Here is a 72089-nt window from a genome sequence, read left to right as displayed (position 1 = left end):
TCTTTATCTAGATGAACATGAAGAAGTCTAACATCATCTGTAAATGGTAATAGCTTGGGAGCATTAAATTTAGCCTCCCTGAGGTCCCTCCTGCCATGACCTGCCATGTACACGCCCCAGTGACTATCATAAATAGTGGAAAATGCATGGTACCGCTCTGCTTCTGCATGATCTAAGTACTGCAGTGCTTCGGCTCTTAAGTACTTTGCCATGTTGTTCAATCCAGTACCCAATTTACCATTAAGACTTGGAATTTCGGACTTTGATGTCGTTTCGTCAAATTCGACTACGTGACGGGCAACTTTAATGGTCTCCTTGAAATTCTCAGGGCTCACTAGGTCTTTGGTTGTCTTCATAGTTGTTATCTCTCTTGCTGCCTTTATCAACCTACCAAGACTCCTCAGCTGTTGTGTGACAGTCTTCTTATTGCCAACTGTGTCAGTACTACTACCCATGACCTTGTTCATTAAATGGCAGCCAAAACCCCTGATTGCTGGATCAGTTTTGACAATATCAGTGACATCATCTTGACGCATGCTCTTGGTCAGATCATTGAACATTTCAGGGGTGCCTTAAGGTGAAGGTTGTTCAATAGAGCAGGTGGCCAGCACTCGAGTTTTAGAAAATGTCTTCTGTGCCCCTTCTTCGGATGGCCGTTTATCGCATTTTCTAAGATGTTTCCACAACAGTTTTCTTACAAAAAGGCCAAGGCAGTGGGAACAGTGCACATATTCTTTCTCCGAACTGTGTGTTCTGGGTCGCTTTTTTGCGATGAGGCTCCCTTGTCCACTCTTGAGCACAGATGCATTGTGCATAAAGTTGCCACTGCTTCTTAGAAAATTCAAATGACATTTTCTTTCCTTTGAACCCTTGTTGTAACTTAAAGCCTTGGCAACTTCAACCAAAGCACTGTGACGACGCTCCAGATGTCTTGCATATTTATTTACTGAAGTTTCACAAAACTGGCAGTACTGCATTTTGTCATATACCCTTTTCCCATCTGACTTTTGAGAGACTGCAGGAACAGACACAGATGGAGGAGACAGTGGTGTATCACCATCTTCCGCAACAGGAGGACTTTTTGATGTGGTAGGGATGCTGCTTCTTGCTTTCCATGAACCTGGCGCTCTGCACCTGCTCTTTGATGACACTGTATGGTCTTTCTTAGTTGTCCTCTTTTTTTTGGCCTTCTGTTTGGATATCAGGTCAATTGTGTCATCGAAGAATTCTTCACTTCCGTTCGAATCATCTGTGCTGTCCTCACATTCACCTTTAGGTGGTATATATTCGTCTCCCATGTCTACACTGGAGGAATCCCATTCTGATTCATCACCAAACTGATCCACTGTGCCATCTGGCTTCAACTCGTCTGAAGAACGATCCACTGCCGACTCCTCTTGCTTTTTAATGGTCTGCTGCCGGTGCTGTGCTGAAGTCTTCCGCTTTGTCTGTCTGTTCTGCCGTGTTGTTGTCCACGCTTTTCTGCAGGGAGTAAAACAAAGAAAGAGAAACTCATGACTGAAAGTTCTTCCAAGTCACAATCTGTGATTTGTCAGAGCATGTGAAGAGCGCATGGTGATTCCTAAACAACAACCACAGTGCAGGAACTACTTTACTGTTTGTTGTTGTGTGCCCTGTTCTGGATATGTCTTAAATCTAATAAGAAAGACTGGAATCACACATAGCGATTGAGACCTTGAAACCATGACCCACCGTGTCACAGGGCTCTGGCAAAGAGGACACGCCTTCCACAGTAGCTGGAGGAGTGTCTACGAATGCACTGTCAGGTGAGGTTGTAGGCTCTGCTGGCTTCTGTAAAACACAATACAAAAGCATGTGGTCCCCACTAGTTATGACACTGCCCTGTGAGAGTAAACAAGTTTCTGCCTAACAGAAATAGGCTGCTGAACAAGAAGGAAAACAGGCAGCTAGTGAACATTACTGTTCTGCCTTTTAAGGACTTTGCACAAACCACTTAACCTTGCACATCTGAGAAAATATTGCACAAATCCAGTATATTAGCTTGCACAAACTGATACATGCCATGCAAATTCAGTAGATGTATGTGGAACACTTGAAACTGAACTGTGTAGAGTCTGGACTCTACTTTTTTTCCACTAACCAAGTGGACTACTTTGAAGTGGATTATAACTGGACTTTTATCAAGTCAATTTACATGCGTGTTGGAATCGCCATGTGCTGATCTATCAGGAGTCAGGAGGCTTCAGCTCAATTCATACTGGTGCGAGGGTGGACCTACAAGCTGCTGTGGGCTTTCAGGTTGCCTGTGGTCTGTGTGAGACAGCAACGTGGATAGCGATGCACCGATCCGATATTTGGATCGGACATCGGCTCCGACATTGACTAATTAGATGGATCGGATATTGGATAAATGAGGCAGATCCATGAGCCGATCTACTCACTTCAATTCTATGTTAGTGATGCCGCTACAACACGTGTTCGCCGCAGGCGCAGCAACAAATACAGAGCAACAATATTTTACAAAGTTAGGAAAATAACTTTAGAGTCCAGCCTAATGCCTTCACTGTCTTCCACATGGCGAGGTGACCAGCAGCCAAGCCCATTAAACGCCCCACGGGCCACATCCAGCCCGCAGGCACCATTAATAAATTTGTGAATTTCATGCTCAACATCCAAATGACTTACAGTCTTTTGTTTCTTTTTAATGGTCTGCTGCCGGTGCTGAAGTCTTCCGCTTTGTCTGTGTCTGTTCTGCCGTGTTGTTGTCCACGCTTGTCTGCAGGGGGTAAAACAAAGAAAGAGAAACTCATGACTGAAAGTTCTTCCAAGTCACAATCTGTGATTTGTCAGAGCATGTGAAGAGCGCATGGTGATTCCCAAACAACAACAACCACAGTGGAGGAACTACTTTACTGTTTGTTGTTTAGGCATTGTCACTGTAAACTTGGTATCACAGACTTGGTGAGGGAATCACAGACTGAGGCTCTTAAGCTTTGCCTTAATGAAATATCCAATAATCAAAATTAACATGCTCTGAAAATGACTGAGGCCCACCCATATAACCCACTTAACACAAGGTCTGCAAAAGCTTTTGAGATTTCGAAGTGTGCCCTGTTCTGGATATGTCTTAAATCTAATAAGAAAGACTGGAATCACACATAGCGATTGAGACCTTGAAACCATGACCCACCGTGTCACAGGGCTCTGGCAAAGAGGACACGCCTTCAACATTAGCTGGAGGAGTGTCTACGAATGCACTCAGGTGAGGTTGTAGGCTCTGCTGGCTTCTGTAAAACACAATACAAAAGCATGTGGTCCCCACTAGTTATGACACTGCCCTGTGAGAGTAAACAAGTTTCTGCCTAACAGAAATAGGCTGCTGAACAAGAAGGAAAACAGGCAGCTAGTGAACATTACTGTTCTGCCTTTTAAGGACTTTGCACAAACCACTTAACCTTGCACATCTGAGAAAATATTGCACAAATCCAGTATATTAGCTTGCACAAACTGATACATACCTTCGCCATGGCCAGTCTTTTCCTCCATAATTGTAGGAGATCTCTTCACTTATGCTTATAGGCCTGGTCGCAAATAGGCAAATGTGGCTTATTTTATCCACCTCCACCAGCCTCATTCTGCTGTTTGGGTTCAAGTGGTCATCATTAACCAACCTACCCAGGGACCCATCCTCTTTGGCACCATCAACACTAAAACAAACAACATCATCCAGTTTCTGAATAAGCGGTGACGTTAAAGCAGTAAGGTCAAATGCAATTCTAACCTACACAACCAACAGTACAAATTGGAAAGAGAGATGTAAACCTACCATAGAGACTTTCCAGCAAGGTCAAAAATGAAAACACGCTGGGTTGGTGTGTACACCTCTCTCCTCCGCTGCGCTTCAGAGTCAGAAATGAGGTCGCCTCTGTACTCTAATATGAAGTCCCCTTGGTTGAAGGTTTTTTTGGCAAATACCCCACGCCCTGTAAAAAAAAGCGACAAAGTTTATGCAGGGGTCAGGGGAAAAATAATATAACCTGGTATAACCCTGACTTCAATATCATTGCTGAGGCTCAAAATCATTGATTGCTATACTAGTAATAACTAGTATAGTAGTAGTAGTAGTAGTAGTAGTAGTAGTAATAACCTTTTTCAGCATTTATGAATAATGCTTCAAGGCTGTCCAGCTTGTCAGTCTTGTTCTTTATATGCGATATTGCATCCGCTTTTGGATTAATTCTCTGTCTTTTCTCTCCCCCTGCCATCCTCTTAGAGCTAAATGACAGGGTTGACGCCTCCTGGAGGCCCCGCACCACGAATCAAACGCTCCCTCCACTGCTACCCTGCACTTTACACACTGCTGAGAGTAGGAGGAGAGAGGAGGGAAGAAGAGAGGAGAGAGGAAGGAGAGATGAGAAGAGAGGAAAGAGATAGGAAGGAGAGGAGGGGAGAGGAAGAGGAGATGAAGGAGAGAGGGAGGAGAGGAAGAGGAGCAGGAAGGAGAGAAGAGAGGAGAAGTGAAGGAGAGAAGAGAGGAAGGAGAAAAGATGATGTTACTTTCATGAAAGACGTGTTTTCCAAATCAAACATAGCTTACTGAGGATCAATTCAACGATTCATTTGTGACTACACCGATTACTCACACACATTTTTAAATGATTATTTTTCAGTGATGTTGGGTTAGGTTTGCCTTGAATGTTTTTGCAAGTTGCAACAATACATTATCGAGGCATGATCGTCCGTGTCATCTCTTTGTTTACTTTTTTACCGAGATACCTAGATACCGCGTACCGGTCCCAGAGCCAGCTGCAGCTCACCGATGTATCCCTCCGTGCAGGACGTAAACGCACTATAGTTCCACAAAAAAGATATCGATCATGTAGCCTCACTATGAAAATGATAGAGAAAGGGCATAACTCCCAAATCGTCTGAGTATTATTAACACTGCGGCATCATGAATTTGTTACCGTCAACAAACAGCAGAGATCGATCGGTGGCTGCTCGCGGCTAGCTCCAGGCTATTTAGTCAACACTTCGTCTATTTTTTATTATTAATTTGCTTTTTGTTGAGTTTCTAACGGTACGGCCACACCAAACGCGTTACTCGCGTTAGGGGCGTCAAAATTCGGCATTTTTGCATAGGGAACCATTGGTATAGGCGCGTAGACGCGTTACATGCGATGAAGCGTCGCGTTAAGGCCTCTACATACCTCCGGATACGGACAGTTTCGTCCGGTCCCGGAGGTGTTATCCAACGCGAGCAACGCGGTTGGTGTGGCCGCGTTGCTCGCATCGCGAGCAACCTAGCTTAGCATCCTAGCTTAGCATCCCTGTTTTGCACTAGCTCATATTTGTTAATTCAATGTCCACGTTTATTTTCGGCATAAACGTAGCTTTTGATTTAGCAAAAATACTGCTGCATCCTTTTGGCACAGTGGTCAATGTCATGAAAATAAATCACGTAATTGACGCAGCTAAGCGGGGCTAAAGTTAGCAACATCGCTGGTCGTTTCATGTAATCAGGTAATTCTGCCACTATTCCGTTTGTTAACATTTAGCATTAAACAGTTCAAAGTATCAGCAATGTTAGGACAGGTCTAATGGTACTAAACACTCGCGCTTTATGAACGTATTTAATGACAAAATAATGAACAAAATGTTCTTACCTGTAGGGAGCCATGAAGTTCAGGTGTGTAGGCCTATGTGAACGTTCATTGAACGCCACGACGGATTGCTGCAGTAGAAGAACGATTCGCATTGGCTGGATGGGCACTAAGTGAACGCCACGACTGATTGCTGCAGTAGAACGATTCGCATTGGCTGGATGGGCGGGGCTAATCATACACACTTCCTGAAGTGTGTATCAAGGTGTACTGGCAAAGTCTTGTCGCTAGGGGAGCAAATCCTACACACAAATACACACCCATCTCCCAAATCGTGACTTATGGAACCCTCTCTGAGACTTAGCTGTAGCATTCTGGAGGTGTTCTTGAGTTGATTTAAATGAAAAAACTTGTGGGACCCGTGCAGAGAGACAGGGAGACTTCCTCCTACAGCAGCACTGTCTCAGGCAGATGATCCCGTACTTCTTTGCTGCTGGGCACCATAATTATGGGCGGTATATCACTTGGTGCCTAAGGATGGTGCAGAACCTTCCACATAATAATAATAATAATAATACATTTAATTTAGAGGCGCCTTTCAAAACACCCAAGGTCACCTTACAGAGCATATAGTCATCATACATTTTTTAAAAAACAAGACATTGTGGAAAAAATAAATAAATAAATAAACATAAGCAATAAGAAATAAATAAAACAAAAACAAGACAAAACAAAACAAAAAAACAAACAAAACAGTGATCAGTTAGACGTTGTGTGCGAGTTTGAACAGGTGAGTTTTGAGTTGTGACTTGAAGGTTGTAATGGTGTCTGACTGTTTTATGTGTGGGGGGAGGGAGTTCCAGAGCCTGGGTGCTGAACAGCTGAATGACCGGGCACCCATTGAAGTGAGTCGTGATGTGGGGATACATAGTAGTCCAGCAGAGGTTGAGCGGAGGGAGCGGGAGGGAGTGTATTCTTGGAGGAGGTCGCAGAGATAACTGGGGGCTAGGTTGTGGAGAGCTTTGTAGGTGAGGAGTAGGGTTTTGTATTGGATGCGGTAGTGTACTGGGAGCCAGTGAAGTTGAATGAGGACAGGGGTGATGTGGTCAGATGATTTGGTGCGGGTGATGATCCGGGCGGCTGAGTTCTGAATGATCTGCAGTCTGTTGATGAGTTTGGTGGGGAGTCCGGTGAGGAGGGCGTTGCAGTAGTCTATGCGTGATGTGACAAATGAGTGTACATAATGCCAAGGAAGACCTCTTAGCAGGGGCTCACGTCTGTCGCCATTCTGATGGTGGAACTACTGTACCTGCTGACGAGTTTGGTGAGCAGACCTACATTAAACAAGGAAAAGGACATGGTGGACTGAAAGGCATCTCAACCAATGAATGGCAAGTTGCAGTGTGGATCAATTCCCATCCCATTTGCTCCCACCTTTCCCAGACAGTGGAAGAAATGTATGTAAATCAGGACATTCTAGAAAATTCAGAGGAGGAGGAAAATGTTCATGTGAATGTGAAGAATGGATGGAAACATAAGGAGGAAGGTGAGAGAAGACAAGAAATTGATCGAGGAAATCGCAAAAAAATCATGGAGGAGTTCCAGCAACATTGTCATCCGTTAAAAGAGAACCAGCAAATTCTTTACAACATCGTGAATGGACAAGTGGCACCAGACTCGGTGAACGTGCAGAATGCTCTTCACATTGGTGAACAGCAGAGCAAAGATTTTGCAGATTCTCTTCCTGAAGGCTTCCATAGCCCCATTGGTAAGAGAATCACAACCATGGAGGTGATGAAGAAAGCTTTGACTGTGAAAGGCAAGCCTATCTACGACATGGATGCCCTCTTTGCTCGACTCTTAGTCGTGGGGCAGCAGCGTGGCATAGAGTTGAAAGATGTTTTTGATCATGAGCTCAGTCCAGTTCCACCATCACTCATTGATGAATTTGGTTGCCTGAGGAAGGGTGACAAGTCTGTCCTTGTCAAAAGATTGGGAGTACCTGATGAAAATGCTCCACTTCCCAATGTTGTTCTAGTTAATGGAAGTCAGTTGCTCTATCACATTGTCTGGCCAGTGGCAGGTACGATTAAGGACATTGCCTCAAGCATCGATACGCGCCTCTCCAATGCCTATACTGCAGCTGGAGTTAATGAGACCGTGGTCATCTTTGACCGGTACAATGACTAACCCACTGCTAAGGATCATGAGAGGAGAAGGCGAGGAGGAATTTGTGCAATTGATTATAAGCTGACAGTCAACACACCCCTTTCTTGTCGAGAAGCTGTGATGAAGAGCACATCAACTAAGACCAAGTTATCGCGCCTTCTGGGCACATTTGACCTCACCACTAATAACATCTTATTTGTGAACCACACAGACTGCATTGTGAAGCATGAGGAGGCTGACATCACCCTCATTAGCTACATGCTGCAAGCAGCTGAAGCAGGGGCTCTGACAATACGTATCCTAACTGATGACACTGACGTATTTGTTCTGTTGGTGTACTGGGCATGGAAGGCCAATGTTCAATCAACAGTTCAGATGGAGAAGTGGAATGGCACCAGCCTGGATATAAATGCCACCATCAGAGGATTGGGTGACAGATGTCAAGGTCTCCTGGGGATGCATGCGCTGTCGGGATGTGACACTGCCTCCTATCCCTGTGGGAAGGGCAAAACATCTGCGCTGAAAGTACTGAAAAGTCTCAATACAGTGCTTGGGGAACCTGATGCCACTCATAGGGACCTAAAAGATACTGGGACTGAGTTCTTTATCGCACTGTATGGGCAGAAGAAGGCCAAGTCGATGAGATACACTCGCTACCAGATCTACAGTGGCAGCAAAAAGCTTCCCAAACTTAAGAAGCTTCCTCCAACTGATGCCAACCTGATGCTGCACATACTGCATGCTCATCTTCAGGTCATGTTGTGGAAGGCTGCAGGTCAGAGAGAGCCTCCTGCAGAGGCCAGAGACATCAGTAAGTTTGGGTGGGAGGTTGCTAAAGAAGGGGCTGTCATGCCCGCTCTTGCCATCCAGGCAGTGGCTCCAATAAATCTGCTTGATGTCACCAGCTGTACCTGCAGCACATTGAAGGCCTGCAGCAAAGGAAACTGCAGCTGCCATGCTGCAAGTATCAGTTGCACTGACAACTGCAAGTGTGAAGGGTGTGAGGTCTGCTGCTGCAACCCATTCACAATACATGTACATACCAAAAAAGACCAAGAAGATGAGACTGAAGGGAATGAGGAAACAAATGATGAAGATGGTGAAGGCTATTGAGTGGGATTGTGTGGTTCTTGTTGTAAATATGTGTGTGTGTGTGTGTGTGTGTGTGTGTGTGTGTGTGTGTGTGTGTGTGTGTGTGTGTGTGTGTGTGTGTGTGTGTGTGTGTGTGTGTGTGTACTACATATAGTTATTTTACAGCGTCTGTATGTGTGCATGCTGTTCTTGTATATAGTTATTGTGTGTGTCCTGTAAGCATGCTGTGTAATATATAGTTTATTTTGCTGTATAATGCTTGTATATAGTTATTGTGTGTTTGTCTGTGTGCATGCTGTATAAAGTTCTGTATTTTGCTGTATATAATTATTTTTGGTTTGTGTGTATGTGCATGCTGTATATAGTTATTTTGCATCTTTGTATGAGATTTTACGAGATAAGGCCTAATTTGCATATTAAAAAATTAAAATACCAAAAACATGCAATACATTTTTTTCTCATCTTAACATAAGTAATCAACTAAGAAAGTTTCATGGTGATATCTGTTATTTTTTTTTTTTATCCTATTCACCTTTGGTGTCTCGCCTTAATTAGCTTATAATGCTAATTATGCAAATTGCCCGAAGTGCAACTTTTAGCAACCAAGTTCAATTCCATCCATTTGGCCTATAGATGACATTTCTGGAATAAAACTTTAGGGTACTCAACATTTCTGGGTTCAAGAAATTACGACTAGACTAATACTCGAAATCTGATTGGTTGAAGAACATGTCAATCAACAACATAGTCCCCATTAGCGTCAAAAGCGAGGGGATTCTCTCATTCTCTCTGAGGGCCTCAGCTAGATAATTTTTTACCCGGAGACAGCGCAGGGAAATAATCTGATTGGATAAGGGCTCTAATATATATATTATCGCACTGGAGGCAACGCAACTGAAGGAAAAACAAATAAATACGTATTTAGACTTATGTGAACAAACTTATTAAAATAGATCGAATGAATGAAAAAATATATATTAAAAGGTATAAATTATATATTTTATAAAAATAAAAATAATGTATTGTTCTGAAAGTGTCTAGGCCAGCAGAGAAGGCTTTGCTGGCCCTGACGGCCCGCCACTGATTTTCATGCACAACTTAATCCGATTAAGGCCATAGTTCGACTATGCTCATCAATCAAACATGGCGGTGAGAAAATCGATTCATTGGCCGAAGCATTTCTTACCCCGGTACGATAGGCAGCGCTGTGCCGATTTCAACTAGTGGTAATAGTCACCGGTTTACCTCTTTACGTCACTAGCATTAACAAACTCAGGCGGCCGCAGCAGCATTCGAGAAAGATATTTTCAGTAGACGGCTCTCAGTTCACTTTGGGTCCATGTCATTTCTCCGACGCTCCATTGTTCCGTATGCAGACTCCTCCGGCGGCGGAGGAGTCAGGCACATTAACATCTTATTAATGTGATGGGGTTAAATTATCATTTCGAATATATAAACATGTTATTTACCACAGCTGTAGCCTGCACAGGAAAGTGTGTGTGTGTGTGTGTGTGTGTGTGTGTGTGTGTGTGTGTGTGTGTGTGTGTGTGTGTGTGTGTGTGTGTCAGGATTAATGTCCCCTTGTTTCTGATCATCTTGTGTTTATTAAAGTCTAAATTTTGGAATTATAACAATCATTGCTTTTTTGTCCTGTACATTGGAGGTGTTGGACACGTCTGCAAGAAGAAAATAAAAGAACCGAAGACCTAACTTGCGCAAGAGGAGCAAATGAACTGGCTGTGCAAAGTATGTGACTTCACCATATCAAGACGATTGGATCTATTGAAGCACTATAGATTGCAACACGGGCATTTTGGGCGAAACCAGTCCATAAAGTGTCTTCATCATGATTGCCCTTGCACCTTTAGGACATGGGGTGCTTTACGGACACATTTGTCCAGATATCACCCACAGGCAACCAAACCAGGCCAGCTCCTTTCCTTCACGTGCCTGGTATGCAATTCATGCTTTTTCGACACCGAGACTTTATTTTGAGCACCTGGGTTGCCATCTTAAAAAGTTTGAAACTGTGACTTGTGTTTTCAAAGGTTGTGAGTACAAGACAAATATATACTCAACATTCCACAGTCATAAGAGCAGGAAACATAATTCACATTCAGTGCAAGATTTTAAAACTTCTGTTTTTCATGAATGCCAAAGTCCAACAGACGAAGAAGGCGACCTTAATGAAAGCGAAACCTATTGTGACTCTGTCCTTGAAGAGGATTTGGACTTGAACAAAACTCTTATCAAGAGACTGGGTTTACTCCTCCTTAAATTGCAATGCATTTTCAATGTGTCCAATGCATGCATAGATGAACTAGTAGAAGAACTTGTCCAAACCTTGCACGCTCGAAACTGGTGTCCCTCAAGGCTCTGTACTGGGGCCTCTTCTGTTCTCCCTCTATACCAGGTCTCTAGGCTCGGTAATTACATCACACGGCTTTTCCTATCACTGCTATGCTGACGACACTCAGTTATTTCTCTCTTTCCCCTCATCTGAGAAAACCCTGATTGCAACACGCATATCGGAATGTCTGGCAGATGTCAGCACCTGGACAACTGCCCATCACTTGAGGTTTAACCTCAACAAAACCGAGCTTCTCCTAATCCCAGGGAAAGACTGCCCACACATGGACTTACTGGTCACCGTCGAGAACATTACTGTATCTCCCTCTCCAACTGCCAGAAACCTCGGTGTGGTATTTGACAACCAGTTATGCTGCACTGCAAACATCACTGCAGTCGCCCGATCCTGCAGATTTGCACTTTACAACATCCACAGAATCCGGCCCTTCCTCACAAGGGAAGCAGCTCAGCTTCTAGTCCAATCACTGGTCATCTCCCGCCTCGACTACTGCAACTCACTCCTGGCTGGACTTCCTGCCTCTGCGATTAATCCTTTGCAGCGCATCCAGAATGCGACAGCGCGCCTCGTGTTCAACCTACCGAAGTTCTCCCATGTGACTCCCCTCTTTCGGGACCTCCACTGGCTCCCTGTAGTAGCTCGCATCAAATTTAAGACGATGGTACTGGCATACAAGGCAGTCGATGGAACTGCCCCTGCCTACCTCCAAGCATTGCTAAAGCCACACACCCCTGCTCGATCCCTCCGCTCGACTACCTCAGCTGGACGACTGGAACCACCATCGCTAAGAGCTAGCAAAGGTCGATCAACAAAGTCACAACTTTTCTCGGTTTTGGAGCCTCAGTGGTGGAACGAGCTCCCCGCCGCTCTCAGGACCGCAGAGTCGCTCACTATCTTCCGAAAAGGACTCAAGACTCACCTGTTCAGAGTTCACCTCGACTCTGCATAGCCACCTTACCTCTTCTGACCACCATTGTACACTGTATTGTAGTGTATTGTATTGTATTGTATTGTAGCACTTAATAGTATTGTATTGTATTGTATCGTAGCACTTAACTGTGTAGCAACTGCAGCAGCTGCTATCATGTCTGTAATACGGGGAATTGATTAGCCTAGCGATTGTGGTACTTGCACTTGGTTCTATGAACATCCTTTCTGTACCGACAGCGATATATTGATGCACTTCTTATGACAAATGTACTTATTGTAAGTCGCTTTGGATAAAAGCGTCTGCTAAATGCCCTAAATGTAAATGTAAATGTAAGAACTTAATTTCCTTTCATCATCTGCATCTGGCCCAGTCATTAAAGATATCATACTGAGCACTTTGAGGAAGCATAGCTGTACTCTTGAAGATTCACTGATTTCAGAACTGGTTAAAGATCTTTGCCAGCTAAACACTTTCAGTGCTTCTTTAGGGGTGGATGGGCCTTTAAGCACTCACTACAGGAGACAGCAATTTATGCAGGAGCATCTCTCAATGACTGAGCCAGTTGAGTACATACTTGATAGTGACAAGAAAAAAACGTACCAGTATGTTCCAATTCTCCCTTTATTGTCTCAAATTGCGAACAACAGACACATTCAAGACATAATCTTGCAGAACAGAAGGCCATCTGATGTTTCCTCTGGATACAAATCATTGCGAGACGGATTCTTTCTAAGAGAAAACGACTTTTTATGTGGAGATGAACTTACACTCCCACTCATTCTTTACATAGATGACTTTGAAGTATGCAACCCACTGGGAACATCCCGCAAGAAGCATAAAGTCACGGCTGTGTACTGGGTGTTCGCAGACATCCCTGCTACCTTGCGATCTACACTAACTTATATTTACCTAGCCATTCTTTGTAAGGCAGATGATGTCAAGCAATATGGATACCCAAAGGTGTTGGAGCCACTGCTTCAAGATTTGAAATCCTTTGAAGATAATGGTATTTTTATACCAAGTCTGGGTAAAGTGGTCAAGGGTACTGTATTTGCTGTAGTCGCAGACAATCTTGGCGCTCACTCTATAGGTGGGTTTGTTGAAAGTTTTTCTGCCTCACACGTCTGTCGCTTTTGCATTGGAGAATATTCGCAGATCCAGGAGCACGAAGTAATGGAGGAGGCAACGCACATGAAAATTGGTGCTTGTTGAGGATCCTTCCTTTTTTGATAGGTGACAAAGTACCAGAAGATGACCCAGCGTGGGAGGTTTTGATGACCCTGAAAGATGTTGTCGAGCTTGTCATGGCTCCTGTCCACACAGATGAGACACTAGGATATATGGACAGCAAGATCAGTGAACACCGTTACAGGCTTTTAAATGTCTTCCCCGATGAGAAACTGAAACCGAAACACCACTTCCTTGAACATTATCCATGGCTTACAACTGCTTTTGGACCGCTTGTGGCTCTCTGGACAATGCGTTTTGAAGCCAAACACAGATTCTTTAAAAGGATTGTGAGGCAGACCGGGTCTTTCAGAAACATTCTCATGACAAAGGCAAGAAAACACCAATCAATGATTGCATATCACCTCCATGATGCTAACATTCAAAGGCCAACACTATCAGTGTCCAGAATGACTCAAGTGGCAGTCGACGTTCTAAAAGACAGCATTAAGGAGTCATTTGCAAGGAAGTTCCCTGGGGAAGTGGTTGTAAACATGACCAACAAGGTTAACATTTCAGGCACGGACTATAGTGTTGGAATGTTGTTGCCCTTTGGATCAACAGGAGGATTGCCTGACTTTGGAGAAATACTTCAAATAATCATTGTGCATGAAAGCCCTGTCTTTGTTCTGAAGTTACTGAGTGGTTGGTACCATGAGCACCTTAGGAGCTTCAAAGTGGAGCCAACAGGAGAGCTTGAGGTCCTTCAGCATTCAGAAATGAAAGATTCATACCCCTTGGCTGCGTATAATACAGCACATGGTCGAATGGTGTCCCTTAAACACTTCATTTGCACATCAGAGTAGGTACACTTCAGTTTAATTATTCTGTTATCATGCCATATCAATCATGTGTCAAGCACTGCATGTGAAAAGAACAAAACCTTTTTGCTTAACAAGGCACAAAGTCTAAAGGACTGCCCACACCAAGTATAACTATAAAAAGTAGCTAACTCAGCTTTACAGCTGTGGTGTGGAGTCTGTGGACTCACTTGAGTTATAACAATTTTAGAACTTAATTTTTTTATAATGTAGATCTTGATGTGGATGGCCCTTTGTGGTAGTCTGGGTAGCCCCGACCATTCTTCTGGCGAATTGAGTTCGCCCTGCACAAGGGTCATTGTGTAAAGTTTCTCATCAAGTTTTAAAAAACTCTAAATGTCTTCTCTTTCCCTCTGCAGCTGAGGACAACGTACTCAAATGACAATGGCAGTGCAGTTACGAGTCATCATAGAAGAACATGATATTCGAAAGTTGACGCTTCCATCAGGAATTCCCAATAGAGTGGAAGAACTTATTTCCATAGTCTGTAGCACACTCAATGTACACGAGGAATTTAGATTATTATACCAAGATATCGATTTTGGGAATCAATTTTTCAGTCTTACCTCAACTGCCGAACTGCATGACAAGGCCACTGTGAAGATAATAAGAACAGAGCCTTTGATTAACCTTGACTTGCATCCAATAGATGAGTCAGGACTGTCCTCTACACTAAGTGAAGTGGACAACAGCCCTGCAGATGATGAAGCATCCCCTCAAGTGGATGACTGTGCATCGTCCAGCTCACAAGACATTACTCTCCCTGAATCATGCCGCTGTAATCCATGGCCAGTGCCATTTCAAATTCCACAGTTTTCCCGAGACATTGAAATAATCCTTGCAGAGGCAAACAAAATATATCATTCCTCTGGAACATACTTCAGAGATCCAAGCGTTAATTCTGCAATAATGTATGACCTTTCCAAAGTAATCTTCTCTTACACAGCCTACCCCTCCAGTCTGCAAGTATCCTCAGTTGCTGAAGCCCTTGTTCAGAAGTTTCCATGCCTGAAGGAGCCAGGGTCCTTTGCAGGGATGTATGGCTGGCAGATGCGCATCAAAAACAAGATGCACAATTACTGTGCCAAGCTGAAATCGCGAAAATATGCCTATCCGGAAATAGAGGTGAACACATTAAAGAGGAAAATGCCGGCCGATGCAACCCCATCCAAAAACGTGAAAAAGCCGAAGAGAGCAGAGATTAATTATCTCCCGTCACATCCTGTTGGAGAAAATGACAACAGTTTGGAGAAGGACAGGCTTGAGTTAATCAATGAATTAAAAAAAAAGAATAACGAAAAGATTATCGCGGAAAAAATGTCGAAAACCTTTTCTACTCGAAGAGTAGAGGTGGTGGCCTCAGCCCAAGTGTTGGTGCCTTCAAAGAAAGGTGGCCTGCATTATTCAGTGCGGCTCAAGCAAGTAAAAATATTTTATGTTCCACCAAGAACTGTCATTTGTCGACTGAAACTTTGAGAATTGATGTTGGAAGTGTATATATCGTTTCCTAGATCAAAGAAGAGTTCCGTCGTATAACGACAATTTCCTTGGAGGAGACGTTCATGAGGAAACTGGATGGGTACACACCACGTCTTCTGCAGCTGATGCGTGCCAAAGGAGGAGCTGTTGGTTCCAGGATGCGTCCTCTCCTGGACACTGTAAATGAGGTATATTTTTGTTTCACTTTTTACTACTACTTTTTTGCAGAAAAACAGCTGTTTTTCTGCAAAAAGTCAGAAGTTTGCATACATTCTAACTGAAGTCAGTAAAACCATTTTTTTTTATTTTTTTTCATGTCTACATGAATTTGGTTAGAACCTCTACTTTGCCACAATGCCACAAGACATTTTCCAACAATTGTTTACAGACATCATCTTCTCATCTCTTACATTCACCTCACATCCTCTCCTGTCCTTCCATCCTCTAATCTTCTATTCTCCTCCTAACTTCCTCTTCTCCTCCTCTCATGTTCTCTGTCTCTTCTCATTTCATCTAATCTCCTATGCCCCTCATCTCCTCTTCTTTCCTCATCTATCATCCTCCTCTCAACTCATTTTCTATTCCTCTCTTCTTCTCCTCTTCTCCTCCTGTCCTCATCTCCTATTCTCATGTCCTCTCATATTCCCCTCTTCTCATTTCCTCATCTCCTATCCTTCTCCTCCCTTGTCCTCCTCTCCTCATCTGACTGACATCTGACAACTATAAGTCCTCTCACTAAGATGCATCTCCTTTCAGTCCCAGAGCATTGACAAAAAGAGGGATGCCGTTGTCTGCTGCCTCATGGAATACTTTGGAGAACAGCAAGAACAGCTCTTCCTGGACCAGGTATGTTATTAAATTATTGATCAACACAGGGTATTCTACGGTGGCCCTGGAGTGCAAAACACAACAGCAATTCACACAACACACCCTCATCCTGATTGGGTGCACTGTTGGTCATTTACAATGCTTAATACAACGTCGGCTATGGCAGTTTCTTAATTTGCAGTGAAGGGGAACGGTAGGCTACAAGTGTTGCAGAGTAGGCTAGGCTAGTTGCAGTGTCAAAGAAAATGGACGGAAAGTTATTAATTCACTGCAAATGAAGAAACTGCCGTTGCCGACGTTGTATTAAGCATTGTAAATGACAGACAGTGGACCAATGTCAGTGGACCAATGTGTACCTACCCTTTCCGTTGTGATGAAATGCTGGTGTGTTGCTTGAATTGCTGCTGTGTTTTGCACTTCAGGGCCACCGTAGTATTCACATGGTTACACATCCTCTCATCTCATGCCAGGATATGGATCGGTTCATGCACGGCTTGTGGTGATGTGTTGTGCTGTGTTAAAGAACATCAACATGTGATCTGTTGAATGTTTGAGGGTGCCTTCACATGTCTGTGCTTTGTAGATAGTTTTGTAAATGGATGATTGAAAATTTAGAAATTAAAGTTCTCCACTCCACATCTGCTGTCCTCTTCTCATCTCCTGTTCTCATTTCGTCTCAACTTCTATTCTCCTCATCTCCTGTCCTCCTCTCCTCTGCTCTTATATTCTCCTCCTCATCCCTTCTTCTCACCACTCGTCTCTATTGCATTATGGGAAATGGGGATGCACCATTTGTGAAATTTGGGCCAATGCCAATGTTTAAAATAACAATGTACTACATTTGACTAAGAACTTAAATGTATATGAATAGCATATTGTTAATACACTAAATATGCAAATTAATTTTTTAGATGGAGGACCAATGTGAGGGACACATGGACCATGAAGGTGATTGTTACCCATGAGCCCACGAGTGAGGAGGATCAAGTGTCCATTGTGATTGAGGGCAACAAAGTCCTGACCAGGTGTGGGAACCGCAGCCGGGCTTGTATGCTTTTGATGGGGTTGATTTATGCCCTCAACCTGGAGTATCCCAAGACTCTGAGGAACACCTTTGAGGGATTCCAAAAACTTTTTCTGGAGCTTGATGGGGCAAAGCTGCCCAAGAAAGTCCACAGCCTCAAAATTAAGCTACTGGAATGACTTTGTTGGACACCCTAGGTTTAAATGTTCTGTTAGGACAATCAATTTCCTCGAGGGCGTTTTCCCAAAAGGATCAATAAAGCCTAATCTAATCTAATCTAATCTAATCTAATGTACGGTTGTTCAGAAACCTGTTTGAAATGACCTGGCTGCGCACACACACACACACATTCACACACACACACACACACACACACACACACACACACACACACACACACAGCACTGAGTTGTATTTATATATCTTTTTTTTTTAGCTAACGGGTTTACTGAGTTCGAAAAAAAAAACTGAGTTTGATAAAAAATATATACGCATATATATTATTGTTTGAATATGTTTTGTGATTCTCTTGAATATTCTTCAATATACTTTTGATCATTTGGTTGATTTCATCAATAAACAAGTTGATTTCATCAATACTGTGTCTGCTGTGTCTGAAAATAACTTCAAGTAAATCTAACCTTCCCTGAATAGGTAATAGTTAATTAGTCATATTAGCTAATTATTACTAATGATAAAGTAGATTAATAATGGCTAACAATCTTTTGTTAATATTACTAAATTATTTTGAGTAAATTGTATTGAATAATCTTAGGTAAACTTTACCTAATTTCTTTTGGTATTTCATAGCTTTTCAATGTAGGTAGTCTTTACTCAAAATATTGAATTGAAATTTACCCAACCAAAGTAGATGCAAATTGTTACCTTAGACGACACCGTACCGTACGTCCACACCAGAAGCTTCGCTGCGAATATTTCTGTTCGCTTTGGTCGCTCAAGTCGCTCATGACGTACAATTCAATTTTGCAGACGCATTTAAAGGAGCCGTCGGCTTTTAGTACAGACAACCATATCAAAGAGTGAACTCCCAAACACTTTGGCCATGTTGCAGAGACGGATTGCTTGTTGGATAAAGTGCTTCGACAGCAAGTAGGACAGTGATTCCCCTCCAATATATATATCGTCGCTGTCCGATGAAACTCGCGTACATCCAAAACGGTTACTTTTCAGGAAATGAAAAAAACACCCTAATTTCAAAGCAATTGAACGTAGCGTTGTCATACTTGGTACGTCGTCTTTAAATGTAGTCGTAATATTGCCAGTGTGATGGTATAGTTCACATTTTACCAAAATCCAGTTTAAATGGACATACGTGCATATTTTACAGTAACGGTGGTCGATACGCGTTCTTCCGATCATGAATGGGCAAGTCGCGTTTCATATTGACAGATGAATAGGCTACGCTAAGTTTATTAAATAGCCTACGTCCAACCTAAGGCTATTTAATAAACTGAGCATAGCCTATTAATCTTGTCAGTATGAAAATCAGTGTACTGATTCATTGTCCCTTCATATTTATGTCTCCTGCTAACTATGAAGCGATAATGAATCAGTACACTAACAAGCTATACAGAGGTTGTAACGTTAGACCTACCGTAATTGTGTCACTCCTCCACTCCTTGACCTACGTCTCAGGCGACAAGGGGAAAACTTTTTCTTGCGATAAAGTTAGGCCTACTGTAAAGGAAAGCTATTGTCTCACCAGGCTATCATCACAATAATTTTTATTTGGCACTGTATTGCAGAAAAGAAAAGGAAAAATGAAGCTGCCATTTCACTTAACTCCAACTAGCCCGTTCCTGTTTCAGCAGTTACGGCTCATTAGACTCACTACTGCTACTACAGGTGGAATTATAAAATAGCAACTTGCCTAAATGCAAGATTTTAATCATGTCTTTCCGGTCAGAACAATTACTTGTCAATACAACATTTCATTAATACATTAATCAATAAGACATTTATATAGGTAGTCAGAAAAACCACACTGGCTTTTATCAATAAATAAATAAATAAATAAATAAATAAATAATGTATGTTATTGTTTGTGTTTATCTATTTGAGCTGACCATCACTCATGGTCAAGTGCATCATAAAATGGATGAAAGTCCTTCGGTAAGACATGTTTCAGTTCTTGAAGGTGCTTGAACTTCAGTGCTTTAATTTTCTGGGGGGATGTATAGAGTGGGGCCACGCTGACACACACAAGTTGTTTGTCCCTATCCTTTTCTGCTCGTGCCTCGTCCTTCTTAACGCAGTGTTCCTCCCACACAGCAGCCTCGATGTTCCCGGCTTTGAAGGCACAGCAAGTGTCACACTGATCTTTCTTTGGCTGGAACAATGACAGATTTAATTCTTTAAAGGTGTTACTGAACACTTGTCTTGACGGAGGCTGGATGCCGTTGGCTGCACATGTCTGCTTATATTGTGAGTGGAGATGATTGATTGACTTGAATAAAGGCTCCAGGTACATCTTGGAAGAGGAGGACCTACAGTAGTGCGATCCGCTGACAAACTCTGAGCCTTCTACCATCAACACATAAAAAACAACAGAGAGATGCTGACCTCCGAGACTGAACCGCTTCTGTCCGGCGCCGCTTGACATCACTCACCTCCACCAGTGACTTCACGTAGATTTTCCTTTCTTTCCAGTCCAATTTCCCCCAAAAATACTTGAATATTTTTTCCCTCTTCCCTTCATCGATTTCGGTGCAGTGTAGTTTGCTGGATTTCCGGCAGGACTCAGCCAGGCACCGCCCCTCCATTTTTCTTTCTTCTATGTTGATGAATTCATTTTTTTTCCGTCCAAGATATGATTGGCCCCTCATTCTTCTCCTTTTCTGAATGTTACCCTTCCAAGCGTCCATTGCTGTGGTGTGTGTGTGTGTGTGTGTGTGTGTGTGTGTGTGTGTGTGTGTGTGTGTGTGTGTGTGTGTGTGTGTGTGTGTGTGTGTGTGTGTGTGTGTGTGTGTGTGTGTGTGTGTGCATGTGGCTGAGCCCATTAGTAGCTGACAGAAATGTAAAAAAACAAATTGACAATAAGTTACTCACCTTCATTGACAGGTGTGTATTCCGGGTCATTTTCATGATCGTGTTCAAGTGAGTCTTAGAGCAATATAGAGGAACACATTTAGTACAACAAATGCACTTATGACATCATTCTGATATAAGATTGCATTCATTTGGACTCATAATTGATTAAATACACTCGATTTGTAATTAGTAATGGGCTTTAGTCTGTCCAACTCAAAACCAATGTGAGGTGGAGGCTGTAGTGTAGCCTAATCTGAGAATAAGAATAATAAGATACTTACCATCACTGGCACTTTCAGAGTGATTGTCATTATCACTTTCCAGAGAATCTAACAACAATAAAATATAATGTACATTTAGCACACTACAATGCTTTAAAAATTCAGAACTGAGCAGCAAACGTACAGTAACTTTTCTCTATGAGTAATCATTTTTAATTTAGCTACATACAATTTGATGAGTATTTGATATAGTATTTGGATTCCTTCCTTGATCAAGGGAATCAGAACAACAAGTGTGGCAGGCTTTCATCTTAATGTGCAACACATCAATAGGCTTTGGGTTGCAGAATAGTAGGTAGCTGCTACTGGGAGAAAAATTATTTAAGCCTAAAGTACCTACCCTCATTGGCAGCTGTATTTGCACCGTCACTTTCAACTGAATCTAACAATGACAGAGGGAAACCATTTAGAGTAATGAATACAGTTTAGACTGTCCTGTCTGTCTGACTCAATTTTAGTTTCCTACAAACCTTCCTCCTCATTGTTGACCCTCACGTTCGCCTCAAGTACCCTATCATCATACCTGACATTTACCATTTCACACATCTCCTTAAGTGTGAAATGGCCATCGAAAGACATCCTGAAAAAAGGGAGAAACCCAGATCAGAAAAAAATATAGCGCTATGCCCAGTCAACATAGCTTCACTTCGGAAATCCTATTAAAGTACAGCTAAATTAATAAATAAATAACCAAAGATTGAAGTTGGAGGATGCTTGCAGGTAGGCAAAAAACCTCAACTAGTTTGGTGGTTTAGGCCCAATCTCATTCCTTTGCTACATAGAAAATCTCAACCCTAACCCTCGCTGTTGCACGTTCACGCGCCGTGGAGCAACGTCCCAATACCACTTTAAGGTAGCTTGAGGGGTAAGGGGGAGGGCTAACATCCCCTCAAAATTGAGATTTTCCATGGGCACCCTCAAAGCGCTTTAGTTCTGACTTGCTCCCACAATACCTTGCGAGAAAACTGAAAATCAAGAAATATCCTAGACAAGATGGAGGGCGAAAAGATGCGACAGGATTGGAAAAACCCAAATGTGTTTTCTCTGTAATTAACTAGTAATTATTTTATTAATTATACTCTGCAGCCCGGCCGCGGGCTTCGAAGCCCGGCCGTGGACTCTCGGAAGATCGCGAAAGTCCGCGGCCGACTTTCGCGGAAGATCGCGAGGCCGACTTTCGCGGGCCGCCCGACCCCGGTTCTCGGCCGGCAGCCCGGCCATCGACCGGGCTCTGCAGCCCGGCCGTCGACCGGGCTGCAGACCGGGCTGCATATCATGTCGTATGATATCCAGATCTTCCATGTTCTAGTGACTCCAGGTTAAAAATAAGATTTGTACTAATATATTATATTATATTAGTAATATTCTTCGAAGCCCGGCCGTGGACTCTCGGAAGATCGCGAAAGTCCGCGGCCGACTTTCGCGGAAGATCGCGAGGCCGACTTTCGCGGGCCGCCCGACCCCGGTTCTCGGCCGGCAGCCCGGCCGTCGACCGGGCTCTGCAGCCCGGCCGTCGACCGGGCTCTGCAGACCGGGCTGCATATCATGTCGTATGATATCCAGATCTTCCATGTTCTAGTGACTCCAGGTTAAAAATAAGATTTATACTAATATATTATATTATATTAGTAATATTCTATAAGTAATATTATATATACTAATATATTATATTATATTAGTAATATTATATAAGTATGATTATATATACTAATATATTATATTAGTAATATTACATGGTTAATCAATGTATTTTTTGGCAGTACTATATTGTGTACATAGCTATTATATATTGTACATAACATATGGCCATATCAACCAGTTCTGGCATATAATTCCTAATTCCTTCTTATTCGTTTTCTTTCAGGACTTCGTTGAGTCCACTGCCACCAGCCCCCCCCCCCCCCTCTCCCTCATGCTCCTCCACCCCAGGCACCTCTTCCAACACCCCAGACACCCCTTCCAAGAGGAGAGTGCCAGGGAGCAGGCGAGGCATGAGGAGAGCGAGGCAAAGTTGGCAGAATGGTTGAGAAGATGTGATTCTCCACCATTCTCTCAAAAGCTGAGAGAGAGTGTGTGTGTGTGTGTGTGTATTTTTAGGTGTGCGTGTGTGTGTATTTTTAGATGCGTGTGTGTGTATTTTTAGATGTGTGGTTCAGTGTTTCTTATTTAAATAAAGTGTTTCTTCTAAAGTGTTCTTGTTCATAACCGATTATTATCTAAGGGTGCACTCACACTAGGCCATCTGGCCGTGGCCTAACCATGCTCAAATCTGCCAGTGTGAGTGTGGCCAGTCTGGCCAGGCCGGGCCAATTTGGCCACTTGGGAGAGGTGTGCTGCTACGGCACGGGCCGCTACGGTACAGATGCTAATGAGCCGACACGCGCACACGCACGGCTACGCAACCTGAGCTGGATGACGTATAGTCAATGCGACGACCACGGACATAATAAAGGCGACGAGCCTTCTTTCCCATTAAACGGTAAACATCGCGTCAAGCAGTTCAACTGTTGGTGTGTTCTCTGTGTTGTTGTCCATTGTTGTTAAAACTCTGACTGGCGGCAGACTTTATTATGGTCCATGCAGCGGACGCTTGGTGATGACGTGTTACGACGTGATGACGTATGTACAAGAGCCTTCCGTGGCCAGGCCACAGCTGCGACGGCCAACGGCCACGGCCAGATGGCCTAGTGTGAGTACAGGCCAGAGAACAATGGGGCCATTTGAGCACGGTTAGGTGTGAAAACGGCCAACGGCCACGGCCAGATGGCCTAGTGTGAGTGCACCCTAATACCACCTTTAACATGTAGCTAAGTGACATTCAAAATAAAGGTATATTACGAGGGACAAATAGTATTAATCTTTTTTTTTTTTTTTAATACTTTATTTAAACATGCCAATTACCAAATATAAATACCATTTCAGGTTAAACATCTTTACAATGGGTCTTGCTCGTTGCCCGAGACAATGGCAGCCAGTCTGTCTCTTGTAACATTACCAGGGGTCTGGTTATCTGCTAGGGGGCACGGGGAGGCCATGATGACGTCACAGGGTAGGGTTGTCCCATTTGGTAGGGGATCGGTTAGGGGTAGCAATGAGGGGTAGCAATGAGGGGTAGCAATGAGGGTTAGGGTTGAGACAGTGAGCAAAGAAACGGGATTGTGCCTTTAGTCAAATATCCTATTGGCGCTTCTTATTAGGCTATGCAGCTTAAATAATGACATAATCAGGCCGTATAGAATGCAAAATGTTTAATAGCCTAACTTTCAATAGATGGGAAAATACATGAACATCTAACATGAACGTCGCAATAACGAGGCAGTGTTACGAATAGCGTATGTGTGTGCGCGAGAATGGCAGTGTGCGCATGTGTGTGTGTGAGTGACGTCAGCGAGTGAGCGAGCGGTAGCGCGTGATAGACACACGCGCTACCGCTCGCTCTCCTCACTCGCAGACGTCACTCACACACACACATACGCACACTGCCATTCTCGCACACACACATACGCTACTCGTCTCCCTATGGAAAAACACTATGCCTCGTTATGAAGGCCGGAATGAAGCGGCCACCGATTATTGACAGGATGGGTACTTTATTCTACCGGAATCGTTCGCTTATTCACTAGACAGTGTCCCAATTCATAGGACGCATCACGCATCCTTCGTAGACCGCGTCCTTCGAAGGATGCGGCCTTCGTAGACCGCAAAGGACACTCCGAAGGCCGAAGAAATGGGACGGTCTAGCCTACGGAGCATTTCCGGTTTACGTAACAATCCGTTACCGCCCTTTATCTTGCGTGACCACGGGCTGCTCCTGTCACGGAGCAGTTAAGTTAAACCACCGGACAGCGCGAAAAAATGAACTAAGAAACCAACAACAATTAATATTGATCGTTATGTTTTTGTATATACTAGTTTTATAATAATTGTTGTAAATAGTCACGTATATGTTTTCTGTTGTAAATAGTTTTATTGTTGTATATATGTTTTATAAGTTATATACGAATATATTAGTCAATACCAAAAAGTTAGTTAGGGTTTTAATAAATAGTTAATCAAAAAAGTTAGTTAAATAGTTAGTTAAATAAGTTAGTTTCAATAAATATGTAAATAATAATAAACAATGTGTTAAATATAACAGAACATAAGTTATTTGTCCACCAAACGCTCAAATTGAGAAAAACCTATCCATTCTTTCCCTTCTCTCCTGGGCTCTTCTCTCCTCTGCCTCCCTTTGTAGCCTCATGTCCTCTTTTATTAACTGGAACATTTACATTTTACATTTAAATTTAGGGCATTTAGCAGACGCTTTTATCCAAAGCGACTTACAATAAGTACATTTGACATAAGAAGTGCATCAATATATCGCTGTCGGTACAGAAAGGATGTTCATAGAACCAAGTGCAAGTACCACAATCGGCTAATCAATTCCCCGTGTTACAGCCATAATAGCAGCTACTGCAGTTGTTACACAGTTAAGTAGCCTACTGTCTATAATACAATACAATACAATACAATACAACACAGTGTACAATGGTGGCCAGAAGGGGGAGGGTGGCTATGCAGAGTCAAGGTGGACTCTGAACAGGTGAGTCTTGAGTCCTTTTCGGAAGATGGTGAGCGACTCTGGAACATGTCTTCCTCTCTGTCCCTCTTTCTGGACCTTGGCCCTCGCTGTCTTTCCTCCTCCTGATCCTTGTCCTCCACCTCCTGATCCACCACTGCTGTACTTGGCCCTGGTGTGTTCTCAGGGATGGAGGCAATTAGGACAGGGGGGTTGGTGGAATGCCTCTGTCCCAATACCTCATCCATGAGGACAACCAGGGCCAAGTTGCAGCAGTGGGTTTCCCACCTACCCCTTCTCCTGACCCTGGATACTTGCAATCCTAAGGCAGAGGAAATCAATCATGGCTGTTAACAACAGCAGTATCAAAACAAATTCCAGCATGGTTAACTTGCATGGTTAAAACAAATAATGTATATTTAAAATGACATGTACATACTTTATATATTTTTTTAAATTGTCCCATTTTTTCTTTGCCTGCAGGGGAGTCACCTTCCCCTGCAGGCCTATTTTCTCCAGAATTGTCCTAAACACAGACATTATTAATCAGAGAAAACAAGAGACACATTTACCAATCATGTTAATAGCCCATGTTAACAATAGGCCATTTATAATATATATATTTGACCATCTTGTAAAGGTTACATTTAAATTAGCCCTCATCCTATATGAAGCCCATAATAAGACAACGAGTAGAAGTCAAAACACCCTTTTTCTTTGTGTGTTTTTCTAGTGCTGTCTAGTAGCCTACTGATGCGAGCTGTGACTTTTTTTTGTCTTTCTTTCTTTAATAACCCAAAATAGGACATCGTAGTAAACGATTTCTGGGGATGTTGTATCTGTCCTGCTGTTTAATGAGGGCTAATTTAACTAACCTTTACAAGATGGTCAAATGTAGATATATAAATGGCCTATAATAATTTTTAGAAACTAAGTTACGATATAAATAAACGATTGTTTCCTTACCCCCAAGCCACACTTGCTGAGTATTTCACCCCGGTGAACAGCTCATCGTTCTCCCCCCTCTATAGAATAAATCGAGCAGTATGCTGCTGGCTCCCTAAACCAAAACCAAATGTTAGAATTAGTTTAGCTTTAGACTACCAAACAAAAGCAGCTTAAATAGCAAAATAACCAAGTTAACCGTGTACTCAATCCCAACGTCTGTAACGTTACGGTCTGAAAACCAGGGTCCACAACCTGTGTTCGCGTTGGTCCATTTATCTAACGTTACAGAATAGCAAATTATCTATATAATCGCCACAATTTCGGTAAATATAACCATTTTGACCTCTTACATTTGAAACTATAGGGCTTAACGGGTGTTCTTAGTTAACGTTACAGCGTCACTAACTGTAACGTTACTTTACTTATATTGCCTATTACTTCAATGAAAAAAGTTTTAAGGGCCCTTGTTTTTTTTTAACATTTGTATCGTTAAATACTCCAGTGACTAGAAACCAAATACTTACATTTAAATGCAAAACTTAAATCGCCATTCTCCGCCAACTCCATTGATTGAGTGCGCAATGAATCTTGGGAAGGATACGTTGGGCCGTGAAGGATCTTGGGATACGTTGGGCCGTGAGGGATACAGCCAGATACAGCCGATGCATTCTTCAAATCCGGGAAAAGAAGGCTGCATTCGTAGGCCGCATTTGAAGGACGGGACGGCTGTGTCCCAATTCCTACGCCCCGTGCCCACTACATGCGTCCGTTGACTGATGTGGGAAGGCGTGGCTGACTGATGGGGGAGTAGTCTTTGCAGATGCATCCGTCAGCCAATCAAATCGCTTCGCCGGGTTCTTCCCGCTACTTCCTGCTTGTTGCGATGCAAGATGACCCGCTTTCCATGCAGTATCGTCAGAGGCCGAGTCGCGTCACAGTGCTTAAATTTGCATACGCGATTGTTACGTCCCCCGCTAGGGGAAGGGGTGGCAACATAAAACCAGATGTCTTTGGTTAACTGGAAGTTGTTTATTTGTTTATTTAGCCCAGAGCATGGGATAAGTTCCCGTGTAGCAATTAACAAGAACCTCGATCAACCAACAAATAACCATTCGAAGACCTAATATGGCAAGCTTCATATCCAAGGCCAGCTGCCGTGGATGTTGAGCTCGCCCGTGCTTTATCCTCCCGGATCCTCGGCCCTCCGATGCAGCAGCCAATCACGTCCGGGGGCAGGCACATCAAAATTAACATAATGGTCAACAAATCACACGCGGGGAAAAACACATGATCATTAGCATGAGCATCGACAAACTAAGGATTTTACTCATGAGGGCGGGGTGTCAATCAGCAACCGTACAGCGATCTGATTGGATGACGGATCCGTCGCTGCCAAAAAGTTGAACATTTTTCAACTTTCTGACGGAGCCGAAGGCTCCAACGGAACGTACGGATCCACAATGCATTGCGCGTCCGTCCCCATTAAAGTCAATGGGGATCACGCAACGGACGCATGTAGTGGGCACGGGCAGAGCCCGTCTACGAAGAGCCTGGGCACTCCCTATACGCCCCATTGTACCGATTTTGGTTGTAGTTCCATGAGACATCCACTGGGGGTGATCGCGGGCGAGTCCAGATTGAATGGGAGTCTATGGGGCTAAACGGCTAATTATGCCTCTTTCACCTGCTTGTCGTTGAAATATCGCAAATTTTATTGCAGATTCCGCAAGTTCAATATAGATTATGGTTCAAAAGTCAAATGAGTGAGTACTTATGTCCTTTCGATTTCTTACAGTTTGGGCCGTTGTTGGCCATACACGCTAGCATTCTGCTAATGAACGCTGATTGGTCAGGGACGGACTTGCGACTGATTACGACCAGAGACCCCTCTTGACGGCATCTGAAGCTGAAGAGCAATCAGAAACGTGTTGACTCAATTTTTGCGTACTGTATTTATATTTTCCTGCAGGCCCTTTTATTTTTTTAGATAACCTCTCTCAATTTCTCTCTCGTTCTCGTACCTCTAATAAGAACCTCATTGTGGAAAAGGATTTTTTTTGTATTTTGCGTTGGACAAGTAAACCCTTTAAAAACATCACGTCGTGGTCCGGTGGATTATTATCGTGGATAGTGGATGGATGAGGTATGCGAAGAAGGGAACGGAGCGTCAAGCTGAAGCTTCACATTAGAAACATTGTTGGCCGTACATTAGTCAAAAAAAGGTATGGTGAAAGTACATGGGCATAAATGGAATTTCTTCAATTTCTTGTGTTCAATGTTCAATGTGTTATATACATGGTAGGTACGGTATGACCACCTTAAATAATACAGTCAATATCCCGCTCAATATCATTTAATCTGTCATTGTCTATTTTTCGAAAATAAAGATAGTTTAAAAAAGAAATGCCTCGTAAATGTGCAATGATAAACTGCACTTGCAGTGGAAACGGATTGTCCGTCTTTTCGTTTCCCAAGGACAGAAAAAGGTAACGTTCTTGCTTGCTCCTGTATGAATGGTCCTAGGCTACCTGAGGCTTCACCTGGTAAGGAAAGTGGCGCTGGAGCCCGGGTAATATCGCACATGGCTTATTCAAGTTGCGCGCTAGACATTCTCTAAAGTGTCGAGACTCAAGCACTTAACTTACCTTAACCGATTGTTCCATACAAATGGGTAGTTAGCGATTTAACAACTTCAACATCTGCTATTACAGTCGTTATTTTTTTGTAGGACTTGGGCTAATGACCTTGCACAGAGGGAAAACCATCTACACCACTTGTCATTGATTTCTATGCATTCACTGATCTTTACAGATGGGTTTGTTTTAAGCCATTGAATATAATTGCTCTGCCATGCAACACATTATAAGCTACACATGTTTGTTAAATGAGAAATATGATCTGGGTCACATTGAAACAGTAACAGTTGTATAACAGTAATTATACAAACATTATACCAACATTGCAACAGGCAAGTTTATTCAAACATCACACTAACAAGAACACAATAAGAACAGTAACTAATAAAAAAAAAGAGAAATGATTTAACAACACTGAACATACTGAACAGAGGCAGGGGAAAAGGACAGAGGAAGAAGACTTGTCCGTTGTCACAGCATCAAGGTCCGACTGTAGAGATCAAGAAAGGAAGAGGCATGAGGAGAACAACAGAACACTGCTCTCTAGCAGATTGTTTACTGATGTAAACTAAATTGATGCAGTCTTAAAATTATGATTCTAATCCAGGTTTCTATTTTAGGAGAAAGAAATGGCTCATAATCGTTGCGGGAAAAGGGAAGTGCTTTAGAAACTGCCGTAAAGCAGTACCTCTGACAGTATTACAGTGTGTGACGTCATCGCATGTTTTTAACGCCTTTTTAGAACAGATACGTGACCTTAAAAAATGCAATATTCAGCTGAGTTTATTATCTTAGCCCCACCCTTTGATAGAAACTTTCAAATTACTTGACAAAAAATTACATCGTGAGAAAAGTGGATTCTGAGGATAAAACCCAGGCCCCCAGGACAGGCATATACTTCCGCAATCCACCCGTGCTCAGAGGCCAAGCCTGGTATTGCAGCTGTTTTAGCTGGGAGTGGACGGGGGTCCGTCATTTCATGTGGCCCAGAAGTAGATATCGCCGTCCACTCCAATACAAGTGGGGAACAGGATTGTGTCTCCGCAAAAAATGTCTGGATATCAATCAAAGGCTCATAATTATCTTTCTACCTTGTTCTAAAAAAATGTAAGTTTTTTCTTTTCAAAACGCCTCCTCAAGCGTTTTATTAGCAGTTGATGTTGGTTGGGCAGCTGAAAGGAGCCGTACTGAAACAAACGGCTCCTTGCTATGGACCTATTTTGAAGTGCACGGCTCCATTAACTTCCGAATTAAATTAAATTCCGAATTAACTTCCATTAACTTCCAAAGTCTGAGATTTGTCCTTTTACTTAACATGAATGGCGTTGAACACGGATATATAACACACATCATTGAAATAGCTGTAACAGGCACGGACGTATTGATTACCTGAATGATTATGGGAGACCTACGTAATTTTCATAATATTGTTAATTGTCTAATATTAACATTTCAGTTGCGTTGGTAGGTATTTCATTTTAATTTGCTTGTTTAGCTATGTATGACAGGGTTATGGTTAGCTATGTATGACAGTTGACAATGTTGGTGTATTACAATTCAATATTTGGGTAGGCTACTCCAACTTCGTTGCTGGTCGATATGTAAACATTTACTTTTATATAAATTATTGATTGCATTCTTCGTAAAATAGTTAGTTGGAAGGAATCTGTTTCTTAAGCAATAACATTGAACTGAATTTGTTAGGCCTACATACGTTTACTATGTTACTATGGTATTATATGGAGCAATCTTACATATCTATGAAGTTTTCCAGATCAATAAAGTTCTATCTCTTTTTTATTTGAACTGCCTGTATGTCCTCTTGATTATAGTATTACAGTGTGTACCTTGGTTATCAGCTATCAATAATAACCGCTCTTAGATGGGTTGTAGATACTAAGTTTTATAACAAATAATTCAATACGTGAAGATTTGGTGATAGAGGTAAAGCATCTTCTTTTAAATATTATAAGCCTTGGTTTAGTTATTCAGTTCTGTTGGATTCCAGCCCACCATGGTATATATGGCAATGAAATTGCTGATAAATTAGATAAAAGATACTAACCTAATTAGAAGAATTTAACCTTAAGTATATATATTTTTCTTTTTTATTTATTCATTTATTTTGTTAGTTTGTTTTATTTTGTTTATTTTGTTTCGTTAGTTTGGTTTTTTCTTTGAATTTATTTGTATGATTTAAAGTATGATTTGCCAACGTCCTTGTCCTTGTCAACGTCCTTGTCACAAACTCCTGTGTAGTAGTCCAGTAGGTCGCGGTATATGGGGAAAAACTATGATCCGCCACTAAACTAGAAGAAGAAGAAGATCTCTGCATCCGGTACGTCACGGACTAGGTCACGTGTCCTGGCCACATAACGCGGAAGCAAATCGCTCCTGTATGTTACCATGCGCCACTGAGCAGTTTGCATAGGAATGAATGGGCGGCCATTTTCCAGTCCGTGGTCCATCCTTTATTATGTCCATGATAAAACCCCGTTGGCTCCCATTCATTCTGGACTCGCCTACGAGCGCCCCGCGTGGTCAAAGATTATTACTGCAACCAGTCCAGAAAACCGGAACTAACCCGCGAGTGCCAGTTCTCCCGCAGCGTCAACGGGGAATGAATGGAAGCTAACTGTTTTGTTGTACTTCGATGAACAGGTACACAACGGCACACAGCAATGACGTACAGTGTTTCCCACCTGTTGAAAGCTAAGTCGCTTCCCTTGGATTTTAAAAAGGCTCATTGTGAAACTGAAAAACTAACTAATTCGCTCTCTGGCTGTTTTCGTGGTCGCTGTCAAATCTGGATGTTTAGACCGGAAGACCGGAAGTGCTCAGCATCCTATACAGATCATTTCCGCCAACGGTCGCCATATTGTGCACAGAGCGAATTAGACATTCTCTGGCACGGGGCGCTAGGACGCATCCTTCGAAGGCTGCATTCGAAGGATGCGTCGACGCCGATTGCGTCACAGCGTCGCGCCAAGTGCTGTCCCAATTCCAAGGGTCCTTCAAATGCGGCCTACGAATGCAGCCTTCTTTTCCCGGATTTGAAGGATGCATCGGCTGTATCCTTCACGGCCCAACGTATCCCAAGATCCTTCACGGCCCAACGTATCCCTCCCAAGATTCATTGCGAATTCAATCAATGGAGATGGCGGAGAATGGCGATTTAAGTTCTGCATTTAAATCTAAGTATTTGGTTTCTAGTCACTCGAGTATTTAACGATACAAATGTTAAAAATACAAGGGCCCTTAAAACTTTTTCATTAAAGTAATAGGCAATATAAGTAAGGTAACGTTACAGTTAGTGACGCTGTAACGTTAACTAAGAACACCCGGCCGTTAAGCCCTATAGTTTCAAATTTAAGAGGTTAAAATGGTTATATTTACCGAAATTTTGGCGATTATATAGATAATTTGCTATTCTGTAACGTTAGATAAATGGACCAACGCCAACACAGGTTGTGGACCCTGGTTTTCAGACCGTAACGTTACAGACGTTGATTGATTACACAGTTAACTTGGTTATTTAGCTATTTAAGATGCTTTTGTTTGGTAGTGTAAAGCAAAACTAATTCTAAAGGTGCGGCCACACCAGACGCGTATCTCGCGTACTTCGCGTCTCAAATCGCCATTTTTTCCATAGGGAACCATTGGTTTAATACGCGTATTACGCGTTTCACGCGTATTAAGCGTATAAGCAACATTGTACGTGCGTATAGCGCGTATGTGGCGCGTATATTTACGCGCAATACGCGCTATACGCGCGTATATCGCGTATATCGCGTACATTTCAAGAGTTCAAAAAATTGAACTTTTTACGCGAAGTACGCGAGATACGCGTCTGACGATAGCCGCGTTGCCCAATCAGCGTTGAGCTTGACCCGACGTCACTGGCAGAGAGTAGTGAGCTTGGACAGAAGCATACGGCCGACATCTTTCTTTATTCTGTGTGGAAATAGTAACATAGTTACGCCATTAAATGCTTTTATGGAAACATTTCTAGCGAGAAATGTGCATTTTACTTTCATAATGTTCGCTCGGTGAATGTGAAGGATGTTTGGTTTGATAGTTATGACGAAGAGGGAACGCTCCGTTCACTTGCATGGACAGAGTCTCTGGTTACTAAGCAACCTCAACGTCTTGGCGGACTATATATCTGCTGATCAACACTACGAATGCTGGAAACACACCAGACACACCATGTGAAGTTATTTAACCCGATTATTGTTATTTATATCCGAGATTATTTAATCTAACCCGATCTAAACTCTATCACCCAAACACGGCGGCGTTTGGGTTTCCTACCTCGGACTCCAGCGCAGCTTATCCTGGGGCAACACACACACACACACACCCAAGTGTTGGAGCCTTTACCGTGGGGAGCCTCATCCTGGGGCAAGACACACACACACACACACAGCCACGGCCGACAACTTTCTTTATTCTGGGTGGAAATAGTAACATAACATAACATTTGGTTTGATAGTTATGACGAAGAGGGAACGCTCCGTTCACTTGCATGGACATTGGACTCATCTAGGCGAGTGACGTATGCGCGTATGGCGCGTATTGCGCGTATGTGACCATTTTTGACACAAAATGGTCAAGCAACATTTTACGCGCGTATCTCGCGTAAAAAGTACGCGAGATACGCGTCTGGTGTGGCCGCACCTTAACATTTGGGTTTGGTTCACGGGGCCAGCAGCATACTGCTCGATTTATTCTATTGAGGGGGGAGAACGATGAGCTGTTCACCGGGGTGAAATACTCAGCATGTGTGGCTTGGGGGTAAAGAAACAATCGTTTATTTATATCGCAAGTTAGTTTATAAAAATTATTATAGGCCATTTATATATCTACATTTGACCATCTTGTAAAGGTTAGTTAAATTAGCCCTCATTAACAGCAGGACAGATACAACATCCCCAGAAATCGTTTACTACGATGACCTATTTTGGGTTATTAAAGAAAGAAAGACAAAAAAAGTCACAGCTCGCATCAGTACTAGACAGCACTAGAAAAACACACAAAGAAAAAGGGTGTTTTGACTTCTACTGGTTGTCTTATTATTATGGGCTTCATATAGGATGAGGGCTAATTTAGATGTAACCTTTACATGATGGTCAAATATATATATTATAAATGGCCTATTGTTAACATGGGCTATTAACATGATTGATACATTTGTCTCTTGTTTTCTCTGATTAATAATGTCTCTGTGTTTCGGACAATTCTGGAGAAAATAGGCCTGAAAAAAATTATAAACTATGTACATGTCATTTTAAAAAAACATTATTTGTTTTAACCATGCAAGTTAATAAACATTTTGCTGAAATTTGTTTTGATACTGCTGTTGTTAACTGCCATGATTGATTTCCTCTGCCTTAGGATTGCAAGTATCCAGGGTCAGGAGAGGGGGTAGGTGGGAAACCCGGTGCTGCCACTTGGCCCTGGTTGGTCCTCATGGATAAGGTATTGGGACAGAGGCCTTCCACCAACCCCCGTGTCCTAATTGCCTCCATCCCTGAGAACACACCAGGGCCAAGTACAGCAAGTATAGCAGTGGTGGATCAGGAGGTGGAGGACAAGGATCAGGAGGAGGAAAGACAGCGAGGGCCAAGGTCCAGAAAGAGGGACAGAGAGGAAGACATGTTCCAGAGTCGCTCACTATCTTCCGAAAAGGACTCAAGACTCACCTGTTCAGAGTCCACCTCGACTGCATAGCCACCCTCCCCCTTCTGGCAACCATTGTACACTGTTGTATTGTATTATAGTACTTAACTGTGTAGCAACTGCAGTAGCTGCTATCATGGCTGTAACACGGGGAATTGATTAGCCTAGCGATTGTGGTACTTGCACTTGGTTCTATGAACATCCTTTCTGTACCGACAGCGATATATTGATGCACTTCTTATGACAAATGTACTTATTGTAAGTCGCTTTGGATAAAAGCGTCTGCTAAATGCCCTAAATGTAAATGTAAAATGTAAATGTTCCAGTTAATAAAAGAGGACATGAGGCTACAAAGGAGGCAGAGGAGAGAAAAGCAGGGAAAGAATGGATAGGTTTTTCTCAATTTTGGAGCGTTTGGTGGACAAATAACTTATGTTCTGTTATATTTAACACATTGTTTATTATTATTTACATATTTATTTAAACTAACTTATTTAACTAACTTTTTTGATTAACTATTTATTAAAACCCTTACTAACTTTTTTGTATTGACTAATGTATTCGTATATAACTTCTAAAACAAATATACAATAAAACTATTTACAACAAACATTCATGTGACTACAACAATTATTATAAAACTACTATACACAAAAACATAATGATCAATATTATTTTTTGTTGGTTTCTTTTTTTCGCGCTGTCCGGTTTAACTTCTGTTTACTAACGGGTCAGTTCAGCTGTCAGGGTTGCTAGGTGACAGGAGCAGCGCGTGGTCACGCAAGGTAAAGGGCGGTAACGGTTTGTTACGTAAACCAGAAATGCTCCGTAGGCTAGAACATTGACATCAGCCGTTTCTCAATTCGCGTACTTGTGCGAGCTCGTGTGCTCGTGGACTCGTGAAACGTCATCAGTCGTTGTCCGAGCACTGTTCCAATTCGAAGCACGCATCAAGCGAGTACTGTCGTAAAACCCGGAAGTGTTCTGGATGCGTGCTCGATATTGCCGTTTCACCGAGCATGCATCGGAGGTGGCTCGTGTGTGCTTGCTCCCGCTATAAATCCCAGGATGCATTTCGCACAGGGGCGTTGCTAGACCTAGAGTTTTACTGGGGCAAAGGCCCCCAACTGCCAACATTTTTTTTTTTACGTGTGCACAATATGAAATAGATGGATAAAGAAGGGTATGTACAAGCTTCAAAATCATTGTCACTGTCATATTGTAGGCTATATTAAAGCACTGGTAAAGGTAAAGAAGCAAAGATGGATTCATGAGTACCGTACAATTATATTTATTTAAACACATACACATCTCAAAGATTTACAAATAAGGTAACTGACAAATAAACAAAAAGTCTCTTTATGACCTTCACCTCTTTATCAGGAGAAGTCTACACATCTATATTTATTTAGAAGCTGTGTGGAAACAGCATAATTTTGCCAGAACGACATGTACTAAAAAGGCAAGAAACAAGGTTTAAAACTAATAGAATTTCTGACTTAAGGTGAGGTGGCTCATTGCCACCAATCAACCTGGAAAATGTTATAGAACCATCAAAGCTCTTAAATTAAACTAAATAAGGCCATACACTACTGCATAGAGCCTTTTTTAATGATTATTTTTTCACTATTAAGCTGTATCGCCGCGCCTTCATGGTGGCAAAGCGGTCAATAACGTGGCTTTGACTCACTTTGCATAGTTGCTCCTTTTCAATGGACAAAAGAGAAAGTTGGTGAAGCCTTCCTTGCCCCATGGTTGACCTAAGCCAGGTGTGGAGCCTTCTCAACACACTGAAAGATCGCTCACAACTACAACTGTTTACAGGAATTGTGAGTGCAATGATCTGAATTATCTGTGTCAGTGTTGGGAACATTGTTGGATCCATATATGTTAAAAACACCCTGTATATCCATAATTTCCTTTTTTGTGTTAAGGAAGTTTTTGTCCACTAAAACTTCCTCAAGTTTTGAAGACAGACAATTTTTCATTCATTATTCATTTTCCGCGTGTGTGCGTGCACGCATGGTGTGTGTGTGTGTGTGTGTGTGTGTGTGTGTGTGTGTGTGTGTGTGTGTGTGTGTGTGTGTGTGTGTGTGTGTGTGTGTGTGTGTGTGTGTGTGTGTGTGTGTGCTAAAAAAACTACAGGCTACAGACGCTCAGTATTGAAAAACTGGTGCTAATTATGTGGGCAACATTCTTTAACAGCAATCAAGTTGTCATTGTTTGTGTCAAACAAGTTGTGAATTTGTTGTAACGTTAAAAAAGGAGATGACTTACTCTGGGCTGTTTCCAGCTCCCGTGGTTTCCAACGAAACATGATCAACAAAAAAACAAGGAATTGAAAGCTACTTACAATATGCCTAGGTTACATTAATTTCCCCTGATGGCAGCAATGTTCCACTTTCAGCTGGAATTCACGGTAGGCCTACATCAAAACCACGTGTCTTCTTTAGATTTCAGTTCCCTTTATTTATTCACACAGTTCAGCAGCGGCATTTATTCAGAATCAGAGCCCAAATTAAAGCTGCATTTAGGGCGACTATCACTACCCAGCAGAAAAATAGATGCACTATAAATGGTTTTGTAGGCCTATAGCAGTCACGAACATGAGCATAGTTGTGGAAATGCTGGTGTTAGAAAACAAAATTGACGGGAATTAAAGTGCTGCAAATCTAGCATTAAAGGTTAATTTAAGAAGCTTCTCACCAGTCATTTGTCGCCTGGTCGCAGTGTCGAGTTTTTTTTAAAGTAGTTCACTAGTCGTAGCGTGCAAATAAATTGCAGTGTCAGAATTCTGAGAATTTTGTCAGCATTCAGATTTCTCAGAATTCTCTTACACTGCAAATTAAAGCGCTACTACTAGCAAACTAGTTTCAGCGTGACTGGAGAGAACTTCCTTAAATTAACCTTTAATGCTAGATTTGCATCAACGCTATTGTGTGAATTAGTATGGTTCTCTTTCATGGAAGCCGGAAGTGGGAGATTCCTTATTTTTTTTACCATTATTGTTTTATTAACAAATTTCTCCTACAGGGGATTGATAAAGTTCTATCTAGACTATTGAACAGAAAGAAACACTTGGTCATACTTTACACACTTTACCACTGAAACATTCAGAAGAGTCACGTGGACGAATCCGTAAATAACTGATTTTTTTCATTGGTTGTTGCGTTAAATCTTACCCAGATACAATAGGGCTATTTTCTGATTGGCTTTTATGTAGCCCCTTTCGTTTTTTGATTGGCTGGTAAGAGGCAGGCTCGACTGAAGACTCCCGAGGCAGCAGGAGATGTACTTGATGAATCCTGTCGATTCCATAGCGAGTGCGGCGCTTCTGCAGATTAATTTAATAATGATCAATGGAATTTTACTGGGGCACTGGAGACTTTTACTGGGGCACGTGCCCCAGTAAAAAGGGGCTGACGACGCCTCTGATTTCGCACTCGCAGCAGTACGAGGGCGGACAATATGGAGAAGACGCACACAAGTTACAACTGTAGCTTAAGTTACTCTTAACTTATATATATATTTATATAATATATAATATATAGGCCTAATATAATAATAATAGTATATAAATATATATATGTAAGGTTGTGTGTGTGTAGGCCTATAGCTTATACACATGACAGGACACTCATATCTTTTCAATTGTTATTCATTCAGAATATTTACATACTATTTGAAAATGAAAGAGGCTGGGATTTTGTTTTATATCATTTGTTTATATTGTTCAGTAGTATATGCCTAAATGAGGCCGTAGCACAGTTAACGGACAAGCAGAGGTGGTGACGTCATCGAGTCCGCTGCTGTTCCAATTGCAGGTACGTACTCGCGTGCTCGCAAGTCTGTGCTTGAAGTACGGACTTGCCAAGTACGTACTTGCAAGTCATCGAGTCCGTAGTACGCGTGCTAGGAATTGAAAAACGGCCATAGGTAGACGCCGCCTCCACTGCTTCAGCCCGTTGCCTAGGCGAAACGCGGCGCCGCCATATTGGTACGGGAGCTCTCTGAAGCCAGAGGTCTGTCAGACGTGTCAAAAGAAGCGCAAGTTGCCAGGAGCTGCGGTTTATCTGGATAAAAATCACGATAACCTTTTACATTTCGCAACCAATTTCATGGAGTATTCAAGGGTTTATGCTCTACGTGAAGTGTGTGAAAAAGATTTGCCTCTACGTTACTTTGAATCTCGCTAGTTAAATCGCCAGTCATACATGTGCATGGGTCTATGATAAACGCTAACTTTTCTTGCACAGCCCGTGCACTTTGAAAATACTGAGAAGATCTATAAACTATCGAAATAGTGCTTCTTTGGTTACTACGTATTGACCATCATTAAGAGAAATATATTATATATTATATATATTATAAGAGAATATATATATATATTCTATAGCAGTAAAAATATACACATCTCAATATATACATACACATCTCAATAGTTGAACTGTAATATAAATAACATAGCATATATATAATACAATATAATATAATGACTCAGTATAATGTGCAATGGAATAACATATATATGATATATATAATATGTGAAACAATATAATATATTTTAAGTATAGGTATATATTCATATTATATAATATATATATATATATTTGTACATTTGTACAATTTGACATAATATACAATCATGCTCATAACATTTTCACATCTATGCAGTGCAATTGACACAATATATAATTTCACACAATATATTGTGGCGAGCAGCGCGGGAAGGACGAGACGGGAGCCCAGGTTTAAATGGCGGCGCAACTCTCGTGCCTCAATGCACCGCACGACCCCGAGAGCTGCCTTTATTCAAACACACACACATAACAGAAAACACGGCACACATGACCGACGGACATACGACTCCGGGTAATGGTTGCCGACAACACTACACACAATAAACACACAAACAATAGAGACCCCAAACCCGTTAACCCCACTTAACCTAATAACATAAACAACTTATCTAAAGACAATAAACCCCCTTTTCCCCAAACAACGTTATGAATACCCCATTACCCAGACTCCCCAGGGGTAGGAGTCGCCACAATATGATATAATATAATAATTTAATCTAGGCTAGAACCCTTTAAAAAGTATAGTCTTGCTGAGCTTTTTTCGACTGTTGCCAGTCTGTAATTGCAGCGTGCTCAGTTTTGCAATGTGGTGCAGCCTGATTTTGTGAAATACAGACACAACCAAGGACAACAGTGCAAAGTGGTGGTTTTCAATGCCAAATTGTGTGTCCTGAATGTGCTCCTTGAGGAGAAACACATCATCTGTCCAGATGTCAGCCCGGACAAACTGCTTGACCACAGACACACTGACAGCTTGCCCTGATGCACGCTGGCGAATGAACCGCTCTGCTGACCTGACCACCTTCACTGTCCCCTCTGAAGGAATCATCAGCCCTCCTTTGTTCTTCAGAGTCAGCAGGTGGTAGCTCTCGTCGAAAGATGCGCGTGCAGCATCTGTCACCAGGCTACCACGGCACTCACCACAGGACAGCTTTCTCAAAACCTGCCGCACCACAAACCCTGCAATGTTGACCAGTGCGTTTTCCACTAGGCCACCAAAGCGGGTTGGCAAGTAGCTGTGGTCCCCAATCAACGCAGACACATTCACGAAGGGCACCTCAAGCTCTTCCGTTTCAGAGGGAGAGGACATCTCTACAGCCGACAGAGACACGGTCTCATCCTGTGGTGCCACATTCCCTGAAGTGCTCGGTGTGACACCACATCGGACCATGAGCCGGCGGAAGATGCCCTGGAACTGGCCTGCGGAGGGATTGTTGTTCCAGCCCCCTAAAAACCAAAAACACACAACACTTAATACCGATATTTACTCTTTTCAGACGTCAAAGACTTTTTTGGAAAGACAATTTAATTAATTTAGAAACTTCTGAGATCCTTACCTGATGCCCTGATGGAGTTGAAAAGGAGCTCCAAATGATCCTGGCTGAACCGGTAGGTGCAGATATATTGCTGACTCTGAAGCAGCTCAGGACACATCAGCATTAGGGTGTCAATGTTGATGACAAACCCCATGACAGACAGGTACCTTAAAAAGAAAATGTTTTGTCAGTTTGAAAGTTGTAGATGGACATTTCATGGACATTTCCACATTCACCTGTATGAACTGAAAAACCGCAGACAGCAAAAAGATCGGAAAAAGAGAACAGAGCATCATATGCATGCATAAGCAGAGCATGCACATATGGAAGAGTCACTATTTAAGATCCCAGGGGGGCTTTGAATCCTTTGGCACGGGGATTGCGGCTGTTCATAATGTCAAACAGCCTGTCAATCATCTAAAATAAATTGTTTAGGAAATAGAAAGGAAGAAGATGAAGATGAAGAAGATGGCCAGGACCCTTTGATAAGAAAACAATGTTTGAATCTAGTCTTACCTCAATGAATTCGGCTGTCGCTAGAGAGAGGGTGAAGCGTGGATACCCCAGGTCCCTCAGCGTTCGGAGCGCTACTGCCACAGAGCGACTCAGCGTCTGTGCAGCCAGGGACACCTTCATCTTCTGTGAGTCAAACTGAATGTGCTTTTCAGTGACCCTGTTGGCAGCATGCAGTCCATTCTTTGTTTAAATATCTTTCAAACAAACAACGTAGTCCCAGTTGATGAGGCCAGTTCTGCTACAGATTGGGCTGTACGCTTGCAGCATGTTTCTTGCCAGCTTCAACATGTGGCAAGCGTCCATCATGACAAACACCCTCTCGCCAGTCGCAGGATGGGGGAAAAATGTTTTCAAAGGCTCACAAGGGTTGGCCTTTAGCTGGCACCCCAGCTGGTTGCACATGCTTACGTTTGATGCATGCCCATCCATTGTGAGGGACATGACCCGGATGCCACGCTCATGCAGGGCCTCCAGCGCATGTACCAGCAGGACCTTCTGTGTGTCGGGCGTCAGAGACTTGGTCAGGTAGTAGGCAATTGGAGCCTTCCAATGGCCTTGTAGGCCAACCACCATAAAAACCAGAGCCTCAGTGGCAATATCTGTCTCGTTTAGGCCATCCCCCATGTCCACAAATCCGGTCATTTTCTGGGAATGTGGACTGTACTGGACATGTTTCCTGATGGCCATGCCATCCAGCATGAGCGCCACACGTCCATACTTCACTGGATCTTCCTCTCTTTTTGTCCTCAACATGTCCAGCATCATGGTGTTGAGTCCAGGCTTGGAATCCACAGAGATCATCCACCTTTATCAAATGAAAAAGTAGTTATTATTAAGTAGCAATAATATAATACAAATGTATTTGAACCAGTAATTTCCTATCAATAAAGTGCAATTAAATGTAATGGCAAATACCTTTGCAATGTATGTGGATGTGGTAGGTGGAGGTGGAGAGACTCTTTCAGGTAAGAGTGGGCTTTGGGCCCGTGCAGGTGGAGAGTGAGGGCAAACTCCCTCTGCTCTTTAGTGTACTCGTGGCCCTGTTTGGACAGGAGGCCTAATGGAAGATCTGAAATGCAGATAGCAGAGTAATTAGTAAGTGACTGAAAGAGTATGAATGTCATCATGAAAACACCAATAGGCTAATGTGTTTATTTCCAGGCAAGGCCATATGAATGAAAAATGTAATCTTGTCGTGGCTGTAGACCAAAGCCAACAATCATTGACTTAATAGCTCTAGCTTAAAGATGCACAAAAGCCAGGAACCATGACTGATTGCTCTAAACAGGTGCCCATAAACACCTGCCAACAAAGGTACCTGGCTATTGTGTGTCTTGAAGCTAGAGCTATCAGACTATGATTGTTGGCTTTTGTCTGTGCCAGATGCTATTCAAACTATGAATGGGGGCATATTACAGACGTCAGGTATTTGGAGTTTAAGTCTGATATATGAAATTCAGACAAGCCAAGCATTTGAACACATTATTGCAGTTGTATTTCTTTGGTTACAGCCCTAAGATATAATTGACATTCAAAGTTTAATTTCAATGTTACCTGAGTATAAGTCAAGCCTCTCGTGCAGCTCTTCATTTATGAGGTTCTTCCCCCTGAGGTCCTCCAGAAGACAACGCACTGTTTTCTTCGCCCTCCACTCTCGGGCCTTTGAGTTCCTCATCTCTTTCTCAAGACTCTCCACCCTAGGGCTTCACCCAGGGCTTCACTGAGTCTAGTCTTGAGAAGAGTGGCAGATGGAGGCAATGCATAAGGGTGTTCCTAGTAAAAAAGGACAAAACAGTAGTGAGTAATGTTTATGATGCCATGATGCTCACTGCTGTTTTGGGGCATAGCTAGTGTAAATACTCACAAGGTAGGTAGGTGAAGGTTCAGTGACTTGTAATGATTGTAAAGAACAGTCAATTACAAGGCTCGCTTCAGCCTTCCTTGAGGCTTGTGTAGTCCTGGCTGGCACTTTCTAAAACCGAAGAACAAAATACTTGAACAGTTGTATCTCATTCTCAATCATTCCAAATGAACACACACACACACACACACACACACACACACACACACACACACACACACACACACACACACACACTAAAACCATTTTCAGCAAGCTTAGTGATGCACTTACTCTTTTGAGATGTGTTGGGAAACTGAACACAGATGGTTTAGTTCCATCCCTGAGCCTGACAATTTGGCCTGTCCGGTCAAAATCCTCCGGATGAAAGTGCTGGCTACAGAGCATTGACCTCTCATTGGCAGAAAAGTCTTCCCTTTTCACAGCCACTTCCCACTGTCTCCTCAACTGCTTCTCTTTGGGAAACCTTAAAATTGCGCGAAAGGTTAGCTAGCCAGTCAGTCAGATTCATAATACAGATGTATCTTTAAAAAAGAAAAACATTTAAATAGAAATAACGTTTAAAACGTCAATTTCGGCCGGCGACTGACTGCACGTGCATCTCACAGGTGCATGTAGAGTATCGTGACATTTTTTCCGTAGTTTCATTCATTACGTGACACCTTCATATATTGTAGAACCATTACATATACAGTGGCATGTTTTGAGCCTTGTTTTGTTTTAATCTAGTCTCTTTTTTAAATACATCACAGAGAGAAATGAAGGCCAGTCGCTCAGCCGAAACGCAGCTTTCCGTCGCGACCATAAATGCTATATAATTACATTATACATACATTGTAATTACTCACAAGCAAGTAGTGGTAGATTATATATATATATATATACTGTATATCCTATATTTCTTGACAATATTATCTCCTGTTAACGAACGATAGAATAAGGCTTTGCTAACCATGGCCATTTCACGTTAGACTAGCTATAGTCTGATTCTGGCGGCAACTTAGCTGTCTCAACAGCTCTTAGCTCTCAACATAACACATGATCTACGTGACATGACTGAATTTTACAATTACAAATAGAAACAATTGTTTAGTCTTACTTGTGAAAGGTAATTCCTTGCGATCTAGTTTGAATCGTCCTGACGGTGGTGCAGCCCCAAGCGGCGCATGAAGTAGGCATCTTCACTCCGAAGACGAAATAACTCCCGTACCAAGATGGCGCCGACGATTTATGCCGCCCAAGGCCGAAGGGGGCGTCTACCTATATGATGTCTATGGGCTAGACCGTCCCATTTCTTCGGCCTTCGGAGTGTCCTTCGCGGTCTACGAAGGCCGCATCCTTCGAAGGACGCGGTCTACGAAGGATGCGTCCTATGAATTGGAACACAGCCATACGCCACTTCGACCTGGGTGGGACTTTACGTCCTACGTCACTCGCTATGGGTTTGCATGTGTGCGCGTAGCCGTTTGTCTCAGGGATCTGTGCACGAACTCCCTTGCACTACAGATTACGAGCGTCAGTGTCGTACGCGATGGAGGGTGGGTGACATTCCTACAGTCTGTGATGATAGGCTATATTTCTACAAATGACTTAATATTACTAGCGATTAACATGACGAAACAACACGAACTAAGCTAACATTAGACTGTAGCCATACCAGATAACGCCATACCAGCTAACCCTAACTATTTCTATTAAACTCTGAACCATTTTGCAACAGGCAACTGTGTGTTGGTGCGTCTTTCTGCTTCCCACGTCTGCGTCTGCGTCTGCATCTTTCCCACTCCTGGCTAATAGTTTCAGCTTTTGTACTGTATATCAGAAATGATCACCCTGTACCACACTGCTGACTTGTTGATGTTTTGTGAGCACTCACGCATTTCTCTAGGTATCTTAAGTTTCCTACTGGAGTCATCAAAACTTTGGACTTTGTTATTGTAAGAAATATTGTGTTGCACAAACACTTTGTGTCTTACCCTTAGCGTTACCCTAACCTTAACCCCAGTAACATTTCTTCATCATAAACTACAAGTTACGCAAAATGGCATACAAACATCCAGTCCAATATGAAAGAAAAAAGCTAGCTTCATTAAGGAATCAAACCCCTTATCCCCGCGTTAATGAGTTGTTCTCTGACCACTAACCCATCAGGTCTTAGTACATGCGATTCAAGAGTTAACCACTTGACAATCTTTAAACTTCGGTTGCCTAGAAATTGTAAAGACAGTGATGTGTGTACATTGTGCGAGTATCCGTCACTCACGATGTGTGTGCAGTCCAAAATGAAAGAAAAAACCTTGCATCACTAGGGAATCGAACCCCCAATCATCAGTTGGTCGTTGGTAACTGTAAACAAAGAGATCGCATTTTGTTTAACTGCTAACTAACAAACGGGTTTATGCGTTCACTGAACAAAGATTATGGAAATAAAAGAACACTTTTCCATCAGAAAAATCATCAGAACCGTTATTACCAACCCATAGACACTAAAGCCAAAACCTTTCTCACATGCACACCCATCGCGAGTGACGGCTATGCGCACACATGCACACCCATAGCGAGTGACGTAGGACGTTAAGTCCCGCCCAGGTCGAAGTGCCGTCGATTTAGAGAGTCCCTTTGAAGGACCCTTGGAATTGGGACAGCACTTGGCGCGTCGCTGTGACGCAATCGGCGTCGACGCATCCTTCGAATGCAGCCTTCGAAGGATGCGTCCTAGGAATTGGGACACAGCCAGTGTCTAGTGAAGAAGCGAACGATTCTGGTAGTTCGCTCGCTTCTTCACTAGACACTGTCTAGTGAATAAGCGAACGATTCCGGTAGAATAAAGTACCCATCTGTACCCAACTGCCGGTCATATCACACAAAACAATAGAGACAGGGATCACACTGGCAATCTTTTTCGCGCTTGGCCCACTCTGGATAAATGTTGTTCATATCGCATATGAGGACTTCGAAGGGTGTGGAGAAATGAAATCCTCCGTAACCACGGAGAGCTGTCATCACAGAGAGGGCATCTCGTCACAAACTTACGGCATCAATAAGAGGGGGCGGTGTCAGCAGACTATTATTTAGACAAATTAGCAAATTTCAATCGGACAATTTTACCGGAGAGTTAGAAAGGGCGTATCGCGCTTCTGCCTTCTCACACTGCTCACTTCTCACTCACTTTAAAAAGTTAAAGTGAGTGTCGCGATTACGGTTTTGATACGCGTTACAGCCCTATTTAGCCTACTTGATTTACGTTCTTCAGTCAGGTTCACAATAAAAAATATTCGGTGAAAATTACTTCATCTTATATTGCAACTAGAATAAACTTGAGAACAGTTGACAAAAAAACTAAATACCTTACCTTCAAAGTGTTATTCGGCTACCCGATTATGCGCTTCCAGAGACGCTAATGAGATGACTCCACAGGGCGGGAGATACGCGGCGGGATTGACAGCTTTGACACCAAATGGATATACTTGAAAATCAGATGACGTGTTTCACAACTTTTCATTGGTCAATTAGGTTCATGACGCATACTGTATACGGAAATGAACCTGGACATAACTATCATCGTAAAATCTCAAAATCGGCAAAAATGGACATACGCGGTTTTCATCGGACAGCGACGATATAAAAAAACCTCCTAAAATGTAATTACGACCGAGAACAAAAAAACGTTGCGTGCTGTAGTAGGCTAGTTAAAATATGTTTCACTGATCTGCATCTGCAAATCATGATCTGCACTCATTCGTCGCACTCAAAACAAATAGACATTGGCGCACATGGCTAATTTGCATACGTGCACAGGACTGGCTGGCTCCACAAGGCAAATAATGGAACATATCTATCTTTCTAGGCCTATCTGTCTATCTATCTATCAACGCGTGTCTAGTTTTAATATGATGTATCGTGAACCTACGGACTTCAGTGGGGGTTTCATTCCGTCGCACAAAACGGGGCTGAAAGTTGCGTACGTGACTTTTCACGCCAAGGTTGTGATCTATAAAAAACCAACTTGACGGGAAAATGTGCGCAGCCCTAAGCAAACTTTGACCAATGCGTACGCATGGTTTGGAGGAAAAGGAGAATTGGCGACACAGACGGTGTGGTGGTGAACTGAAGTCAGACCGAAGAATTGCAGTGAGAAGAACGATTATGTTTTATCATCGCCCTTCATCAATTTAATTTCAACCCGTATCATGCGTTAAATCCTAATCAGAATAATTTAAATCCACTGCGTTATTTCTCAGTTATAACTCCAGAAATATCTCCTTAGAATATAAATAAAAAGAAATTCTCTATATTTAATCCCGCCACTCCATACTGTCCACTGACGGCGCGACTGCATGGAATAAAGCATCTGTCCAACATGTGTCGATAACATAATATTTTTATGTGACACTGTAAACACATGATCAAATGTCAATTAAATCCCAAGTGTGAAAAACCAAGCCACACTCATCACAATCGTTGTCCGTTACTCTTGATGCTTTTCATGACAAATCAGGCATTAAAAAGGGGTTATGTTCAAGAACATTTTACGTGGGTAATTACAAACTGATTATCCAAGGCGTTCTCGTCAGTCTTATTACCGTAACCCTATAAATACAGAGGTGAGCGCCGTGGTAATGCTGCACCATATGGCACTTCTGGCGGACCATGCAGGATTCGGAGGGAGAGGGTATTTAGGGACCATAACGATTTATTGGTAGGCTACATAAAAATATGTAACTATGTCAGACCACTTCTTTTTTAATTCTGGGACTGTGCGCTCCGTGCTACTGACAGAGTTCACTGCTGCAGCAACATGTTGCCACTCACTCTGCTTTTTTTTCGAACAAAACTACCTTTCGGGCCTCCATCTCACCCACAAGTGTCTCCACTTCAACCTCCGTGAAATTTCGCTTTTTTGATTTTCTCAGTACTTCTGCCATTGTTTCCAACAAGACATAATACCGGCATCTGAGTCTGTTTTATATGCAGATCGCATTCATGAGGTCATTTGCATTGACCATTTATGGTAAAAAAGGGGCGTGTAGAGGGCGGAACGTGAAGCTGATTCAGCTGCGCACAATTATAGTCAGTATGTGATTTATAAAGCAAAGATTGCGTACAGGTGTGCGTACGCAGTGTTTTATAAATCCGAATATTTTTTGGCGCACGCAAAACTTGGCTTCTGGGCGTACGCACATTTTTAGTAACGATCCCACGCACAGTTTTATAAATGAGACCTGAAAAATGTGCGTACGCCCAGAACCAGAAGCCAAGTTTTGCGTGCGCCAAAAAATATTATATCAACTTATTGATATATCAAATAAATAAGTTATCATAACTTATTGATCAGATCATTTTTTACAGTGTGTAATATTATATCTGACAGAGAAAAGCCAAAAAAAGAAACTTCACGGAGGTTGAGGTGGAGACACCGTGACTTGTGGGTGAGGTGGAGGCCCGAAAAGAAATTTTGTTCGGAGGTCACGGGATCGGGATCACCAACATTAAAAAAAAGAATGAGTGGCAACATGTTGCTGCGGCAGTGAACGCTGTCAGTGGTACGGAGCGTACAGTAGCTGAATTGAAAAAAAAGTGGTCCGACATAAAGGTACATTTTTATTTCCTCACGCACAGCACACGTTTATAATTAATTGCTCAAATGTTACTGGTCATATAGTGAAGATCGTTAATTACAGGTGGGTGCAAAGCAGAGGCTGTCCTCACACCGCCAGAGCGTGACTGCAACTGGAGGGGGACCCACACTGTAAAAAATGATTTGATCAATAAGTTATGATAACTTATTTATTTCAACAACTCTAACTTAAAATAATGTTTTATGACCTTTCAATTCAAATGTATGAGTTTTCAATCTTCCAATTTAGGTTCATAAGTTACTTCAATGAATCACAAATTCCTGGTGCTTGAATGAACTTGCCATTTTAAATTGAGTGCAGTGCAACTGGCGTGTGCGTAGGACAGCTCTTTGCGCATGTGCGAGTCCAGCCTCGAGACAATGAGATTGAATTTGGAGTTGGCGCCACTCGCCAGCCACCTGCAAGCAGTCGAGACGGCTTTTGGTAAGTGTTCGTGTTTTTCTTTTTATATTTAGAATGTGCGTCGATGAAGCAAATAACTTGATTAACGTTAGCTATCGTTCGATATGTGCAATACTTGTGATATAATTTAGGCACATTCCGAGTTGGCTGGCTAACGTTACCTTGTTAGCTAACGTAGCTAACGCTAGCAAGGCAGACATGTGCACTTGCCCTTCTACTGTCTATGCACTTGCCCTTCGGCCCTGAGTAATGTTAGCTGCCTGTCGATCATGGCGGCGTGGCCGCTAGCTAACGTTAGCAGTCCATTGTTCGTAGCTTGGTTGTGCAAGTTCATTACTGTTTGTTTTACTGAACATCGATCGCATTAGCTACACGGATAGCCAGATGGACCCACTTGTCGTGTGTGATTATTTTAAAATGAATGAATTAAATGAGAACTGAATTATTTTAGATTGTCTAAACAAGATAAACTACTTTAAAGACATTCTTTGATGAAAATAACTGCTGAAACCACTAACAAGGACTGGTGAATAGTACTGCGGCCACTATCGACTAATCTAAACGCCTAATTATAGTGTATATATACGTATATATAGTATATTTTTAAATACGTAATATAACGCAGGTGCGCAAGGCAGCCACATGAGACGCCAACATTGTTTTCAACCGCTCGGTACCGTGCCGTATTAATTCCCATGTTTTGAAAATAAGTATTTTAAGCGATGCGGTTTTTGATTTGTTTATTTGGTTTTGAACGAATAGTTTTGGATGCATGCATCGGCTTTGAGTTGGTTTGTAACTTTGAAATCGCATACGCTCGCCACACACGCACGCGCGTCATATCAAAGCAGTGAAGGCGGGGGGAGGGGGAAGAAAGAGGATAGCCGATTAACCAGAAGGGTGCGCAGAGGCACATATTTGTGTGGAGGTGAATTACAGTGAGCCGTTTGAGACGGGAGAACAAAAATAAATAGGCGGTCGATAGTAAAAACGACTCGTTGACAAAAAAAATTGCCGTCAACTAATCGCGGCAGCACTAGTGAACAGAACACATGTTAATAAGTTCACTGTATTTTGAACTTGCATAGCAATGAATCATGGTGACACTACATTACAAAGAACAATCCAAAGCTTAATTAGTCAAAATAATTAAGTGAAGCAATTCATAAATCCAATTTGTTAGTTAGACTTAACTAGAAATGTGCTCTTGTTCACTTTTGCAATTCACATCACTTAAAGCGTTTCTTCTGTTTTGTGTATTTCAGGTGCTTTGTGAATTACCAGGCTTGGCTACACGTTAGATGAAGTGGACTTGTAAGTTTTGCAATTTTGCCTCATACAAGCAAAAGGCTATAGTAAATCATTACAAGGACAAGCATGGACGTGGAATAACTGGTTTTAGTTGTATTTACCCTAATTGTTTTTCTGTCTTTCAATCCAATGTGGAACTTGTACAACATTTGAAGTGCCACAAACAAGGAACGAGTCCCATTGCTAAACTTCGATGTGAACTTTGTAGTTTTTCAGCGCCAAGCAACATCAAACATTATTTTCTTCATTTAAAGAGACATTTGATAAATAGAGAGACTGTGAATTGCCCGTTTGTGGGGTGCTCTTTTAAATCTAGAGTAGCCTCAACTTTTACTGCTCACAGAAGCCGGCATCATCAGGCTTCTACATTCAATCATTTCAAACCTGAACTTATTCTTCATTGTCCCAGTCAAGATTCTGTCAATGATGAAGAGGATAACTTTGATTTAGAGTCACCAGATGTTTCAGTGACTGAACCTGACTCTCAGCCTACACAGAAGTCAGTTGAGCGCCGAATTGCATCCCTTTTCCTTCGACTGCAAGCCGTCCTTCATGTGTCAAAGTCTGCGATTCAAGAACTTGTGGATGATTTGTTTGATATTGGAGAACGTGCTGGACAAATAACTAGGGAGTCAATTGAGAATGTTTTGAAGGAGCATAATTACTCATCTGAGGAATGTTTGACATCGTTGACTGAAGCATTTCAAAGTGCTAACCCACTTAATTTGCTTTCAAGGGAAGGATCTTTAGGCACCGACTACAAAAGACAGTCATATTACAAAAATAACTTTAGTGTCATTGAGCATGTCTAATATCTTTTGAACAGACAAGAAAAGTCTCATACTGTTGTCTATATCCCTATTCTAAAGTTACTTTCCAATCTTCTTAAAAGAGAAGAGGTACTGCAAGCATTAGCGAAAAACAAACCAGTTGAACAGTCTGGCCACTACAAGTCTTTTCTGGATGGTGACTTCTATAAATCAAATGGAATTCTCTCAGGTCAAGAACTAAGTGTAGCTATTACTTTGTATATTGACGACTTTGAAATCTGCAATCCGTTGGGCACATCAAAAAAGAAACAAAGTCTGTGGTGTGTATTGGGCTATTGGGAATTTACCCTCTAGGTACAAGTCAGCATTGTCATCAATCTACCTTGCTTTACTGTGCAAGGTTGAGCATGTCAGGATTTATGGTTATGATAGTGTTTTGAAGCCACTGATTGACGATATTAAATGTCTTGAAACAGTTGGTGTGTTTGTAGACAAACTAGGGTGTAATGTTAAAGGCACCATCTTGTTTGTTGCTGCTGACAACTTAGCTGCACATTCCTTAGGTGGTTTCCAAGAGTCGTTCAATGTTGAGAAGTTTTGTAGGTTTTGTCTTGTTAGTCGTAAAGACATACAGACGTGTGATGTTAGAACTGGGAACTTTGTTTTAAGGTCACCAGAGTCATTTGATGAAGCTGTAAATGTGTTGAAGCAGAGTGACGTTGCATCTGTTGATGGTGTGAAACGAGACTGCCCTCTCAACAGCCTGACAGGATTTCACACATGCACAGGCTTTCCACCTGATTTCTTGCATGATGTGTTGGAAGGGATTGTACCTGTAGAACTAAGTCTGTGCCTTGCAGATTTGATTTCAAAGAAGTATTTCAAATTAGAAGAGCTCAATAGTGAAATACAGAGCTTTCCTTTTAAATTCTCTGATAAGACAAACTGTCCCCAGAAAATTCCTTCAACTTTTCGAAAGACTGGAACTGTAGGTGGTAATGGCCACGAAAATTGGAGTCTTGTGCGTTTCCTTCCCCTTATCATTGGCCACCGTGTTCCAGAAGGAGATCAAACATGGGAAATAGTCCTTGAACTGAAAGACTTGGTTGAGCTCTTGGCAACTCCATCTTACACTTTAGACTCACTTTGTTATTTGCAGTCCAAAATATCGGATCATAGACATTTACTACTGACAGTTTTCCCAGATTACAAGTTACGCCCCAAACATCACTTCATTGAGCATTATCCATGCCTAATTCAAAGGTGTGGACCCTTAATAGAGTGTTGGACAATCAGGTTTGAGGCTAAACATTCTTTCTTTAAAAAGGTAGTGCGTGATGCCAATAACTTTAAAAACATTCTGCTTACCCTGGCCTCAAGACACCAACTTATGCTTGCATATTATCTTGAAATGCCTAGCATTTTCAAGCCTGAGACTGAGACGGCAAAAGTGACTGATGTTGTCGGAGATTAATCGAGATTTAAAACACTTAGGCTAATTCAAGAGAGAGAGAGTAAAATAAAACGAGGGGTCCGGAGCAAGAATTGACAAAAGACTTTATCGTGCAGAAAAACAACAACGATAACAGCCGAGTAGGGTCTTAAGAGTCACTGGCTTGCCAACAGATTCAAGCCTCTTCTTAAACACACAAAAGCACAGTCCTCAGCAGTTTCTTGTTTTTCTAGGTGTCCACACATAATAAAACACAAATACTTCTAAACAGATGGTCACCGAGATAGTCTAGGACCCAGGAAGTGGAGTCAGCATGCATTGTCTCAGTAGACAACTGCTCCTGGGGGGTTGCGCCCCAACCCCTGCTCTGACCCAAGACTCCCAGGCCTCGTGACCAGCCCTGGATCAAAATCCAAGACGCTTTACATGTTTTCTACCATTAGATATACAGGCCTAATTTTAATCATAGTTTACCATAGAATATAATCATTAATTTCTACCACAATGTCTGCCTGGAATTCTTAGATGGTGGTGTTAGACTAGCAATCTTGAATAGATTCAGTGATGTTGACACAGTTGGACTGACCCCTAGTATCTTCTTAAATGGAACGCAGTATTCAAAGGGAATGATACTCTCTGTTGGAAGTACAAGTGGACTACCAGACTTCGGAAGGATTTTGGAAATATGCATTGTGCTGGCTGGTCATGTTTGTTTCTTCATTGAGCGTTTTACGACTTTCTACGTGGAGCATTTGAGGAGTTACCATCTCGTGAAAAAAAGCCCTGCTGAGTGTCTCTTGGTGAAACCAGAGGATCTCAATGACTACATGCCACTTGTCGTACTTCATCCAGGGGTGCCTGTTAGCCACTCCCAGAACCTTCTTGCTTTAAGGCTGCGGTAAGTTTGAGTGTGGGGTTATCTGGGTATAAGTCGTCACTGTTATCCTGCATAATTAACCCTCTTGCAATGTTTCCAAATCTCTCTAGCAGCAATCCAGGTGTTGGATGTCCTGCAAAATAACATTTAACAGCCTGATCCAAAATAATTAACCCTCTTGTGTTTTACAAATCTTTCTAGGAGTAACCATTATTTTTGTATGTATACAGGGGATGAAACCTTTTTCCTTCTCCAATTTCAGGTTGAAGTGATCCACGATGCTGCTGCGAGTTGTCCTCTGTGAAACGGATATCAGACGCCTTTCCATCGAAAACACCCCCCAGAGTGTTGAGGAACTGTGCGAGGTGTTGCGTGCAAACCTTTCCTTGAGAGGTGGATTTATTTTACAATTTGAGGACCCTGCGTTCAAGGATCAGCTGACCAACCTGACCGACATCCGAGACCTTCCTGAGGAACGAGCAACATTGAAAGTGTTGTTCACAGCTGATGCATTTCTCTCAGTTTCCACATTGGATACAGCCAGCCTTCCATCTCTCAGTAGTGGGGAATCTGACTCCCAGCAATGGCCTGATCCCTTCCCGATTCCACAGTTCTCACATGACGTTGAACTCACGCTGCAAGAAGCAAATAGAAGATATGCAAAAGATGGATCTGTGATGGTGATTCCTAAAGGTATGAAAACCGATATCCTGGACACATATGCAGACAGCATGTCAAAGATTAGACCTTATCCTGAGAGGCAACACTACGAGAATGTTGCAAAAGCGCTTGTGGAGAAGCATCCCAGTCTCAAAGAGCCAGGTTCTGGAAAGGGTTGGTACGGCTGGTTCCACAGCCTGAAGTTTAAGCTCGGAAACTATCGGCAGAAGTTAAGTGCAGCTGGATGCCCAGAGGTGAGAGTCAACAAAAGAATAGGAGAAGATGCCAAGGGATCACGTGTGAAGAAGTCAAAGAAGGGCGAGGTCCACTACTGTCCAGATCCCCCTGAAGGACTGAGTGCTGAAGACATGGAAGGGAAGCGGAGGATGATTGAGGTACATCATATACACGCATACACATCATACCTACACTTTGGTTTTGTGTTTGTGAAGCCTACTATTTTGTCTTAGTATGTGTCCTTGGACCTTGGACCTGGATCATCAACGGATAGAGGAGCTGATGTCTGCCACATTCTCCAAGCACAGAAAGGAGATCGTAGGGGATCAACCTCTCATCGGGGATGTCATGACCAGATGGCCGGCCATGTTCTGTGAGAGACAGGTATCACAATAAACAACTCGGCCTGAGATTAGTCACTTAATCCAAATATGTTTGACCGGAAATCAATGTGTGAGCTTCCCTCCAGGAAGAGCTGGATTACATTTTTGCATTGAGTCTTGCAGTTAGTATAACTGAGTGGATGAAAGCCTTTGACAAGACAACCTTAGCTTACCAAATGGTGATTCTATGCTTTGTATATCTGTTCTCGAAGCTCTTAACCTTTTTGTCTTTTTCTCAGGTTCGGGCGGAGTTCAAAAGAATCGTAAGCACAGACCTTCTTGAGTCATTCCTCAACGGACTTGATGACCTGGTACCAAGACTGCTTGAAGTGTACGAAGCTGTGACCAAGTCGGGGAAGAAGCCTGCACTGAAAGCCATTTTAGACTGTGTGAAGAAAGATGTGAGTAGACGAGCTGAGAATTCTAAAATTGGGCACCAGGTGTTATGTTTGCAATAAAATCTCATCACTGCTTATATTTGTCTTGTAGAACACAAACGAAAGGAGAAGGACTGTTGCTCTACTGGGTCTGCCACACTACCTATCCGAAGACCCATCCGACATCATTAGGATGTGTGATGTAAGATCTTTTTCTGTCATGCATAATAGCACACATACACACAATCTTTAACACGCATTGTATTAGATTCACTCATGGGGGGTGATAAAGTCCTGTGGCAGCCGAATAGTGGTGATGTGGGGAAGAGTGAGGGGCAGAATGGTAGTGATGGGGAGGAGGAGGGATGGGTAGAATAGTGGTGATTAGAAGATTAGCAGTAACCTCTCAGCATTGCACATAGAATGCACTTGCACACTCACAACGGAAATCCCAAGGAGACTCTTATTAGCCCGAAAGCATGTCAAGGTTTATGATGACAGACTTAAGTAGCTTTGCAGCGCATGTACTTCTAGACCCAAACATTACCACCATTTTTTTCTGTTTTTCAAGGCCCATGGTGAGAGTCTGGCTGCAGCCATGAAGGGGATGCAACTTGGCCTACTGATAGGCTATGAAGGTGACAACCAGGATGCCTTTCCAGAGGTCTTCGATGTGGCAGTTGTGGTTGAAGAAAACATTGTGCTACACAACTTCAAGGATGTGCCATCCAGCTTCACCATGCTTCTGGGGATCATCTACTGCGTTAACCTTGAGTATCCACGAGCCATGAAGTATTCCTTTGAGTTCCTGCAGAAGGTAGTGATGAAGATCAAACCAGATGAGGCCTCTGCCAGAGTCCACGGTGTCCGAAACAAGCTCCTGAGGTATAAACTGTAAAGCATGCCCCACTCGGGAATGGAATGGTAATGCAAAAAAAATGACGTGATTTTGTGTTTTTGTTGTTTTACTGTTGTAGTGTACGTTCATGCACGCAAATGCCCCGAGTGGGAAACTACTGTTGTAGTGTACGTTCATGTTGTTTTACTGTTGTAGTGTACGTTCATGCACGCAAATGCCCAGAGTGGGAAACTACTGTTGTACTGTACATTCACAAGCTTGTGTAGCTTTTATTGGCTTAACATTGGTTTTAATAAAAAAAAAAATATTGTACTCAAATTTGTGTTTTTGTAGCTAATTGTTAAGTGAAAACAAGACATTATTTTAGATAATCTTAACTTGATAAGCTGATTCAAAGAAATTACTTAATTGAAATTACAAGGTTGAACCCACTAAAGAGGATAAGTGTACGGAATGCATATTGATGAATAAAACACATTCTTAAATTTAAATTACAAGTTGAAGCCACTAATGGGGTTAAGTAAACAGAATACACATAAGTTAGTTCACTTTATTTTGAACTTGCATAGCAAAGTTGAAACGACAATAACTGTTCAGTCATGTTGACTCACAGAAGGTAATTCAAAGCTTAACTAGACTCAAAATAATGAGTTGTTTTTACTTGAAATTTTAAGGCAGCTGGGAAACTTATAATTTTAAGTAGAACCAAGTAGATATTTTTTACAGCGCAGTACTCCTGACCAAACACCATTTGACACGAAAGTTGGATCCATAATTGGCACCGCAATCGTGAGTGGCATCGTGTCCGAACGGGAAGGAGACACTGACAACACAGAAGAACAAGGTAAAGCTGATTTCTGTTTTTTATAGATTTATTATCCATCATGTAGGCCTAGTGCAAGCTATTTTGCTTGTGCGTCCTCCAGAGTCAGCGGTCGGTGGGGAGGAGGACGATGATGCCGGCGAGGGGCCCTCGGCCGCAGGTCATCTGGCTGCCCCCACCCCCAGCACCAAGCGTCAGTCCGCTGGTCGGGTGCTCACAGACGCAGTTCTGCAGCTACAGAGGGAAACGATAGCTGCAGTCAACAACTTGAATGAGGAGATGAGGCAGATTCTAAATATTGTCACCGAAATTGCCACAACATTAAAAGATACTGTGGAAAAATGAACCTTGAGTCGTCTTCATTTCATAAACGCCGCATGACATCTGCACGTACTCTTGCACCCTGTTGAAATCCGACTTGCCTCGGAGGGGGCTGGGCCTCCGGGTCAAGTTCGGGGGGAGGGAGGTCGGGGGGGAGAGGGATGCCGTTCCTCTGGGACAAATTGTGCAGCACGCCGCAAGCCCTTATAATTCGCCACACTTTGGCAGGCTGGTATAAAAGCCTCCCCCCCCGACGCATCCAGAGCGCGCCACCGGCACTTCAGGAGGCCGATGGCGCGCTCCACCACTGAACGAGCACGGCCATGGACCTCATTATAGCGTTGTTCCTCGGCGCTTTGCGCGTTCAAAACTGGGGTGAGGAGCCAGCGTCTCAGGGGGTATCCACTGTCCCCTGCAATGCAGAAAATCATTAGTTATGTCAAGAACCACAATGTTACATTCCTCTTTAAAAAAAAAAACTCACCTAGAAGCCAGCCATCCCGCCCTGCGCCTGCCTGTAGTCTGTTCCCTACACTACTGTGTGTCAGAATAAAGGAATCATGTGTTGCACCAGGCCAACGTGCCACTATGTTTGTAAAGTTCATATGGGCATCACCTATGACATGAACATTAATAGTGTGCACGTGCTTGCGGTTGACGTAAGAGAACTCATGTTCAGATGGAGCCCTTATAGCAATATGAGTGCAGTCAATTGCGCCGATTACGTTTGGGAAATCGGACATTGCTGCAAATTGCCTTTTAATCTCGGCCTGTTCTTCCACTGTGTAGGGAAACCTTATGTATCGACTGCCCATATGTATGATGCCATTTAAAACGCTGATCATTAGGGCACTGAGGGATGGCTGTGATATACCGGATCTACAGGGTGGAAAACAAACAAAATTAGCACAATTATGCTTAAATGTGAAAGCAGGTTGTAAGATGCAGCTATATGAAACACTTACCTGTCTGCCAATTCCCGTTGGAAACAGCCGGTTGCCAGGAACCCCAAAGTGGTGAGGACCTGCGTCTGAACCGGGATTGCGTGGTTCCTACGTGTTGCCCTTTCCAATGCTGGACCCAGTTCAGCACATAGATCCAAGAGCATAGCTCTAGGGAATCTAAAACGTCTCATTAGCCAGTCATCATCATGGGCCAATAAATCGTTATGGTCCCTGAATAGGGATTCCTGGATTGTTGCCATGGCGGCGGCGCGACTGGTTCACTGCGACCCCCCGAGAGCAAAAATACGGTGTTATTTATGTTATTTATGTGTATTTAAATCGAAATCTATGTGTCTTAAACTATGTTAAACGTATAAACTATAAACTATTACTATTATAACTATTTATACGTTTAACTATGTGTCTTAAACCTATAAATCGTACTCTTCTACTGGAACTCAAACGCAGTCCGGCAGTTGTACCATCGGGGGAACTTCTCAACGAACTACAGGCTCTTGGCTTGCTATCTAAACCCCCCAGCCCCAGCCCTGGCAAGGGCTGGCTGAGGAGGCGCCGAAAGCGATGGGAGAGACGCTGTAAGAGGGGAAAGAGAGCCGGCGTCCGTGCTAGACTAAGAGCCAACTCTAGCCGGCCGGCTCTCCCGTCTATCCTGCTCTCCAACGTCCGCTCCCTGGAGAATAAACTGGACTACATCCGACTACAGCGGACTACTCAGCGGGGGACTAGGGACTGCTGTGTCTGTGTTTTTACAGAGACATGGCTCAACGATCGAGTCCTGGATGCGGCCATTCAGCTAGACGGACTAACCTCGCATCGAGCCGACAGGGACTCATCACTGTGCGGCAAGACCCGAGGTGGCGGACTGTGTGTTTACATCAACACTGACTGGTGCAACAACTCTGCCCTAGTCTCAAAGTACTGTTCATCGCTGGTGGAATACGCGGTTGTGGGATGTAGACCCTTTTATTTGCCACGAGAGTTCTCCTCCCTGCATGTGGTAGCTGTTTACATTCCCCCCAGTGCAAATGCTAAGGATGCACTGGCCGCACTTTACGGAGCCATTAGCGATCTCCAAAACACTCACCCAGAAGGACTGCTCATTGTCGCTGGAGATTTCAACCATGCAAATCTCAAAACCGTGCTTCCTAAATTTCATCAACATGTGGATTTTGCGACGAGAGGGGCGAGCATGCTGGACCTTGTTTACACCAACATAATTGGTGCGTACCGGGCTGAGCCCCGCCCCCACCTCGGATACTCAGATCACATCTCCGTCAAGCTGATCCCAGCATACAGACCGCTCGTCAGACGCTCCAGACCAGCCAAGAAACTGGTGAAAACCTGGCCAGCAGGAGCCAACTCTGCCCTCCAGGACTGTTTTGAGTGCACCGACTGGCATATGTTTAGGGAAGCAGCAACCACCAACGGCTTCATTGACCTGGAGGAGTACACAGCATCAGTGACTGGTTACATCAGTAAGTGCACTGATGACGTCACTATCACCAAGTCCATCACCACACGCTCCAACCAGAAGCCATGGATGACTGCAGAGGTACGTGCACTGATGAGAGCCCGAGACATAGCCTTCAGAGCAGGTGATAAGGAGGCTCTGAGCATAGCGAGGGCAATACTGGCCCGGGCTATCAGGGACGCTAAGCGTGCACATGCTCAGAAAATCCACGGCCACTTCAGAGACAGTGGAGACACACGGCAGCTATGGCAGGGCATCCAAGCCATCACCAACTACAGGACATCTACACCAGCCTGTGACAGCGATGCCTCATTGCCTGATGCGCTGAACGTGTTCTACGCCCGGTTTGAAGCAAAAAATGATGTGGTGGCGGAGAAGAACATTCCCTCTCCCGACGAACAAGTGCTACGTCTGACCACGGCTGAGGTGAAAAAGTCACTGCGCAGAGTGAATCCGCGTAAGGCTGCTGGCCCAGACATTAGTCCCGGGAGTGTGCTCAAAGGATGTGCAGACCAGCTGACAGATGTTCTCACGGACATCTTCAACATCTCCCTGAGCAGTGCCAACGTCCCATCGTGCTTCAAAACTACCACCATTGTCCCTGTGCCAAAAAAGTCACCTGTGTCCTGCCTCAACGACTACCGCCCCATTGCACTCACTTCTACCATCATGAAGTGCTTTGAGAGGCTGATCCTGAGGCACATAAAGAGCCTCCTGCCTCCCACCCTAGACCCCCTGCAGTTTGCGTATCGAGCAAACCGCTCTACCGATGACGCCATCTCAACCACCCTCCACCTAGCACTCACCCACCTGGAAAAAAAGGACACATATGTTAGAATGCTGTTCATAGACTTCAGTTCAGCATTCAACACAATCGTCCCCCAGCACCTGAACACGAAGCTGGACTTGCTGGGCCTGAACATCTCCCTCTGCAACTGGATCTTGGACTTTCTGACGGGGAGACCCCAGACAGTCCGGATCGGGAAAAACACCTCCAACACCACCACTCTGAGCACAGGGGCCCCTCAAGGCTGTGTGCTCAGTCCACTGCTGTTCACACTACTGACGCACGACTGCACGGCGCTACACGGCTCGAATCACATCATCAAGTTCGCCGACGATACGACCGTGGTGGGTCTGATAGAAAAGAACGACGAGTCAGCTTACAGAGAGGAGGTGAAACAACTGCTAACCTGGTGCAAAGTCAACAACCTGTCCCTGAACGTAGACAAATCTAAAGAGATTGTTGTTGACTTCAGGAGAGCACAGAGGGACCACGAGCCGCTGGACGTTGATGGCTCCCCGGTGGAGATCGTGAAGAACACCAAATTCCTTGGTGTCCACCTGGCCGAGAGCTTAACCTGGTCAACACCGGCTCCACAATTAAGAAAGCCCAGCAGCGCCTCCACTTCCTGAGAAGGCTGAAGAGAGCCCACCTCCCACCCCCCATTCTCACCACTTTTTACAGAGGGACCATAGAGAGCATCCTGGGTAGCTGCATCACTGCCTGGTTCGGAAACTGCACCAAACTTGACCGCAAGAACCTGCAGCGAGTAGTGAGGACAGCTGAGAAGATCATTGGCGTCTCTCTCCCCTCCATCTCAGACATTTACACCACTCGCTGCATCCGCAAGGCAACCAGCATTGTGGATGACCCCTCCCACCCCTCACACAAATTCTTCTCCCCCCTTCCGTCTGGCAGAAGGTACCGGAGCATCCGGTCCGCCACAACCAGACTACAGTACAGCTTCTTCCCCCAGGCCATCCGACTCCTCAACTCTAAGGGACAGATCTGATCATCTCTGTTACCCGTGGTTTATGCGCTATTGCACTATTGCTTTATATTCATATTTATTATATTCATATTTATATTCCCGCACTACTCAGACACAGTCATATTTATATTTATATTCCCGCACTACAAATTCCACACAGTCACTTTACTGGTTTGCAGTTATATGTAGCATGTTGTTGTTGTTGTTGATTTTTTGTTATTATTGTCGCTCTATGTTGCACCTTATGTTCTTGGGAAACGCTATTTCATTTCACTGTATAGTGTGTATATGGCTGAAATGACAATAAATTATCTTGAATCTTGAATCTTGAAGACCCTCTCCCTCCGAATCATGCCATTTGCATGGTCCTCCAACAGTGCCAGCAGTGCCATGGTGCAGCATTACGCACTGGGCTCACCCCTGTATTTCTAGGGTTACGGTAATAAAACTGACCGATAACAGCTTGGTTAATCAGTTTGTAATCACCCACGTAAAATGTTCTTGAATATAACCCCTTTTGAATGCCTGATTTGTCATGAAAAGCATCAAGAGGAACGGACTATAATATAAAGATTGTGATGAGGGTGTGGCTTGATTTTCCACACTTGGGATTTAATTGACATTTGATTATGATTATGTGTTTACAGTGTCTCATAAAATTATTATGTTATTGACACATGTTGGACAGATGCTTTATTCCATGCAGTCGCGCCGTCCTCTCCTCCTCCTGCGATCCGGTAGTGGACAGTATTGAGTGACGGGATTAAATAGGCCTATAGAGAATTTTTATTTTAATTTCGATTCTAAGGAGATGTTTCTGGAGCTAAAACTGAGAAATAACGCAGTTGGCTAAAATTATTCTGATTAGGCCTTACTATAATTTAACACATGATACGGGTTGAAATTAAACTTATGAAGGGGGATGATAAAACATAATCGTTCTACTCCCTCTACATTTCTTCAGTCTGACTTCAGTTCACCACCAAACCATCTGTGTCGCCATTTCGCCTTTTCCTCCAAACCACGCGTACGCATGGGTCAGAGTTTGCTTAGGGCTGCGCACATTCTCCCGCCAAGTTTTTTTATAGATCACAACCTTGGCGTGAAAAGTCACGTACGCAACTTTCAGCCCCGTTTTGTGCGTACGCAACGTTTATAAATGAGACCCCAGATCCTTCTTGCCACTCTTGCCGAACTTGGCATCGCTGAATCTGCTCTTTCCTGGTTCACATCCTACCTGACAAACCGCACCTATCAAGTGACATGGAATGGCTCCTTGTCCAAACCTTGCACGCTTGAAACTGGTGTCCCTCAAGGCTCTGTACTGGGGCCTCTTCTGTTCTCCCTCTATACCAGGTCTCTGGGCTCGGTAATTGCATCACACAGCTTTTCCTATCACTGCTATGCTGACGACACTCAGCTATTTCTCTCTTTCCCCTCATCTGAGAAAACCCTGATTGCAACACACATATCGGAATGTCTGGTGGACGTCAGCACCTGGACAACTGCCCATCACCTGAGGCTTAACCTCAACAAAACCGAGCTCCTCCTAATCCCAGGGAAAGACTGCCAACACATGGACTTACTGGTCACCGTCGAGAACATCACTGTATCTCCCTCTCCAACTGCCAGAAACCTCGGTGTGGTTGTGGACAATCAATTATCCTGCACTGCAAACATCACTGCGGTCGCCCGATCCTGCAGATTTGCACTTTACAACATCCGCAGAATCCAGCCCTTCCTCACAAGGGAAGCAGCTCAGCTTCTATTCCAATCACTGGTCATCTCCCGCCTCGACTACTGCAACTCACTCCTGGCTGGACTTCCTGCCTCTGCGATTAAACCTTTGCAGCGCATCCAGAATGCGGCAGCGCGCCTCGTGTTCAACCTACCGAAGTTCTCCCATGTGACCCCCCTCTTCCGGGACCTCCACTGGCTCCCTGTAGTAGCTTGCATCAAATTTAAGACGATGGTACTGGCATACAAGGCAGTCGATGGAACTGCCCCTGCCTACCTCCAAGCATTGCTAAAGCCACACACCCTAGCTCGATCCCTCCGCTCAACTACCTCAGCTCGACGTCTGGAACCGCCATCGCTAAGAGCTAGCAAAGGCCGTTCAGCAAAGTCACAACTTTTCTTGGTTTTGGGACCTCAGTGGTGGAACGAGCTCCCTGCCGCTCTCAGGACCGCAGAGTTGCTCACTATCTTCCGAAAAAGACTCAAGACTCACCTGTTCAGAGTCCACCTCGACTCTGCATAGCCACCCTCCCACTTCTGGCCACCATTGTACACTGTATTGTATTGTATTATAGTACTTAACTGTGTAGCAAATGCAGTAGCTGCTATCATGGCTGTAACACGGGGAATTGATTGACCTAGCGATTGTGGTACTTGCACTTGGTTCTATGAACATCCTTTCTATACCGACAGCGATATATTGATGCACTTCTTATGACAAATGTACTTATTGTAAGTCGCTTTGGATAAAAGCGTCTGCTAAATGCCCTAAATGTAAATGTAAATGTGACGATTTCAAAAACTTTTTTTGTTTTGTTTAAAGCATGCTACACGCGATTGGTTGGTTAGATTGGTTTGGTCATTATTACGCGTGCATTATTCCTTTGCACAACGTATTATTCCTTTGCACAACGTATGTATTTTCGATATTTGAAAACGATATCGTCCCATTCAGAGCAAGGAAGATTAGTATGCTAGGATCTCGGTTAACAGGCATGTATGGCGCCTATTTTACAATAATCTCAAACGTTTCATTAACTCACTCACCAGACCAACCAACCACGCGTGACACCTCCGCCCAGGCCAGAGCCTTGGCGTTGCGATCTCTGAAGTGAAAAAGGGTTGGATCGTACAACACCGGTTGCTCAGTTACAGCAACGATTAATAATTCAGCCGAAATTTTGTACAGTGAGTGAATAAAGGTAGGTAGGAACCAAAGTGCCTGCCGGTGTTCCCTGGGATCCACGCAAGCGAAGAGCGTCTACATTCCGATTGGCTGTCAATGTTCTGCCGCTGAAACGCGTCATAGTAATTTGCATAAAGTTCAACAGTTTTCAACTTTTTTTGGACGCTCTGGTCGCTCAACTTTGGCCGCTGGTAGCGTTGGTCGCTTTGGTCACTTTGGTCGCTCTGGCCCATAGAAAGTGAATGACTTCCGGCGATTTGGTAGCTTAATTCGCTTCTGGTGTGGACGTACATGCATCTAGTTAATATATATATCTATGGGTGGGACTAGTGCTTGTAGTCTTACGAGAATCCTCCCCTCTTACACTTCGTATTTACTTCTACGCAAAAATCGTCATATTGCGTCATCTTAAACAGGAAGTGTTGGAGATCGATACAGATCTCTCCAGTCTCCCCAGAAAATAAGGGAATGATGCACGACCATTCAAAAATATGAGTGGGTTTCTAACGATACAAAGCTTAATGGAAATGGGTGAAGTTTATGAAGGTATTATTGTAGCAAAAGTCTTTAGCACCTGTAACTGCAGAATTTGAATGCGTAGACTAAAGTCACAGTAAATTTGAAGTTGTATATATTTTTTTGCATGTGTACTCTAAAGTCACAAATGTGTAACAGTACATTTGTAGTCATAAATATTTTTTATGCCATTGTAAACACAAAATAGGGTCTACGAGCATGCAAATCTGTGTTACAGGTGCGCAAATCCTTTTGCTACAATTATTGCAGCGCAGTTGGTGCTAAACACATTCGCACACCCGTGTTTCATAATCTGAAAACATGCCCAAAAGGTGTGCATTCGTAAACCCATATTTGAACTAATCCATCAGAAGTTGGACAAATCTGTGAAAAATGTCCTCACAAATAAAATGATAAAGAATGCTATGTTAATTCAGCATTTTAATGAGCGAGCACAAATCCATTTGACAACTGCTCGAATCTGCTCCCGCAAGTCTCAGCTGTGGGTTTTTTTGCAGGTAGTTTTGTATGGAGTCAGAACAGTCTCATTATTAATTAATGCACAGAGAAGGATTCACAAATGTATTTTGTGATTTATATATAAATTACTCTCTTCTCACAAATACATTTCAATGCACACACAAATGGATATCGGCATGTATAAATGTAAAATAAATCTATAAACAAAAATAATTTCACAAACACATTTCTGTTCCACACACAAATATGTCTTATTTTAAATAAAGGTCATATAAATCCATAAATAGATTAATTAAAATAGGATTTGCAATTTTCATCAAAAATGTATTTGGATGTTGTTACATTTATGTACAAACTGTTAAATTTGAATTTACAAGACGTTTTTCATTTGTGAACTTGTTTGCATTTGTGTGTGAAACGGTCTGTATTTATATGTGGATTTTTGAGACTCTCCTGACGTGGCTGGATTCACAAATGCATTTTTTTCAACAAGGAACTCTCTGTAGCCAATCAGATGCCTCCTTTGTTTTCAGCCAATCACATGACTGCTTTCCCACGAGGGGTACCTCAGCAAGGCCAGAGCACAGCATTTTCTCTGCGCATTTTGCGTTGCTTTTCGGTAAACTAAAAAAAGAAATAGTTATCCGGACTTGACCTTTCTTTATAGATACTTGACTGGTAAGAGTTCAGCCTCAACATGGCGTCTGGGAATGGCAATCACGATTCAAGTGCAAGTGAACTTTACTAATTAAGCTAGTTACCCTCTTGTCTTTAGTCGTGAAATGTTCTTGGACCATCAATTAATGCTCTTGCTAAGTTTTAACGTCAGGTCAGTAAGTTAGTTCAAGAATGATTTGAAACATTCTTATTGTAGCCTGTTTCCTCATGCTTATTGTGCTCTTCCGCTACTACATCTTGATACGAAATTAACATGAGTGAAAATAACGTGGCTGTGTGACAGGGTCTATCGCCTCAAGCCGAGGTAGCAGCATGGGCTTTTGTGCAATTGTTAGCCAGGGAGCTGTCCGCGCCTGCTGCTTCCACCTCGTCGCACATGGGCAGAGTAAACCAACCACCAGTCAGGGCAGTGAGCACACCAGTCAGGGCTGGAGACAGTGCCCAACCTGTGACCAATAATGATAGGGTGAGGCAGGCCATGCAAAAGTGAATAAATAAATTTACTATATCTATATTTCACAATTCATTAGTTCATGGTTTGTATCCTTTTGATGTTTGTGCTTCTGATATTTGAGCTCGCCCACCATTTTACAAATTTACTCAATATCCATCAATATCATGGCTGATGGTTTTAGACATTTTCCGTCTGGATTTCTCAATGTCCTCGTATGCTGCTTGTCAAATTACAATTCATGTGAACCTGTGATGTTACTTACAGTCGCCGGCCTCGTGGGGATCCCAAACACTATTTATTATAATATATGACAATAAAAAAAAAAATATATATATATATATATATATATATATATATATATATATATATATATATATATATATATATATATATATATATATAGTAATGCTTCGCGAAAGATGAATCAGTCCAACCACGACTTTGGTATTAAGTTAAACTTGTGATGTATTGGCATATTGGTCTATTGGTCTCTTGAATATCGTGAACCCGTTGACTGTAAAGTTACCGAACAGCACCAGTGTATTTTATGCTTTTATTTTGCAATTAATAAATTCCAATGATTGGAAACATGGCATATAAAACCATAAACTAAAGCCATACGTTTTTATTATGGAACAATCTTGCTCTAGATTTATTCTGGCTTTCATCACAATTCATTTTGTTATTCTCCACATCAGGCAATTTCCGAGTATGTTTGGTGAGCAGCCAAGAGGGAAAAAAAGATTCACTTCTCCTGCTCCTGCCCCCTGCGTTGTTAAAAGGACAGATTTTAATATGTATGTCCTTTCGGGGCCCAGCCAGTTCACTCCAAAGGGCTAGAACATGCATATGCTGGCCTGGGAAAGAGGATGCTCAGTATCAGGGGCGGAGTGGGGCACTAATAGCCTCCGGGAGAATCCTCCCCGGTCCGCCCCCCCCCCCCCGCAACACAGTTTTTTTGTTTTTTTTTGTAATAAAAAATAAATAAAAATAATAAAAATAAAAATTTGTAAAATAGGCCACAGTTCTGCTCTGTGCGGAAGAGAATAGGCGCTCCGAGAATTGGCGCACTTCCTTACAAGACCGGTAACCATAGCAACGCCGGTAAACAAAAGCACTTCGGATCTGGCCGTAGTGCACCCCGCACTACAGCCATCCGGAGGAGCACAGAGCTTTTGGCCGTGATATTATCTATAAAATTATATTATACTATTATATATAGAACGTTATAAGACGCTGTCACCGAGTGTGAGAGGAGAGTTGACGAAGAAGATGGCGGTTGACCTAGTTTCAAAGTTTATACCGTTTATGCTCGGTAATACCGGTGTAACGTGCTGACACGACTACTACTACATGTTCCAAATCTGTTAACATATTCTCCATCAGTTCAAAGAGAAAGATCAGTTAAGTCATTAATTCGTCTGAAATATACCAGCCAGCACATACACATTTGACTAGCAGCTTGAGCTAGCTCCCGCCTAGCAATAACGTCAATGGTGGAGCTCTGGCTACTTAGATGCATCCCCCTCCAGCATCCGCCTCTTCTTTATTCTGGCCTTTTCAGCCCCTCCTTTCTCTTTTCTCTTCTTGCCTTCCATGAGTGCCACAACAAGCAAAAGCAAGCAACCACGAACTTGTTCGCCTTCTCTGTCTGACGCGTCTTTAGGGTCATGCCATTAGACGTGGGGCCGCTCATATATTCCCCTACATTTCCGAAAATGGACTTGACCTGAAAGCTGTTTATTGGATAAACGCATTTCCCAATCCCAGGAGTCTTTGCTCCATTCTACGTCAATTCAAGAACAAACAAATTAAAGTAAACTGTAGTTCGTATTATTTATTTATGGCCATGAAAGTTCTGTAACGCCTGAATAATGAAGAATTAAATGAAGTAAGAAAAAAACAACAACAAAAAAAAAACATGAATGAGACAGAGTAAGCAAGTGGTATAAATATTGGTTGGATGTTCTCGAGACATATATTGTTTATTTCGGGGAATTTCACGGTGTCTTGACGGGAAAAAATTATGCTCAGGGCCGGCTTGCAGACGCCTCGCGGCCGCTCACAACTGTGGGCCGGTCCAACTGACTTCGCAGGCCGCTACACAATTGTGGGCCGGTCCACCTGACCTCGCTGGCCGTCGGCCGACCGGGAAATCTCCCGATCGTCCCGACGGCCACTCCGCCTCTGCTCAGTATACCAGACAACCTCATACACAGTGAGGTAATCATATATACAATATTGTTGATTGCTCAATGATTAAAAATGTAAATAACTTTCTATATTATGAATCATATTTCACTTTGTTTTAAAGATTGTGGCTCTACTTGAGGGGGTATTTCCCAAACTTAAAACCTTAAAAGGAGGCTGGATGTTCTACAAGGCTACAGGTAACATTTAATCTCAATTACCAATGATGGGGAAATATAGCCTTTAATGTTTTTCACATTCAAAGCCCCAGAGATGTGTTATGCGGCATCCTACTTTGAAATACCATTAATATCACTCCAAGTGGTAAACACCACTAGTATGTGAAATGAATGTATGCATGTTAACAAGGTTTTAAAGGACATTTGTGTTGTTCCTCTTTACATTTCAAAATAGGTGGTAGCGGAAGTCGCAAGTAGAGCATCATTCCAACTGAGTCCGAGGGGTACTCCACGAGGTTGCTTAAATCCGCTTCCAACAATGGGAAGAACACAATGTTTATAGTTTATAGGAGCAGCTCTCAACTGAACCCCTCCCCTATGACTCAGCTGAGTTTGCAAAGATGCCTCAGTCAAGCTGCATCACATGTGGCAGTCAAATGCCTTTGCAGCTTTTGCCGCTCCATGTGGAAGGATGCAATGGCACATTGATTGTAAGCTGTTATTCAAATGTTTCTCTTACAAATGAACATGTAATACTTTAGCTTGTGCAAATTACTATTTCGAAGTCTATGGCACTAGCTCTTTTTTTCTTTTAAGGAGAGTGAATGTGAGACACCTCTTGATGATTCTCCTATTATTGAGCAGCCAGTCTCGCCTACCACATGGAACGGAGAATCCTCAGAGGTAATTGATGTATTTTCATGCAACTTTGCAAATCAGTAATATAGCCTTATTCTTTTTTTCACCATGGGAAGCAAGGTAGCAGATGTTTTGGGACATAATGACATGATGCTTACAGTTGTGTGAAGCTGTAGGGTATAATATCTCACCAAACTTACCTTTTGTACAGGGACACACGCATTTATGTACTCATTATTTAGCATAGGAATATATCCTGTATCTAGCAAATATCACATCTCTGAAAGACGTTCATTAACCAGCTTTTCTCATAAAATATTTGATCTGTTTTAAAAATATTGATTTTCTTTTTTTGTAGGTTTGCCCAATTTGTCTTGCATCGTTCCCAATTTGTGTCCTCCCATCTCATGCAAGCACATGTGGTGACGGGTAAGACGTATAGTTCAGGTTCATGTTCTGAGTAAGGTGAATAACATTTAAAGTGGCTGCATCAGCATGTGCTGCACATTTATAATCACAGTAGAAATCATAGCAGAGCTAGATACTTTTTAGGGTTCTGATTTGATATGACTTTGTATGATGGTGGAGCCTATATGCAGAAAGAAATATGTGAAATATAATCACTAGTCATGATTTGTCTGTTTGTCATTCTCGCGACTAACATTTCTCCCATAAAGACTCGATCACCGATAAGTATGAACAGGATTTATTTCAATGACGACATGAGAATATTTTGCATGGTAAATCTTTGGCATGAGCCCCGTCACTGATCCAGGATGACGTGCAGACTCGGCGTATCCTGCCAGGACTAGCAGGGGCGGAGCCTTCCCCTGGACAAGTAGACTGAGGCAGACCTGGTGGTGGTGGGGTGGATGGAGGTCCATCGAACGAAGACCTGAGCAGCAATGAACATGTGTTAGACTACTCTTTATAGAGCAGGTGCGGGCAGGTGATTGGTAGTTGGTGAATGGTGATTGGCGGCCAGCTGCGCGTGATTTGAGTCCTCCTGGTAGAACTACCAGCAAGCTTAACATATATACCGTATTTTCCAGACTATACGTCGCTCCCGAGTATTAGTCGCATCAGTCAAAAAATGCTCCATGACGAGGAAAAAAACATATATACGTCGCATCGGTGTATAAGTCGCATTTATTTTTAAACATTTAAACAAGAACGTTTAGTCTAGAGAGACTGAATAAAATTGCAATAGCAATATAGGTGTGTCGGTCCCACTCTTAGTTCTGAGAGTATAGCGAATTCAGTGACGCCGGGATTCCACCGGACGCGTATGCGCCGCGGTCCTAAACCTGAGAGCACGATCGGGAGGTGGAAGTTGCGCTTTAGATGCCTTCACAAGTCCAGCGGAGGGCTCCAGTTTTCGCCGGCCAAGTCATGCGCTGTGATATGTGTGACAGCTATGTTGCACAACATTGCAGCTAAGGCTGGGGTAGCTTTGGTTGAACCGGAGGACATTGAGGACGATGACGACGAGAATATAATTTATTCGGTGGTGCAGTAGGCTTGCAGCGTTCAGTTGTAGGCCTAATGAATGACGGTGCCATCTTGCGGCCGAAGATTATGTACGCACAATTTTGGCATACAAGTCGCTTAGAAATATAAGTCGCAGGGCAAGCCAAACTACAAAAAAAACGCGACTTATAGTCCGGAAAATACGGTATATATATATATATATATATATTATTTTTTTTGTCTGTCCTAAGAATGGGCATTGATCTTCAAAAATCAATGTTTAAAAGGAACATTGATTTCAGTTCCTGCAGTTAATATATTGCTTTAAAATGCTGGGCTTCCAAAATGTCACTGAAAGGCATACAATTTTTGAAGTTCCCTGCAACAACTTTTTTTTTTTTTTTCTTCTTTTTAGCATGGGCCACTGAAGTAGACCCCCAGAAAGCTTGTCAGTTGTTCAGAGAAAATCTCCTGGACCGTAACTCTGAATGTCCAAGCCTCCTCCTCTCTCTCAACATGTTTGAAGAAGAAGAACAGGACAGTTAATTTATTTCATTCTATAAAAGGAATGATGTTAACTGGGCAAGTCCATTCAGGTGCAGGCTGAGAGGTATAAAAAACAGCATAACTTATTTATTTTCATTAGAGGCATTATCAACTGAATTTTTACTCAAAATTGCATAATGAGGTTTTAGCGCACGTTACTTTATCCAGTAACGTGCAGAATTTGTTGCGCTTGTTGTAGTTGAATCTTAAGTGTGTAGCACAATAGCCATATAATGTGGTTGCTTGTACTCTTCATCTGTATTCATCTTTAATTTAATAGGAGATGCAGCAGTCGGCGATGGTGTCAACCAACATGTTTTGTCAATGGCCATGCAGAAACTGTCTGGCTTCAGTATCAATTTAGGTTTGTGTATACTGTATATGTATTGAATTGAATTTGAATTGTTTATTTGATCCACAATCAGCTATCTCATACACAGATGAGTGCTGTTCTTCCTGAGGTCAAAAATTATGTGCCAGATCGTGTTCTCCCCATACACAGTGAATGATGGCAACAGACAGAGGAACAGGGGTGATGAAGTTGTTGATCATTGGGGTTGTATAAATGTGCATATCTCTCTACATTTTAAAACGACATAATGTGTTGGCAGCAAAGTTAACTTCACTTCACGTTAATGCTTTTGTATATGAGCCTGCCGGGTCGTCCTTGCCTTCTGGCTTTTAAAAATGGCGGTATGAAAACAGGAAATGTGATACTCCAGACAGGAAGTAGTA

General features: G+C 42.8%; 3 protein-coding genes and 1 long non-coding RNA gene across 4 annotated transcripts; 2 read left to right on the top strand and 2 right to left on the bottom strand.

Moving 5' to 3' along the window:
• Window positions 1-2683: 2683 nt before the first annotated feature.
• On the bottom strand, window positions 2684-4247 carry LOC130380928 (N-lysine methyltransferase KMT5A-like). Its single transcript, XM_056588359.1, has 5 exons — window positions 4130-4247; window positions 3809-3965; window positions 3501-3689; window positions 3173-3269; window positions 2684-2758 (listed from the first exon to the last, which is right to left on the bottom strand). The coding sequence occupies exons 1-5, from the start codon at window positions 4245-4247 to the stop codon at window positions 2684-2686; spliced, it is 636 nt and encodes a 211-aa protein (XP_056444334.1).
• Window positions 4248-25878: 21631 nt separating this feature from the next.
• Window positions 25879-26980, bottom strand: LOC130381227 (uncharacterized). Its single transcript, XR_008895354.1, has 3 exons — window positions 26890-26980; window positions 26384-26477; window positions 25879-25943 (listed from the first exon to the last, which is right to left on the bottom strand). It is a non-coding gene; the product is annotated as an uncharacterized LOC130381227 (long non-coding RNA).
• A 21388-nt stretch (window positions 26981-48368) lies between these two features.
• LOC130381216 (uncharacterized) lies at window positions 48369-56275 on the top strand. Its single transcript, XM_056588693.1, has 7 exons — window positions 48369-49018; window positions 50263-50311; window positions 53671-54463; window positions 54539-54689; window positions 54928-55089; window positions 55178-55267; window positions 55637-56275. Exons 4-7 carry the CDS (start codon window positions 54540-54542, stop codon window positions 55961-55963), a joined length of 729 nt encoding a protein of 242 aa, XP_056444668.1. The 5' UTR covers window positions 48369-49018; window positions 50263-50311; window positions 53671-54463; window position 54539; the 3' UTR covers window positions 55964-56275.
• Window positions 56276-62747: 6472 nt separating this feature from the next.
• Window positions 62748-63552, top strand: LOC130381223 (uncharacterized; the record flags this gene model as incomplete). The annotated part of the gene is made up of 1 exon (XM_056588702.1): window positions 62748-63552. A coding segment is annotated over one exon (792 nt), but the record flags the coding sequence as incomplete, so codon positions are not given.
• Between the last annotated feature and the right edge of the window lie 8537 nt (window positions 63553-72089).

The sequence above is a fragment of the Gadus chalcogrammus genome, chromosome 4 (genome assembly GCF_026213295.1).
Source record: "Gadus chalcogrammus isolate NIFS_2021 chromosome 4, NIFS_Gcha_1.0, whole genome shotgun sequence".
Taxonomy (NCBI): domain Eukaryota; kingdom Metazoa; phylum Chordata; class Actinopteri; order Gadiformes; family Gadidae; genus Gadus; species Gadus chalcogrammus.
This window is presented reverse-complemented; position numbering and strand designations above follow the sequence as displayed.

Bases quoted from the DNA above. Each gene is read 5' to 3' on its own strand.
- LOC130380928 (XM_056588359.1), bottom strand. From the start codon at position 4,247: ATGGCAGGGGGAGAGAAAAGACAGAGAATTAATCCAAAAGCGGATGCA. The intron at 3,966-4,129 runs GTTATTACTACT...TTTTTTTTACAG, and splicing joins ATTCATAAATGCTGAAAAAG to GGCGTGGGGTATTTGCCAAA. The intron at 3,270-3,500 runs GTATGTATCAGT...TGTGTTTTACAG, and splicing joins AAAGACTGGCCATGGCGAAG to AAGCCAGCAGAGCCTACAAC.
- LOC130381216 (XM_056588693.1), top strand. From the start codon at position 54,540: ATGTGTCCTTGGACCTTGGACCTGGATCATCAACGGATAGAGGAGCTG. The intron at 54,690-54,927 runs GTATCACAATAA...TCTTTTTCTCAG, and splicing joins CCATGTTCTGTGAGAGACAG to GTTCGGGCGGAGTTCAAAAG. The intron at 55,090-55,177 runs GTGAGTAGACGA...TTTGTCTTGTAG, and splicing joins TAGACTGTGTGAAGAAAGAT to AACACAAACGAAAGGAGAAG.